This window comes from Puccinia triticina, chromosome 17A (genome assembly GCF_026914185.1).
Source record: "Puccinia triticina chromosome 17A, complete sequence".
Taxonomy (NCBI): domain Eukaryota; kingdom Fungi; phylum Basidiomycota; class Pucciniomycetes; order Pucciniales; family Pucciniaceae; genus Puccinia; species Puccinia triticina.
Window position 1 is genome coordinate 3,414,060 of NC_070574.1, and position 60,948 is coordinate 3,475,007.

At 48.0% G+C, this 60,948-nt stretch overlaps 7 protein-coding genes across 7 annotated transcripts; 4 read left to right on the forward strand and 3 right to left on the reverse strand.

Annotated features, from left to right (window-relative positions):
- Nucleotides 1-20,219: 20,219 nt before the first annotated feature.
- PtA15_17A308 (uncharacterized protein) lies at nt 20,220-24,434 on the reverse strand (the record flags this gene model as incomplete). Its single annotated transcript, XM_053164411.1, has 9 exons — nt 20,220-20,521; nt 20,798-21,214; nt 21,300-21,372; nt 21,439-21,866; nt 21,931-22,321; nt 22,421-22,843; nt 23,193-23,376; nt 23,435-24,214; nt 24,280-24,434. 9 exons carry the CDS (start codon nt 24,432-24,434, stop codon nt 20,220-20,222), a joined length of 3,153 nt encoding a protein of 1,050 aa, XP_053028381.1.
- Nucleotides 24,435-26,188: 1,754 nt separating this feature from the next.
- On the reverse strand, nt 26,189-27,667 carry PtA15_17A309 (uncharacterized protein; the record flags this gene model as incomplete). Its single annotated transcript, XM_053164412.1, has 7 exons — nt 26,189-26,246; nt 26,319-26,376; nt 26,458-26,781; nt 26,858-26,996; nt 27,069-27,176; nt 27,243-27,344; nt 27,446-27,667. The coding sequence occupies 7 exons, from the start codon at nt 27,665-27,667 to the stop codon at nt 26,189-26,191; spliced, it is 1,011 nt and encodes a 336-aa protein (XP_053028382.1).
- Nucleotides 27,668-30,456: 2,789 nt separating this feature from the next.
- PtA15_17A310 (uncharacterized protein) lies at nt 30,457-30,966 on the forward strand (the record flags this gene model as incomplete). The annotated part of the gene is made up of 2 exons (XM_053164414.1): nt 30,457-30,874; nt 30,917-30,966. The coding sequence occupies 2 exons, from the start codon at nt 30,457-30,459 to the stop codon at nt 30,964-30,966; spliced, it is 468 nt and encodes a 155-aa protein (XP_053028383.1).
- A 5,727-nt stretch (nt 30,967-36,693) lies between these two features.
- PtA15_17A311 (uncharacterized protein) lies at nt 36,694-38,101 on the reverse strand (the record flags this gene model as incomplete). The annotated part of the gene is made up of 2 exons (XM_053164415.1): nt 36,694-37,884; nt 37,979-38,101. The coding sequence occupies 2 exons, from the start codon at nt 38,099-38,101 to the stop codon at nt 36,694-36,696; spliced, it is 1,314 nt and encodes a 437-aa protein (XP_053028384.1).
- An 866-nt stretch (nt 38,102-38,967) lies between these two features.
- PtA15_17A312 (uncharacterized protein) lies at nt 38,968-41,587 on the forward strand (the record flags this gene model as incomplete). The annotated part of the gene is made up of 5 exons (XM_053164416.1): nt 38,968-39,021; nt 39,097-39,366; nt 41,145-41,207; nt 41,274-41,354; nt 41,429-41,587. The coding sequence occupies 5 exons, from the start codon at nt 38,968-38,970 to the stop codon at nt 41,585-41,587; spliced, it is 627 nt and encodes a 208-aa protein (XP_053028385.1).
- Nucleotides 41,588-47,265: 5,678 nt separating this feature from the next.
- Nucleotides 47,266-47,517, forward strand: PtA15_17A313 (uncharacterized protein; the record flags this gene model as incomplete). Its single annotated transcript, XM_053164417.1, has 1 exon — nt 47,266-47,517. One exon carries the CDS (start codon nt 47,266-47,268, stop codon nt 47,515-47,517), a length of 252 nt encoding a protein of 83 aa, XP_053028386.1.
- Nucleotides 47,518-57,125: 9,608 nt separating this feature from the next.
- On the forward strand, nt 57,126-59,122 carry PtA15_17A314 (uncharacterized protein; the record flags this gene model as incomplete). Its single annotated transcript, XM_053164418.1, has 5 exons — nt 57,126-57,298; nt 57,642-57,875; nt 57,953-58,058; nt 58,113-58,436; nt 58,505-59,122. The coding sequence occupies 5 exons, from the start codon at nt 57,126-57,128 to the stop codon at nt 59,120-59,122; spliced, it is 1,455 nt and encodes a 484-aa protein (XP_053028387.1).
- Nucleotides 59,123-60,948: the final 1,826 nt, after the last annotated feature.

A 60,948-nucleotide genomic window follows, 5' to 3' on the forward strand; every position in this document is an offset into this window, starting at 1 on the left:
GGATCACGACTGGAAGCCACAATGCCAATTTGCTCACCCTTGATCCCGACCAGCTGTACTTGTGGATCTCCTCAGTTGAGCCCACTTTCTTGCAATCCACATATGACTCTGATTTTGATCCCTCACTTGATTCTACAAGTACAAAAGCAGGTTACCATCAGCTTTTGCAATTGTTTTCCCAATCAAGTCCGGCTCATTCAAATGGGGTATATCACTGCCAGCATAATTATCTGGACTGAGTTTATCCCAGTTAAACTGGGATGCACTCAACCAATTTAAATTTGGTTGATCTCAACTGATGAAATACAAATCCAAGGGGCCCCCCTTGGTTTTATATTTCATTGGTTGAGATCAACCCATTTAAGATTGGTTGAGTGCATCCCAGTTAAACTGGGATGACTTCATCCTAGCCAAATATGCTGGCAGTGTATAGGTGGATCACCAAGGTTCCCCAGGACTGCTTTTTCAATTCGTCTGCTTTGATTTCATCACATTCTATGGAAGAGAAGTTCCGTTGCGATGTCAACTTTTTCAAAATCAATTGACGAGTTCCTTGATGCATATAATCCCTTGATATTGGTTCAAAATAATTCTAATGAAGCAGATGTGACCTACAGTGTATGTAATGCAATTTCTAAACATTAAAATTAAAAATTATCATTGAATGGGACCAGGCCTTGTTTTTCACTAGACTCGGGAATGGAGGAGAACTTTATCATCTGCCGTTGACGCCTCCCGGGAGATGATGCGACAAGAGAAGTGCATAGCTGAACTGATGCTTGATATGGGACCTATGGATAAGCTAGCGGATGTTTGTCCAAAATGCTTTGGTCCAAAGATTTCGGGAAAACACAATCATGAGCCAGATTATATACTCTGCATGGATGGGAATTTTCAACATCAAAGAAACCTCAAAGCAAGTATTGAAATACCAAATTGCATCAAAACACCCAGCATATTTGTGGCTCCTGCAGAGGTTGAAAATATGGAAAGATTGATAAACAAAGAAACAAATGACAACTCTGGAAATCAACTCCCAGTGAGCTTCTCCTCCGCTTCATCAGTTAATATTTTTCCTGACTCAAGTGAAACAAAACTCAACCAGGACCAATGCACTGAGCAGCATACAGCCGCTGATGATGTGCGCACCGGAAAGACTTGGAAGGAGTGTGATGAGACAGGACTGTTTGGGATGGCATGCTGGCATGATCAAATAGTCAACCTTATTAATATTGTACAGAGAGGTGAGAGGTGAGATCATTTGAGTTTTATTTTACTGCTCCATTTGAAATTAAGTGACTCCAAGTGTGATTTTCTTCAAAAGGTATTATTTTCCGTTGACAATGATCAATAAAATGATTGAAAATACCAAAGAGGATGAGGGATATACAAAGAAGCTATCATTTTTGTATGACATTGGCTGTAACATTGAAAAAGGTGTGATTTGGGTAAGTATATTTCTTTTTCCTACACTTCATAAATTTTCCACCTCTGTTAAGTTAATCTGATTATTTGAACTCCAGAGAAATCAATTTCCGGAGCACCTCGAGCGCAATCTTCTCAGTTTTGGAACCAGTGTGTTCCATGCATATGTGCACCAGTGGACGTGTCAACTTCGCTACAACCCAAGGTTGAATAATGGCTGGGGGATTTCTGATGGGGAAGGGATGGAACAAATATGGGCATTCTTGTCCCCATTGATTCGCCAACTGAGATATTCCACCAAGAACCACAGGCTTGTTGCAGTTGATATACGGTGTCACCATCACAATGACATTGGACGAGTGTATGCGCGTCAGTTAATTTTGCAAAGATTTATCAATTTTTTGCAGCCAATTCATCTTGTTGACCCATAAAATTTCAACACGGACAGTTCACCTGCTATTTGAACGAGGCATGCATGTTGAGGAATTGAAGAAAGAAGCGTCACATGTACTGGATAGTCTACTGGTGGAGTTTGGCTATACAAGCAAATTTTTTAAAGCGCAGTGGACACTTCAAAGAGAAATTCAGCTTTTGGTTATGGAGAATCAGAGTGAGAAAGAAATTTTGAGGAAAGTTGAAGAGCTAGTGGAATTGGAGGATAAGCTCCGTGATACAAAGTAGGTTTTATATTGCATGACCCCTTTTTTGTTTGATAACTGATATGAATTGTTGAACAAGTACTGAGTTAATCAAGCTTCAAGGAACCAGAAGGAGAAATAGGACAGCTGCTCAAAGGGACCAGCTTGCGCGACTTCCCAAGACTATCAGCAACTTGGAAGGTGAAATTGAAAGTTTAGTTGTTGAACTTGGATGGGAAAATTTTCGTGACTTGCCTGGAGCAACAGGTGAGTTGTTTCAAGATCACCTGGGAAACATGTGCTAAAACAAATCATTTCTGTTAAAATTTCATAGATGCCAAATCAAAAGCATTACTCAAGTTGAAAGTCAGCAAAATTAAGTTATACAAAGCCAAGGTTGGTGTAATTGAGATGCAAAAAAAGTGGGACCAAGGTGGATCAGGTATGCTTTCTTTATTGTGTTAAACTACAGTGCTTCCTCCAAATTCAATGATAAAAATAATGGAATAGGAACCCGGATGCAAGAAAGATACAAGAAGCAGATGACTTCCAAAGTCAATATCTTAAAGAAAAAATGGCTTGCATACAACAATTGTGCTGAAGCTTATAACTCAGATTTCGCACCCCGTACCCCCTTAGCCACTCCAACGTTAGATGAGGTGAAGTCTTATGGTATAGAACATCATTTCTGGAATATGGGCGCGCTTAGCCACCCAGATGAACCATGGGCAATCAATTCGGATGTACAAAAAGGCATCCAGGCATACCTTACCCTAACCCACTGCCAAGATGAATTGCGTCAAATAGCTCGCGAAGCAAGACAGGCTGTACAATGGGCAATACAAAAATCAGAAATACTGGATCATATTGACAACTTGTTGAGAGCAGGTAGGGAAAAATTATCCAACAGGCTGGTTGGTCAGAAATTACAAATTTATTGAATATCATCTTCCTTGGTTTTATTCCAGATAATCACCCAATGGATGTTCCAACCAAGTTTCAACAAAAGCTAAATCAAATCTGTGATGAAAACCACTTTCCACAGTTGGTATTGCACTCTATCTTTGGTTGCTTGGCGCAAAACTTCTGTTGCTTATGGATGATGTGGAATGTGAAGTGCAAGAAACTTTTGCGCTGGAGCGAGAAATATCACTTCAAGGATAATTAAATTCCCCAAAAAAATTACTTAAAGTTTGAAGTTGGGAAAATCATTGAAAAAAAATCACTTCCTACAGAAAAAAAATGCTAACTGAGCGTGCTCAGCCAAAAAAATAAAAATGTGTCAGAATGAGTAAAAAACAATGGGGCACATTTCTGGGGTGATTTGTTAGACGGGCCTGCATCAGGCCTGCATGGGCCCATACCAGGCCCGTTGGGCCCATTGAAAAAGCAGTATTTGTTTGGAATTCCCATGCTCTGCTAAAATATGAAATGGGTCAAACCAAATAAATAATGAGGGGGCACATTTTTTGGGAGATTTTTTCACGGGCCTGAATGAGGCCCACCCGGCCCCCACAAAGCCCACTGGCAACGCTGAAACAAATACAATACATGGAGTGTATCTGGTAAACGTTTTTCATTGAAGATGGTGACCTACTTGTCCTATTTTTTGTTTTCAGCCATCATATACATAATAATGGCTAAAAACAAAAAATAGGACATGTAGGTCTGCATCTTCAATGAAAAACGTTTGCCAGATACACTCCATGTATTGTATTTGTTTCAGCGTTGCCACTGGGCCCATTGAAAGAGTAGCCTTAGTCAAGAATGCCTTATATGCTCAGCTAAGAAACAAAAATGTGTCAACCTGAGTAAAAAATATGGGATCACACTTTTGGGGAGCGCTTATTGACAGACCTGCATCAGGCCCATACGGGCCCACCCAAAGCTTGTTGGGCCAACCCAAAAGTATTCTTGGTTAAGAATGCCCATATGATGTTTCAGAACAGCACCAATTGGCCACTGATCAACAGAAGATATTAAAGGGCTTCTGACATCTGTATGACATTTGTGCACTCACAGAATGTAGGTCCAGGCCCATCCCTTCCCCTAGGAAACCTGTTGGCCCGTACGTGCCTGATACAGGCCCGTCCAAAAAGCCTCCCCAAAAATTTCCCCCCCCCCGTTTTTTACTCAGTCTGACACTTTTTTTTTTCTTAGCTGAGCATATGCTTTCTCAACCAAGGCTACTCTTTCAATGGGCCCAGTGGGCTTTGTGGGGGCCATGTGGGCCTCATTCAGGCCCGTGAAAAAATCTCCCAAAAAATGTGCCCCCTCATTATTTATTTGGTTTGATCCATTTCATATTTTAGCAGAGCATGGGAATTCCAAACAAATGCTGCTTTTTCAATGGGCCCAACGGGCCTGGTATGGGCCCATGCGGGCCTGATGCAGGCCCGTCTAACAAATCACCCCAGAAATGTGCCCCATTGTTTTTTACTCATTCTGACACATCTTTATTTTTTTGGCTGAGCACGCTCAGTTAGCATTTTTTTTCAGTAGGAAGTGATTTTTTTCAATGATTTTCCCAACTTCAAACTTTAAGTAATTTTTTTGGGGAATTTAATTATCCTTGAAGTGTATCTTGACCATGGACTCAATTCAACACCAGAAACCAAAATAATCAAAAGGTGGAATTTGCTGATCAATAACTCACAGCAGCTTCGGGAGAAGCTTGTAACCGGTTGATCTGTTATTGTGGAAATTGGGAGCATAGCTGACCACGAGGAGGAAGAGATTCTGGACCAAGAGGCACTCAATTATGCCAGAGGGGACCCAGAATCTGAATAAAGTAAACATACAATTATAAAGCCTCCCCATAGTCAGATACAATAGCATTTTAACAGTTCACTTCCAGTCAAATTGGCTTAACTAGGATCATTCATTGTTGAGCTTGGCTCATCTTGTTGTCTGCTTCAATCTTCTTTCCTCTCTGTTCATCACCTATCACACACTTGTTACCGGTTTCACAGTTCATCACTCGACTACATAACCTGAGGCAGCAGACAGTGGAAAGGCTTTCTTCATCCTTTCCAACACACTCACCATCTTGTGTCTGCTGCTTCAGGTCAGTTCTCTCTTTCTCTTCCTTTTTCCTTTTTCATATGAAATACATTATCCTTTCCAACACACTCACCATCTCGTGTCTGCTGCTTCAGTCTTATATATTTCATCAGGTTATGAGTCCCAGTTGCTCTTCCTAGTAAAGCGCAACATCCAGCACGTAAAACACTTGGACAAAAGTGTGTTCACCTCAACCAAAGGATCACCCAAACACTCGCAATGGCAGACGCCGCCGTTCAAGACAGCCTGGACAGCTCATCGTCCCTGAAGGTCGCCGGAATCCCGCAACTCAGCGCTCCGGATCCTTCCTCCAACTACCTCAACTGGAGTTTCGTGGTAACCGTTCACCTCGGCTCCCTCGGACTCTCCTACCTTCTCAAACCGGTCAAACCCGAGGAACGACCAGCCAGGTGGGCAAGAGACAACGCCGATGTCTGTTCATTCATTGCTCGAACTGTCCATCAAGACAATCTTCGACTCATTAGAGCCTTTCCCAAGGATGCGAAGGCTATGTGGGATGCTCTGCAGGAAACTCACCTTGACTCAACAGCTGGTGGTCGCATCTACTGGCTCCGCAGGCTAGTCACCACTCGTATGACCGGTGATGATGTCGAAACCCACATCAAGGAAATGGCTCTCAGCGCCGAGAAACTAAACTCCTTAATCACTGCCGACAAACCCCTCACTACCGATGACATTCACACCGCCTCGCTTCTTGGTTCCCTCCCGGTAGATTGGCTCCACTGTGTTTCGTCCATGCTGAACGAGGACTCAGTCACTTCAGCTCGCATCGTGGCAGCACTCAAAGCTGAAGCTCTCCGTCGCAAATCTTGTATCGAGGAGGATCTGTCTATCTCTGCTGCAAGGGCATCCCCTTCCACCGGAGGAAGATCTTGTCTACCCTTCAACGACTCACTCTTCTGCTCATTCTGCCGTATCAAAGGCCACGAACTATCGGTCTGTAAGAGCGCGGCCAAAGTCTTGGGTGATCATCAACGCGGCCGCAGGTCGAACACCAAACCAGGCCGTTGCTCTGACTCCGATAAAGGCTCCTCCGTCAACAATCAAGACAAACGCTCCACCTCTGGACGCAACCACCCAACACCCAAGCCGGCTGCCAAGGCTGGTCTCACCTCCGTCGTTGAACTCGGCAGCGACTCATCCTACGAGTCGGACCGCTCCGACTCTGAATACGCCAGTGCTGCGTCCGGACTTGTCGTTCCAACCACGGCTCTTCAGGTGTCGGTCAATGCCAACATCGACTCCGGCTGCTCCATGAGTATGACCCCGTATGCTGAGGAAGTCTCTCACATCAAAGCTACCTCCACTCCAGTCCGCCTTGCCGACAACTCGGCCGTCTCAGCAACCCACAAGGGGTATTTGACCCTCCCTCTGGACATCACCAAGTCCGTCAAAACCCTCGTGGTTCCCGATTTGCACGAACCGCTCCTCTCCGTCGCAGGCATGGTCGATGCTTCTCTCCGAGTCGTGTTCACCCCGGACTCCTGCGAAATCTACGACGTAAAAGACTTCAAAGTCTCGGGCTCCATTGTTGGGCAGGGATACAGAAAAGGGAACCTTTTCTACCTTCCCTCGGCGGAGGTGACGTCCAATTCTGCCTCCCTGGTTCCCGGACAACTGGCTGATAATTCTCTTTTCGGGTATCACCAACGCCTATCTCACATAGGTCTGAAATCCCTGCGTCGATTTCTCAAACTACACCACATCAAGCCGACGTCAATGAATGAGTTCAATGTTCACAAATGTCCGGTGTAAGACTCAAAAGTGGTAATGAAACCCTTTTGCTGAATGGTGAAGGGTATGATGGAGTTGCAAGCTCTGCCCTTCTGTTATCAGTCAACAAGACCCACCAAGCTCAGCTTGGCAAGTTTTATTAAGTGATAGGTCTGGTCTGTTCCAGATGAAATCTGTTTGACTGGCAACGTGTAAGTGTTTCAATTACTTTGTTATAAGGGTTGAAATGTTGTTATAAGGGTTGATTTATTGTTATAAGGGTTTTAGGATTTGAGTGTGGATGAGTGTTGGGTGACTTGTGAGTTCTGGGTGAGGAACTGGGGAGCAGGCCACTGGGGGTGGAGAGAGCTCCTTTTATAGACAAAAGGGGAGCCCCAAAGGGGCTTGTGGGTTAGGGTTTCAGCTAATCTAGACAACAGGGTGAGGGATTTTAGCTGGTGGGAGTAGATACAAATGATGTCATAGCCCCTCAGGGGCGCATGAATGGTGTCAGAATATACAACAGAACATTCTAACGCATGCATGAGGTGACAGTAGACTGCATGAGCTGTCATACAGGGGGAATTAGTGTATACACAAAGTCTGAGGCTGCAGAAACAGTGTAAATGATGTCATACTATGTATATAAAGGAGTGTATGTAGTTAATATGTAATGAGTGTAGCCTGACAGGGAGATGTATGTTTGTATCCTGTGATATGTATAAGTGTACTACTGTGAAACTTGGGTTGAGGCAGGTGACAGCTGGGTTACTGGGGCTGGCCGTGTGATAGGTGTCCATGAGATGTAACTTCCACGCTAGAGGGGGTCCAGGGGTGCTTCCAGTGGTGACTAGGGGTGAAATTGGCCGTAGAATCCATTTCTGGGGTCCATTTGATGGTATCTTGAGGCCTAGTATGAGTAATTATGTGGCATAGAAAAAACTTTTTATTTTTCCACTTTTCCGTCTACCACACCGGTATGCATACAATCAAAGATGCACAGATCGCCCTTCACTTCCCGTTCTCCCTATCGCTCCAAAGTCCCCGGAGAGCTCATCCACTCCGATGTGGGCTCGTTCGAAATCGCATCCCGCGAGGGATATAAATATTTTGTTACATTCATAGATGATTTTTCAAAGTCTCTTTCCGTCATGCCACTGAAATGCAAAAGCGATGTTTTTCGCTGTTTCAAACTTTTCAAATCTTCCTTTGAAAAGGATGGCCGCTTTACCATTCGCGCGTTACGGTCAGATAATGGCGGAGATTATCTCTCCAAGGCCTTTGAAAATTTCCTTCTTGATTCGGGCATCACTCATTCTCCGGGTCCACCTCACTCTCCCGAGCTCAATGGTGTTGCGGAGCGGACAAACAGGACCATAGGCAACCTAATCCGGTGCCTTTTAATCAGCTCCAAACTCCCAAAATCTTTCTGGGTGGATGCTCTCCGTCACATTCTTTACTCCATCAACTCCATCCCCTTCTCCACCCCTACTGGTTTCCATTCACCTCAATCTCTTCTTGGTCGGTACTCAGTAGTTATTGACTCCCTGCATCCTTTTGGCTGTTTGACGTGGTATAAGGTTCCCAAAGCAAATCGTAAGAAACTCGACCCAAAGGCCCGTGTGGCTCTGCTTCTCTCATATCTTTTGGACGGAAACGGTTACCTTGTATGGGATTTGGAACGGCGTCAGGCGGTCAAAACCCGTGATGTGTTATTCGACGACTCCACCTTCCCATACGACTTTTGCAAGGTGGGGCCATCTCCGACGGTCACGATTGAACTACCCTGGCCGTCCTCTGAAGCTCGCGCTCCGATGCCGACACCTGTTTCATCTCCGGTCCCTGTTTCTCCTCCAGCGGCCCCTGCCGCCGCTGTTCTACCCACCTCATCCATCCTCGAATCGCCACCCCTGGACATACCTCTCCAGCCCCGTTTTGATCAACGGCTAACGGCCTCCATACACGCGCCACTGAACAGACTGCGTGACCGGACCCCGTCACCCAAGTTATCTTCTACTGACTCAGTTTCATCTGACGGTAAGTCTGCCCTTTCGCCGGTCCAGCTCCCATCGCCCTTTCTTTGCCCTGCTTCCCCTCTGTCCCTTCTACCATCCCCTCCGCTTCTTCCCGTCGCACGAGCTCCTCCTGAGGTCATCTCACAGGTCTCCCTCTCCGGCGGTACCTCCTGCTCCTCCGACCGCAATGACGCCTCCTCCAGTCCCTCCGACTCAGTCAAACCTCCCACCCTCACCACTCCCGGCCCCGGTGCCGTTGAGAAGTCTTTCCCCGCCGCCGATTGGCCCTGCCTCCGTTCCCCTTCCTCCATCTCCCCCTTCATTACCGTCTCCGCCGCCGGTCAGACGTTCCAATCGTTCTCGACAGGCTCCGGATCGTTACGGACACTGGTCCAAATCAACATCGGCTCCAAGCGACGTTGACACACCCAAAACCTGGCGTCAGCTCCAATGTTCTCCGGATAAAGATAAATGGATGAAAGCCGCAAATGAGGAGTTTTCCTCACTCCTGGGGATGGAAACATGGAAATTGGTCCCGCGACCGGAAAAACACCGCATCATTAAATCGAAGTGGGTCTTTAAAGTCAAACGCCGGCTGGACAAGACCATTCAGAAACTGAAAGCTCGCCTCGTCGCCATGGGCTATTCTCAGATTTGTGGCCTTGACTACAATGAAGTATTCTCGCCTACTCTTCGCATGGAAACCTTTCGTCTCATTTGCAGTCTTCTAGCTGTGCGTCGCTGGAAAGGACGTCAGGTGGATTTCAAAACTGCATTTCTCAACGGTCATCTTGACGAACCAATTTACATGGAGCAACCTGTTGGCTTTGAAGACTCGGCGCATCCTGATTATGTGTGTGAAGTTACGCGGTCTTTGTACGGACTAAAACAGTCCCCCCGTCAGTGGAATCAAGAGCTGCATTCGGCTCTCCTCGATCTTGGAATGGAACAGTCCAAGTATGATCCCACTCTATACTTTCGCCTTGTCTCCGAGAAACTTGTTTGCGCCGTAACGGTGCACGTTGACGATCTCACGGTGGTGGGTGAACCTGCTCAGGTTGATGGGCTCATAAAATCCCTGGGTTCACGCTTTCAGATTGGTGCCAACAAGGATTTACATCATTTCCTGTCAATCAAGATCACACGGGATGTTGAAAATTGCCTTCTGTATCTATCTCAAGCACATTACATTGACGATGTTGTCTCTCGCTTCCTGCCCAACGGTTCAACTCCGACATCTACTCCCACCAATTCCTCTTTCAAAGACCTGCGCAAACGCAAACCCAGTGATCCTGCCTCCTCAGGACCCTATAATCAACTAATCGGCTTGCTGCTCTGGGTTGCTCAATGTACGAGGCCCGATATCTCTTTCGCCGTGAATCGACTTTCCCAGTTTCTCAAAGATCTCTCCGATGATCACTGGCTGGCAGCAATCCGCATACTCCACTACCTTTCCACCACCAAAAACCTTTGACTTCGCCTCGGCGGCTCGATGGTTTTCAGTGGTTTCTCCGACTCAGACTGGGCCGAGGATCGCAAGGATCGCCAATCTACCTCAGCATACACATACCGCCTCGGTGAGGGGTCTGTCTCGTGGAAATCGCGCAAACAAGCAACCGTGTCTCTGTCAAGCACCAAGGCTGAATATAAGGCACTCTCTGACTCATGCAAAGAGGGCCTATGGTTTTGAAACGTCCTCACCGAATTACATCTACGTCCTAAACACGCCATTCCGCTTCACGTCGATAACAAGGGTGCTGAGGCTCTTGCAAACAATCCCAAACATCACTCAAGAACCAAACACATTGATGCGCGTTATCACTTCGTACGGGAATGTGTAAAGGACTCAAAGATACAGATTCTTCACGTCTCCACACAAGCCATGCTCGCCGATATGTTAACTAAGCCGCTCCCTCGAATACTCCTCGAAAAACACCGTCTTATGTTTGGGATAGTCTAGATTTTTTTTCTCATGTTTTCCTTCATTTCTTTTCTGGTTATGTTCATCTCTCAGATTCTCAGCAAGGGGGGGTGTTGAGCTTGGCTCATCTTGTTGTCTGCTTTGATCTTCTTTCCTCTCTGTTCATCACCTATCACACACTTGTTACCGGTTTCACAGTTCATCACTCGACTACATAACCTGAGGCAGCAGACAGTGGAAAGGCTTTCTTCATCCTTTCCAACACACTCACCATCTCGTGTCTGCTGCTTCAGGTCAGTTCTCTCTTTCTCTTCCTTTTTCCTTTTTCATATGAAATACATTATCCTTTCCAACACACTCACCATCTTGTGTCTGCTGCTTCAGTCTTATATATTTCATCATTCATCAGACACCTCTCATGTACTTCATATCATCAGTCAAGTTACAATAAACACCATCCTCAGACAAATTTTTGTTGCTATTGCACGAAGAGACCAAGACATAAGTGAATTAATGCAAATAGTCAATAGCAAACAGATACATAAACAAATGAAAGTTTGAGAATGTTTTGCAGCAGGGGCAAAGATTGAAGGAGAGAAGTATGAGAACTGGTAGATGGTGAAGTGTGGCCACTGCGTTGATGTCAGTGTAGCCATTACTTGTTTAGAGCTTATGTTGCTTACTTGTTTATAGCTGATGATGCTCATGGAGCACTTTGTTGAGGACACACCAAGTGATTGGGTGCGGGCACGGTCATGTGGTTGAGACTTGGAGGAGGTCATGGTGGTACTGACTGAGGCAGTGGCGCTGGTTCTGGAGGAGCAAGGGGCAGTCTTGAAGTTGGTAGAGACAATGGCCGGTGTAGCAAGGCGCATTTCTGGTGTGGGCATCCTTGCAGAAAAGACCATGGACTTGTTGACTCGGGAGGTGCAGGGTGAGTTAGTGTTGTCTTTGACTGCTTGGTGTCAGGCCCGGTTTGGCATTGGTCTGGTTGCATCTAGAAGAGGAAGGAAACTTACAGGTTAAGATGTTGAGGGCTTTGTCGGGTCAGCGGCCGAAGCGCTGTTGAAAGCTGAAGTGGCTGTGTCAATGGCTGGAGTGACCGCCAGGGTCCGAGCTGAGTCGGAGCCTTCAGGTGGGGGACCCGAACTCAAATTCTGACAGATATTATTCAAGGGACGCAGCGTGAGGGGTTTAGGGCAATGAGAGGAGTTGAGTTGTAGAGTGGCAGTGGGGTCCAGGGATGGAGTCGGACTGGTTTGGTTGGTGGCGGGGTTTTTGATTGATTGTTAGCCCAGAAACATTATGTACTGCAGGAGGGGGGCATTGGTGGCAGCATGCTGATTGATGATGATGGGTGGCGTACAAGGCAGCCAGTGAGTGTCAGTGCTGCGTCCTGTGACTCTGACAAGCTAAAATCTTCTTCAGTACATGTCTGAGCTCCTTGATCTAGTTGATTCATGAAGAAGGGAAAGAACTCACCATAATTACATTGAGGATACCTTCCCATCCACTGAGTCGGTGAAGTGGTGGGAATGCCTGAAGTTCCCGTCCGGTGGGGTGAGGTTTTGAGCTGATAGAGCTGGCTGAAACAAGGTGATGAGCATCTGGAGGCAAGCGAGCTGACGGAGCTGGCTGAACCACGGGTGTGAGCAGCTGGAGCTGAGCGAGCCAAGTTCATTGAGCTGACGGAGCTGGCCAAACGGCGGGTATGAGCAGCTGGAGCTGAGCAAGCCGAGTTCGTTGAGCTGACGGAGCTGGCCAAATGGCGGGTATGAGCAGCTGGAGCTGAGCAAGCCGAGTTTTTTGAGCTGACGGAGCTGGCCAAACGGCGGGTGTGAGCAGCTGGCGCTGAGCAAGCTGAGTTTGTTGAGCTGACGGAGCTGGCCGAACGGCGGGTATGAGCAGCTGGCGCTGAGAAAGCTGAGTTTGTTGAGCTGACGGAGCTGGCTGAACCACGGGTGTGAGCAGCTGGAGCTGAGCAAGCCGAGTTCATTGAGCTGACGGAGCTGGCCAAACGGCGGGTATGAGCAGCTGGAGCTGAGCAAGCCGAGTTTGTTGAGCTGACGGAGCTGGCCAAATGGCGGGTATGAGCAGCTGGAGCTGAGCAAGCCGAGTTTGTTGAGCTGACGGAGCTGGCCAAACGGCGGGTGTGAGCAGCTGGCGCTGAGCGAGCTGAGTTTGTTGAGCTGACGGAGCTGGCCGAACGGCGGGTGTGAGCAGCTGGCGCTGAGCAAGCTGACAGAGCTGGCCAAACAGCGGGTGTGAGTGATCAGCTGGAGCTGAGCGAGCTGATGGAGCTGGCCAAACCGCGGGTGCGAGCAGCTGGCGCTGAGCAAGCTGAGTTTGTTGAGCTGACGGAGCTGGCCAAACCGCGGGTGCAAGTGAGCAGCTGGAGCTGAGCGAGCTGAGTGGTTTGGGCCCCAGCTGTTGGATATTACCTAACTTGAGCTGACAGAGCTGGGTAGCCTTGTGCCTAGCTTTCCAAGCTGGCTGACTAGCTGTTTGAGCTGGCTTGGTCAGCTCTCCATGTTTTTGGCTTCTGACCAAAGATGAGTACCAATTATCATTGGACAAAAGCCGTAATATTTTAGTGTCACAGGTGTGTTGTGGCAAAAACTTGATAGAGATCACTATGTGTAGTACTCTCTATCAGACTTAGATCAAACAATGTAGATGATGTGCAATGACACAAGCTATTTAAGAGCCTGATTGTGATCACAGGTGTTGGGTGAGTGGATGTTTGAGATCACACTGTTAAATGAATGAGTGACTGGTTGGTTGGTGGCTGCTATTCACATGCTGAATTCAAATGAGGGGGGAGGAAGGGCTCCTTATATAGTCTATCTACAAGGCGGCTGACTTGTGGTTCTAGCCCTAAGTCTAATTGAATATGCATACAAATATGGCCAACTTGTGGTTCTAGCCCTAACTCTAATTGAATATGCACAAAAAATATGACCCAGTTGTGGTTGGCTCTAATAACATATTATGTACTACCAATGTACTACTATACTTATACTTATGTTGAATGAAAACCATTTAACCAAAATAACTTTTGACTGAGTGGAGCTATCCTAGTGGTTCAAGTGAGTGACTAGGGGTTAAATGACTTGCAGAATCTAATTATGCAATAATAAATCTAAGAATATATCTCCTTCTCATGTATTCAACCATTGCTTTATGTAATTTGATACTTGAGACAGATTTGGCACACCACACCGGTCATTGAGAGGAGCGAGTCCCCTTGATGACTGGTGCAGACCGGTCAGCGGGAGGATATCCAAATCCCCTCGATGGCCAGTCAAACCGGTCAACCGGCCATTGATAGGTGTGAGTTCCCTCAATGGCCGGTCAGACCAGTCAACCTGCCATTGAGAGGTGTGAGTTCCCTCAATGACCGGTGCAGACCGGTCATTGAGAGGAGTGAGTCCCCTTGATGACTGGTTCAGACCGGTCATTGGGAGGATATCCGAATTGTAACCCCTCCCTTCGGAGGTGTCACAAGCAGGATCACAGGATCCCAAATAACAATCCCGCTTATAGTCTTTCCCGTCCCCCGCCCCTCCTGACTTGGTAGAGATCGTCTTGACATCTCTCCCGAGTCAGGTAAGCCCAGTCATTTCCTATCACTTCCTTCCCCCCCCCCCCCCCCCCACATATTGTGTATTTAGACTAACAGAGATTGTCCTGACATCTCTCCCGAGTCAATCTGCAATTCACTCCACCGCGGTTCTAGAAACCGCTCGAGGCCCTGCCTCTGCGCCCTGAGTTCCTGTCCCAGTGAAGAGCTCCACCCCCCAATAGCGCGCTCTTACACTTTTTTTTTCTAGAACCTTGAATCAATCCGACAATCTGCCCTTGATATTGTCCTCACTCTCAATCTGACCCATCTGAATCTGAACCCGCCTGAATCTGATCTGCTCTGCCTACACCTGAACCTGCCTCGCCTGAACCTGATCTGTTTCCCAACCACGCCCATTTTTTTCCTTTAACTCGCCACTCGCCGCCCCCTCATGTCCACGAGACGAACCGTCTCGTCCGACCAACTACTCGACATCACCGACACCGAGGCCCTCATCCGGGCAGCGAACAAGGCGAAACGCCTTGCAGCAAAGTCCTTGTCATCCAACACCACTCCCGGCCCCAGTAACTTGAAATCATCAACCCCGGGCCCACTCACTGCACCGGCCGAACCTACAGAGACCAGCTCCTGTCCGGTGTCGCTCGCCTCGTCCTTTGTCCTCCCCCCAGCTGTCGGCTTCCAAGCCCCATTGGAACCGTCCCTATTTTCCGCAACACCCGCAGACCCACCGAACGTGCGGGCCTGGGAAATCATCCCTCCAACCGAGATCCGCCCCCCGCCCCCACCGAGCGGCCCAATTTACCCCCTGATCTCTGCTCCCTTAGCACTCCCCTCGCCAAAGGAATCCCAGCCCTCACACGTCGCCATGAACTTACCGGACCCCGCAAACAAGCCCCAGACCGCAATGCCCAATCTGACCGGCCCGCCCCCACCGACTAGACCCTTGACCAGTGGATCATTGCAGGACAAGGTCAACCCAGGACAGGAAGACACCCCTGCACAAGCACCTGCAAACCCTACAGCGGGACCAACCGTTAACACGGCCCCCCCTGCGCCATCCGGTCCGACGGACCGCTCCATCATGTGGATATTTGCTGAAATGCAGCAAATGACGTTGCAGATGCAGCAAGCAAACTTTGACGCCAGACTAGCCGCGGATCAGCAAGCCCAAGAGGACCGCAACCAATTGAGGCGACTTGAGGAGGCAGTCACAAAAGTCCTGGTGACCCCAACTGAGGCTCCAAGCACAACGCTGCCGCGTGACGGACGAATTGACTTACAGCAGTTCCGCACATTGGACGGCCCGGTATTCACAGGCCCATTTCAGGACGTCGAGGTCTTCTTGACCTGGATCTATGGTCTAGAAGTTTTTTTTTGGCACAAAGGCCGTGACCCTGGACAGTGACAAGATCCGGATTGCGGGGACCTTGATCAAGGAATCCAACCTTCTGTCCTTCTATTCCAACGAGGCCGCCAAATACCTCAGCCGAACTTGGGTGGACTTTAAGGAGGCCCTCTTTACGACTGCGCTCCCCCTTTGTTGGCGAAGAGAAATCAAAGGACAGATCCGTAACCTCCGCATGATGGAAACGGAGACCTTCACACAGTTTGAGACGCAAGCGCGAACACTCCAACGCATGGTGAATTTTGCAGCTAGCCTGCTTGTGATGCCAGACGAGGAGCTTGCCGACTGGATTGTCCTGGGCCTCTCGGCAGAGTTGCGGGGACAGGTTCACATGTTCAAACTCCTTGAGGCGGATCCATTCGAGTACAATCACTTCGCCCAACGAGTCAGGACAATTTATGATGCCATACCTAGACAAGCAACAGGTGGCCGCAACCGGCCGGCAGCAGCCCCAACCGCATCCACTGACGGTCCTTCAAACGCTGAGGGGAGGTAAAATGGCCTACCTCGAGAAGAGTACTTCTGGCAAATACACGCATATCTCGACTCCGTCGGCCTCTGTCACTTCTGCAAACACCACTGCGGCACGGCACCCGGAAACTGCCCAGGACCGATGGACCGCACCTGGGTTGTCGTCCCAGCCGACTTCTGACCTCCAGCAAAGCCGGACAACTACACGAGGCCCAAGGCATGGAGTAGCCCACAAGGGGGACAATATGACATACTGCACCTTTCACATCCCCATGAAAAGGACACACTGGTCATGGAGCCAAGAAAGGCCTATATTTTGGATGAGTTCTGGATGAATTCCAGATGTGTTCTAGATTATTCCTTGGCAAGTTATGGTTTATTTCAGGATGATTTCCAACTGATTTCAAGCTGACTTCCAGTCTTGTTCATACCTATTCAATATTTCTTTACCAAAGGACTCCAGCACAGTTATGGAAAAAGGTTACGGCAAGGCACTCCCTGGGGAGTGAGAACATATCTCCCCTGGTGAACGCTGTCCCTCCCATTATTGGGAGTTAAGGTGATACAGATGTTGCACATTTTTTAAGCTCATCAACTTATCATCAAACCATCAAGTGATTTTTTGATGGATTTTTGAAAAAGGCTGCAAGCCTCAAGGCCACCTCTTCTTGGGCGGTGCCTGGCCCTGCAGGTCCGAGCGGGGAAAGTTTTTTTCCTCTTTATTCTCCTTCTCTTTTTTGTTTGAGTGACTCTCTTCAAAAACGGAGTCAATAGAAAGACAGACAAGATGCCTTTGCATCCATCCATGGTTGGAACCTTATATGTAGCTTGAAAAACAAGTGAGCTACAAGCCTTTGAACGCCAACCAGAGTTTCCGAGATGCTCTCAGGCGAGCACCCCGACATAAGTTGTAAGTCCCTCCCTGCGTTTGGCGGCACTCTGCTCCCCACTCAGCCCCGCAGAGGAGGGACTTTGTTAAGTTCAACACTGGGTCGATATGATACCAATGACAGTAATTATGGTGTTCAAAGTTGGTTTGCATAATTTTATGCATGCATAGATCATAAAATCATAAAATCTTTTTTGCAGGGGATATGACTGTCTGATTATGTAATACAAAATTTCCTCACCAAAATATTTTTATGATTTTATGATTTATGCATGCATAAAAATATGCAAACCAACTTTGAACACCATAAATGTAACAATATTGTATTGATTTTTGGCGCGTTAACGGTACCGTTACCAGTAATGGCAGTGTGTTACCAATAGTAGATTTGGATTATTAATTCTATTTGCCGCCGTTACAATATTGCTGCTGATATAATGTCAATATTGCGGTGGTATTGTGTTTTTTTTTGGCTTTTTTAGCCTTTTTTGGCTGGAAAAACACCGTTATTGCATTACTTGCGTTACCATACCGGTAACGATCTTACAAACATTGAATTGTTTCAATATGCGCAAGGCGCAAACAAAATCGTTACCGTTAACAGTAACGGCAAAAAAGGTAACGCAGCGACGTTACAATATGAAAAAACCCAGAATATTGTATCAAATCGTATTGACCCAGTGTTGTTAAGTTAAACTCCAGTGGGGCTTCACTGATTGTTGAGTGGGGCACAAGGACACAAGAGCCCCAAGAGGCAAAGTATAGATCACGGGTCTGTATTACTGGGCCATCAAGTAAGGGCTAGCTTGGAGAGATGTGGAAGACAAGATCTCTCAGTCACTACAATCAGTGGAGCAGAAGGAACAGAGGAGGGAAAAGGGAAAAGGCAGGAAGGCTTATGAAAGAAAAGTGACTGAAGGAGGATGAGATGAGACAAGGGCTGAAGAATTCAAGAGCACAAGATGCTCAGGGTCTCAGAACAAAAGATCAGAAGTCTCCAAAGGAGCAGGTCTGTCTGATATGGGCCCGGAACTGAGTGAGTGTGTATTTCATGAGGGAACAGAAGAAATACACTGTGGCAAGGGGCCTAGAGAGGGGGCCTAGTTGGCTATGGAACCCTCTGGAAAGGAAAAGAACAACAACAGAAATAAGCCCTCTTCTGGGCATGGGGCAGAATTCTAACAGCTTACCTAGCCGGGAGAGATGTGGAAGACAAGATCTCTGCCGGCTAGGACGTGGAAGGGAGCGTAGACTAAATATCAGATCTCAGCAGGCTTGTGATACTGTTTGTGAAAACTTGCAGACGGAGTGACGGTGCACAAGGCAGGACCAAGTGGGCAATAGGCTTGCCTGCGGCGTTTCCGGAGGGATGCAAGACTGGGTGTCTTCCCTTGGACCGCCAGAACTCGGCAACTCTCTGCCCATGGGCCGTGCCAAGCCTTGCAAGTGTTTGGGGGATAGCACGCCTGCACCTGCCCCTCCTTCGAGCTTAACCAAGCCTCTCTGGAGGAGAGCCCCGCAGGGTCTCTGTCTCACAGAGAGGCTTGCCCCCAAGCCACCGATTTTGGCATGAGAGCTGACAAGCCTGGGGCCCAACCAACCCCCATTTTTCCTTTTATCCATGATCTCACACCCATTTTTTGCCCAATAGGGACATGAGTGGTGCGGCCTTGTAGGTTTGCTTCTTGCGCAGACAGCCATCCACAAATCAGCTTTTTATCCCCCCAGCTGGCCGCTGGGCATCCTTGCAAAATCACTGCTGAGCTCGGTCCAACAAATCAAGGTTTTTTTCCAACTTCTGTACATCAAGCATATCAATATAAATATTATGCATTGATCATGAATTGAGAATTGAACTTGTTCAAAAATATGCATTTTCATTTAATTACAAGCAGAAAATACTGCTTCCATGCACTTACTAAAGATACAGAAGTGTACAATCATTGCCAGAATCTTGGAAGCATGATTTTAAAAGCTTTGTAACTTCAAGACCGTTCAAGATAAAAACATATGGCCTATGTAGGTTTGAAGGCCAGATGCAGGGCTTCAATTTGGCACCTGGGCAGCCCATTTGGCCCACAGGATGCTATGGTGGTGTGGTGTTGAAGTTTGACACCAGCCAAATGGGTTGAGGCGGTCCTCAGCGCTCACGCCAAATTTCCCCGCTTACTCCCAAGTCCCTCCTTCGGAGGCTCGCGCTTCGCGCGAGGGGCGCCAGCCTGCCAACTCAGAAGGATGGACTGACTAAGTTCGCCCCTCCTTCTGATATGATTCCAGCCTCCCTTGGCCGCCACCCTTTCTTCTCTTTTCCGAAAACATCCATTTGCCTCATGGATCTTGGAATTTCCACCGGACCAGAGAACGGCTGCCCGTGCGCAGTGATCTCCAGGCCGATTTGCTGCCACAACACAGGTAGCTTTCATGGGGTCCTCTTAAGACGGTTGGGGCGGTGCGCTATGGAGATACAGAATGAAATCTGGATATCACAATTACTTTGTTTTGTATTCTTATTTTTGACATATTTTTTTATAAAGAGAGCTGAGCTGGATACAAGCAATCACAAAAACATGATCATTTTGTGAAGAGGAGTGCCATTCCATCCAGGAAAAATGGGTCAAGTGAGGAGGGGATGCGCCTTGACTGAGCAACAGCATAACGATGAGCGCGATTCTCCGGGTCTCTCGTGCAACGATTCTTCCCTCCGGCACAGCCTCAGGCGAGACGGACTTCGTGAAGTTTGCTCTGCCCCCTATACACCACCCACAACCAATACATTACAACAACTACCACCAAACAAATACACCCAACCGACACGTAAACCGGGTACAACAAACCGCCACGGACACCATACATAAGACATGCATAAAGAAATAAAAGGCAGGCTTTCTGTGGCAGTCACTGGAGAAAAAGCAAGTCAAAAAAAAAAAGCCACCGTGTACCTAATCGTGTTCTGTTTTTCTTGGATGGCGTGTCATCATGTGGCGACGGACGTTACGGTGTGAAGAGACAAAAAAAAAAGAAGTGGCCGTGAAGGAGATATCGCATTAAGAGGGGGTCGAAAGTGAGAATGGATCAGGTGGACAGGGGGAGAAGCTTGGCAGCGGCGGGGTCGGCGTCGGATCCAGCGGGCGCCCGTTCCTTGTCCGCGGCCATAGAGCTGGGCGGCTCAGATCGGGCGAGGTGAGGGGGCTGTTGGGCGGGGTTTATGTCGAGCTCGGACGGCCGGGTTCGCGAGGAGTCGAGGGCCTGGTTGATGAGGAGCTTCTGGGGGCAGAAGTGGTCCGGGATGAGCGGGAGATGGTGGGGGGCAGGGTCGAGGGATGCCGGGTCGGCGGGGGAGAAGGGATGGAAGGCGACGGGGGTCCCAGGGATATCTTCGAGCGAGCGGCGGTTGGAGATGATCGAGCGATGGAAGTCGAAGGTGGACTCGGAGTCGGAGGGCGGCGAGGAGGAGGACGTGGTGGTCGTCGGCGGCGGCGGAGGGTGGCGGGAGTCGGAGGCCGAGCTGGAGGTGGCCAGGCTCGCCGAGCTGCTGCTCCTGCGACTGTACTGATGACCATCAAACGTCGTCGTGTTCGTCGTCGTCGTCGTCGTCGTCGTTTTTGAGCACGGGCCAGTGTCGGTGGTGGAGAGGCTACATGTCCGCCGACTGGTGCCGGGTGGGCCTCCGTTACGCGGCGGGAAAGATTGGCGGGGCGAGGAGCCGGCACGATGGTGGGAGGAGCCAGAGGGGGGCGGGGCGTGTTGGTAGGCGAGGGCCTCGGGGGGCAGGCGGGCGGCGACGGGGACGAATTGGACGCGGACGTTCAAGGCGCTCGGCCCGTTGCGCACAAACTTCCAGCCGCCCAGGCCGCCCCGTCCAGTCCAGATGATCTCCTTGAGATGGCCGGCACGCTTGATGAACTTTTTGAGGTCCCGCGTCGGGATGGGCGAGACGCTGCTCTGGCTGCCCCAGATCCCGCCGGGCGATCCGACTGTACAGCTCGGAGATTGCTGCGTCGCGATCGGCGAGCCTCCTCCGCTGGCGATCGTGGGTGACATGGGCACTTGGGACAACTCTTGCACCACTGAGAAAAAGAAAAAAAAAAAAAAAACCCCCTCGCAAAAATAAATAAATAAAAATAAGGAGTTTTCTCTTAAAATGTCTCTTACATGGTGTGTGCTCTGGGGGGATGGAGACGATCAAAGTCTGAATCTTGCTGTGGACGAAGACGGTGGAGGTGATCTGATGAAGAGAGAGAGGGTTCAATGTGGGGGTAAGGTGCTAGAGAGGGGGGGACGTTTCTCTTACGATTCGGTGGAAAGGGGCGTCGACGAGTGCGGTCAACTTTCGCAAGTTGGGGAGGCCCTTGACGATGACTTCGAGGCCTTCGACGCTGATGAGCCACCAGTCGAGGTTGAGTTCCTTGAGCGAGTTCCCCTGTGCGACGATGGAGAGGATCTGTTCCTTGGAGATCCGCTGAGGGGTGGTGCGGTTGTTGCAGGCCAGTTCGGGGAAGGAGGCGTGTTTGCCGGGGAGCATGGCCGGCAGGGGCACGAAGCGGGTGACGGAGAAGTGTTCGAGCTTGTGTGGGTAGAGTGCGAGGAGGGAGAGGATGTTTTGGAGATGGTCGAGTGTCCAGGAATGGTATGAGCCCGTTTCGTGGTAGCCAAACTTGATGCTCTTGAGGCTTGGTGGGAGATCGTCAAGTTTCAGCCAGCCAAGCTTAGAAAACCGACCTGGAATAGATATGTGTGAGTAGATTTTAGATATTTAGATCTAACCAACCACAAACACGCAAACCTTCTACGTCGACTAGTTCGATTTCCTCGAGTCCGTCGAGGCCCGAGAAGAGGAGTTCGATGCCCCGTTCGGTGAGTTTGGTGCCGGACATGGCCTGGATGGAGATGTGCCTGATTTTCTTTGACCCGATGGCGACAGCGGCCATGAGATCGTCGTCGATAAACAGGCTTTTGGCGAGGGTGAGGTGGGTGAGGGTGGGCCAGGTGTGGGCGTGGAATGCGTTTGCGAGGTTCCTGGCGCCGATGACGGAGAGGGAGTCGATGGAGAGGTGGGTGATGGTGGGGGGGAGCAGGTCGATGGCATGGGCGTCCCATCTGATCGGCCTGTGGGTGGTTTTGTGTTGGAGATGTTCTGCTTCCGAGTCAGAGTCGCCGAATGATGCGCTGGTTGTCTGAGCGCGCTGCCGTCCGTTGTTGTTGTTGTTGTTGTTGTTGCTCGGTGGTGGTGGTGGTGTTGTTGTTGCTGGTAGATTGTTTGGGAATTGGATTGCGAATCGGCTGAGGCTGGGTGCGTGGGTTGCGATGATGGTTGTGAGCTGGCTGTTGTTGGCTGCGCAGAGCAGGTGGAGGCTGGTGAGGTTGGGCAGCTTGGCGAGCAGTCTGCCGAGGAAGGCGTCCTGTTCTGGGTCTGGGGCGATGGCCAGCTGGAGTGCGCGCACTGGGTCTGCATAGGATGGGGATGTGAGGATGGGTGTGAGCTGGTGCTGGCTGGCGATCTGCTGGAAGACGATCGCTTTTGTTTTGGCGTGGAGGGTGTGGTTTGCGAGTCTGACGAGGAAGAGGTGGATGAGTGCTGGCTCGAGCTCGAAGATCGTCTTGAGTGCTGCTGGGGGCAGGCCATCCAGCCTGGCTCTGGCTGTAGTGGCTGCCATCTGGTTGGTGGTCGAAGGGCCGCTGAGGTGGGGCAGAGTGGGCTATGAGATTGGATGACGTCATACATAAATACATTAAGTAATTTACTCTATTTTAATTTAACTTAATTTATCCAAACTTTAATCTACAAGGAAGTCACCCAAAAGTGGTGTAGATCACACTCGAGAACTCCTTCAGCTCAGCAGTCTCGCCAACAGTCTTCACAAACAGGAAAACCCAGTCAGCACACCACAAACAAACAAACAATCAACCACACACACACACACACACCTGGATGTATTGGTTGGGAGTCGCCCGGAGGATCTCGAGACTCTCCCGGGAGACCAGCGGAAGCAGATCCACAAACCGAGTCCGCCCATCGCCCAGCAGATTGGAGTGGCACAGACCCACCAGCCCAGCCATCGCACTCGCCAGCACCACCCGGAAATCGGGGCAGTCCAGGAAGTCCTGCGTCTCGTCCAGCAGCCTCCGCAGCCGCCCATCCACCCCACACTCCTCCCGCCCGCCCATCCCGCCCTGCTCCAGCGTCGCCAGCTCCTCCGAGCCACTCGTCGGCAGAAGCACCGGCGTAAAACTACCCCCAAGACGCTCAGCTGCCACCCACCCCAACAACTAAAAAACATGGCGCTTACTTGAACTGGCGGCCATCAGCCTCAAACTCCACCTTCTGGCGCACGAGCCCAAAGAGCTCGAGCAGCTCCGGGCCAGAGACCGAGTCCTTCAGGCTCCTCGGCCCGAGCACCTCGACGACGGCCTGCCGGGTTCGGCGGGCCAAGACGAGCCAGCCGTGGTGGAGATACCAGTAGGAGAATGTGAGGTAGCGCCGCTCGGTCGGCGTATCGAGGGCGTGCTCGTCCGGGGGATGCGCACCAGCAGCAGCAGCATCCTTCTCCGCCGAGAGGATGCTGCTCAGATACGCATCCCGCCCCAGCAGGCCTAGCTGGACGTGCGTCTGGAGCGCCAACAGACTCACCCCGTACAGACTCGTAAACAGCCGGGAGAAGGAGAGCACCATCATCTCGCGCCAGATCTCGGAGCGCTTCTGGAGAACGCTCCCGTCGGGTCGGACCAGCAGCCCGGCGAGCGCGTCGGGCAGAGAACCAACGGGCTGGGTCGAGATGGTGGCGGTGGGGTTAAGCTCGGCGGAGGTCATCGAGTCCTCGAGGCTGAGTGGCCATCGGTCGTGCTCCTCCCTACTATCTGACTCGCCTTCCCCAGCCTTCTTCCCCCGCGCTCTCTCGTCCTCTTCTGGGCTGGCCTGCACGCTCGGCCGGCTCTTCTTGGTCTGGCTCAGCACCTCCGCGAGTTGCTCGACGTTCATCAGCTCGACCACTTGCTTGCCCAGAGTCGGGATGAGCGCCTCGACGGTAAACGAGCAGTCCTCCTGGTTCTGCTCGAACCTGCGCCGTAAACTACCCGCACCGTCCCCATTCAGTCCTTACATATCATCATCTTCTTCTCGGGGTTGAGGGCTTACTTTTCTTTGCATGCATGCGTCCTGGTCAGCGAGTCTTGCATCTCATCCACCTTCGAGCGAAGATACGAGACCGCCAGATAGCCGCCTCCGAACACGCTGGCGACGATCGTCATCGGCCGTCTGCTCCGCGCCATCAGTCGGCCCAAGTAGTCCATCCTCTCTCCGTCGCGTGCTCGTCTCGATCGTCCGAACCCGTAATATTCCTGTCTGGATCGCCTCGTAGTTGTTCTCGCTCAGGTTGTGTGCTGTGCTTCGAGCTTGCATACATACATCCAACTGAAACATCCCCTCACCCATTTTGCATACATTTATGGATACCATCCATCCATCGGGGAGATCATCTGTAGACTCAACGGGATATCCCAAGAAATCAACACTCATCCTTGTTGATCTCCGTCGACCCCTTGGGGTGTGGCCTACAACTTGTGCGTTGAATGAATACCACAAGGAGTTCATCCCTGCAGCAACAAGCCTCAGTAGCCCAGTGGTAGAGCGTTTGCCTAGTATGCGCTAGCAAAAGGTCCAGTGTTCGACTCACTGTTGAGGCACCACCAGCAACACTTTGTGTTCGGCGCTTCCCTTTTGACTCCACAATCGACGAAACTACACCCAAGCAAGAGCTTGGCACGTCACTTGCCAAGCTTGCAATACTTTTGATTCCCATCACGTATCCAAACGTGTAGGGTTTTGGCGATAAACAACATCAGCAATGCAGTTGTTTCTTGGACATCCCATTGTTATCTAGAGACTGGTTTCTTACCAGCCACATAGCCATTAGAGGTTGTAGCTGCCACAAGCTGTCTGAGTTTTCCCCATGAGCATCTTTCTTTGGCACTGGAGCATTCAAAATGACTGATGCTGAGCAGTCACTCAATTTCTTTTTCTTTATACACCCCGAGGCACTTGGATGTCCCGGGGACGGGACAGCGCACCCAAAACACCATCCCAGAGGCATCCAAATCCATTTATAATCCAGATCCCCCTCATAACGGCGTCACACCGGGTCAGTTGTGATACCTTTTGGGTCCTTGGGACCGCGCTGGGACTATGCCGTCCCAGGGATGGATCTGCAACCCTGAAATGCACCCGCGGTGTAGGAGCTAGACCTGCGGGCCTCCTAGAAGTGATCTAGAGCCCAAAATGCTAGATTTCCCCGCAAAAATCTAGACTTTTTGGGTCTACATAGACCAACATCTGCGGGGGTCCCAGATTGCACGGGAAGCCCTCCACTGCCAAAGGAAACATCGGAAAAATACTTGAAATTCGATATGTATTTCTAATATCACGCTCATAAATTCTTCGGAAATCTCACTGAATGTTACCCTGAAACTCCAAGGATGCATGTTTCATGGGTAATATGCTTAATGTCACGTTTAGCTGGCCTCTTCTGATCACCTGCTTGCTGATCAGTGATACAGTTTTTATTATTAAATTGCCAAGGTCGCATGGCTGCCCAGGTATGCACAGCTTTCCAAATGTCACTTAGAGGTTTCCTTGGGATACGCGAAGTCACTCAGGCTCGCATCTCCGCAAGAACCTTCGGTGTAGATGGAGGGATTAATTTCAGTCACAACACTCTTTGAATTCAGGCAAAAAAAAAAACTAGAAATGGTAGCTATCTATCAGTCTTTGTCTTGATTCCCCAGCTTTCAATTGAATTGATGCTCAGGCAAGTTTTTTTGTGCTTTGTTTCGGCTTCAGAGGAACGGAAAGATAGGCAGGAAAATGGGGACATCGTTTGATTGAATGGTGATATACTTTGACTTTCATAGTGATTCATCAAAACATTGAAACGGCAGGGGTTCAGCCTTGGTATTTCCCCACCCTAGCAATGTAATGGTTTGTCATCCACATTTAAGAATCTTCGGACTCGTGCGAGATTTTGCAGGTCCAAACGGACAACTGGAGATTACGATGAAGTTGATGATGCGCTCGAGCTAACTGCTTGCTCGGAGAAATCGTGCCAGCTGGAAAAAATCGGAGTGGTCAATTACCAACTGGTTAGGATCCGATACAGGAAGCACATGGGAAAGGCCTACCGTTCATTGTACTTGACCATGATCGGACGGCCACCCATCATGTGACCCTGTAAGGATGCTGAAAGGGTTGATTTCACATGAGTATAAGTTCCATTTCATCCACAGCGAAATTCAGACTCCACAGGCAACAAGGACGTACCCAAAGCTTCTGCAGATGCTTCCAAGCTAGGAAACTCCAAGACACCCATTCCCTTGCTTCTACCGCCCATCATCATCACTTCGGCAGTTGTGGCACCAGGAGATAGTGCTAATAAGCCGGCTGAATCGGTTGAGTATGGTAGGTTGTTCACAAAGACTTGTGTGGATTGCTGTTGATTGGCAGGGTCGACTGCAGCTGGTCTTTGGAACTGGTTGTTCGTGCCGTAACCGTTTTGTGGTTGGAAACCACCCAAATGATTCTGCGTGAAGCGATCTTCCCGGACCACTATACGAGAGCCTTCGATTGTGCTACCGTTGTATGTGGCTGTAAATGACATAATCACGACCGAGTCAACAGTCCAGTCGGGCCGCCAATAAAAGGGCTCAAGGGGGGCTCTTACCAATTGCAGCGGTTGCTTCAGCATCAGTTGACATCAAGACGGTCCCGGTGCATTTGCTGGCATTGACATCGGCTCGCACCACGGTTCCAGCGGTTCGAAACATGTCCTTCAGCGTCTGCCAAGTCACGGTAGGTGCTAGCTACAAATCGTGAGTAATTGCGTCAGCAGTCAGAAATGAGAATGTGAAGTGCATCGGGAAATTTAGGCTTACACCTGTGACAAACAGTTGACGTCCGGAACCAGCAGCACCACCAGCTGAGTGGGCCGGGTAGGCAGGCCTTGAGGGTTGGTGACCGTAACGAGGGTGAGTCTCACGATCCTGTTCACAAGAAGTCAAGATCAATTCATCCGTGGCTTGATCGAAACAGATTTTTCGGTGACCCACCTCCCGAATGAAGACAGGTCTTCCGAGTAGCGGTCGATCGCTCAATTCGGTGATCGCTTTCTGGGCAGCTTCTCCAGTGGAAAATTCAACAACTCCACAGCCCTGGATGGCAGTAAAGGTTGACAGATAGCTTTCAGTCAGTGATGTATACACAAGTTCAAGACATCTATGAATTGGAGGTGTGGATCGATTAGACCTCTTACCTTGCTACGACCGTCGTTGCCCATGAGAACTTCAGCGAAGGAGACTTCACCTGCTTCTCGCATGAAATCTTTCAACTCCCTCCAACCGACTGCGTAGGGTAAGTTACCAACATAGACTCGGTGGGCCTGAACGCTGTGGGCAGCAGCGGCCAGGGCAGCTCTATTGATGCCTTGCCCGCCGAATCCGGGACCACCTTGACCGTAGCCCATGACAGAAGCCATGAGCGTTCTCCGGCAGCCGCTGAGACGAAACGGAAACAGCTTGAGGAATTTATAGATATTTCAATGGGGAATCGATCACCTTCTTCACGAGTGCACGCCGCTTCGATCCAAGTAAAAGGATCGACGAACCGAGATGACCGAAGTCTGTTATATCCGGGAGAAGAGTGATTGGGGCTGAGAGGCAAGATGAGCTGATAACCGCAATAGACAGAGCAGTGGTGGAAGAGCTGGAATGGTATCGGGAGGTGTGAACTCTGTTCTAGAACGTCCGGGGGAGTCAAGACCGGAGGAACCAAGTCAATTTGCATAAAATGATAATGCATGAACATCCAAGGCCCAAGTGTTGGGCCAATCACGTAAACGCCATGACGGCCCTGGCTTGATTGCCGACGTAAAGTCATGACATCATGAGACCTCCCCTTTCCGCGGGGGTACTCCTCTATGTAACTTAACACAAGTCCCCCCTGGTGGTAGGCCTAACTTAACTAAGTCCCTGTCTATGTGGAGGGGGGACACGTCCCGCAGGGACCCTCCGAAGGAGGGACTTATGCGCTATGTCGACCTTGTGGCCTGAGAGAATTTCAAAAATGTGGTTTTTTGATGTTTTGTAGCAGCACCAATTCTCATTGGGTGATTAGGTGTTGGGGGAACAAAAGATGCAGAAGACCATGGAGAATCTTCCTACATATTTTTCAAATTTTTTGAAGCCTTGAGTGGCACTCAAATTACTTTTTTATGACCACCATCATGTCTACTTCATCCTTCATTACACATCTTGCACTGTACAGGATCCAAAACTAAGGATATTACAAAGGGTATTGCAGATCAAAGAAAAGGGATGGGGGGAGATGGAAATAGTACATAGATGGGGATAGTTTGGGTGGTCCCAGAAATGAAAACTAGAAGGAATTTGGTCCAGAGACCCATGTGCTATGTTGATTATAAAAAAGTGCCCACCACAAGTTGAAATTCTCTCAGGCCGCGGGGTAGACATAGCACGTAAGTCCCTCCTTTGGAGGTTGCTTTGCTCCCCCGAGGAGGGGAATTAGCTAAGTTAGGTGGTAGGCTTGCTGTGGCTGGTGGCAAAGCTGCCCCTCCTGCAGGGAGATTCAATTTCAAGTGGCTTTGTTATTTAAAGCTTTACTGGGACGGGCTTACTTTTATTGGAAGTAGATTGTCTGCCACAGTTGCAGTGTACCACTACCAGTCCACAATGTCATGTTATAATACCTCTGGTCATAACATTGTGTGTCATCACTCCATACCCATCATCATTCATCATCAACAATGTGTACTTAGCTCAATGGTGAGAGCATCACTCATGAAAGTTGAGGTTGGGGGTTCAATTCCTTCAGTATGTGATGTGGTGAACAAAAGTGGTCACTGCACAGAATTGGCAGGACACTGCCACTCCAAGATTGTTCCTGGGTAAAGTCAGGTGATCTGGAGAACTCAGCTTTGCTCCGCAAAGGAGTAGTGAGGTGTAATAATCCAAGTTTATTAAAGACACAGATTTTCCAGAACCCTAAAAAAAAATTCAAGGGTTCCCCCTGCAATTACACAAAATGAGAGAAAAAAAACATGGGTTTCCCCATTGGACAAAAAAAAACCAATGCAAAATCCGCAACAATCAATATAAGAATCAAAAACTAAAAAAATGTAGCTCTCTAAATTCTCAACCTAGCCTTCCAACATCAGCAGTGCTGTGCCCACAGGCTCAACCTCCAGCCCGCGTCAAGCGCGCGGGTCAAAAAGGTTGGACGTGAAGGCCCCCGGCCTGCAGCAAAGGCTGCTGACCAGTGGGGGGCCCACTCTTTGCCCCTCAGGCTGCGCACGCGCAACAGCGGAGGGGTTGAGGACAACGGATAGCTGGAAGTGCAGCATCTCCAATTGCCTGGGGAAACAGCTACACTGCCGAGCTACCGCCTTTTAAGCTCTCCGCTCCTCACTCAGGCCAGAATTTTTGCTCCCCTCACGCAAACGCCACGCCACGGCGCAGCCCCGTAACCGCAATTAATTCCACGGCAACCGCGCCAGCTTATATTGAGAACACTATTCGGCCTCACCTGGACCCAACCCACCCCGCGGCTCTCGCAACCGTCCACATGATAACTTTGATCCCCTCACGATTGGTAGGAAGTCTCAGAAGTAGTCATTGTTTGTCCCCCTTGTTCCTGTTTAACATTGGAAACAAATCCTCCTCGACGAAAGTCTCAAGCGCAAGACTACCGGTCCTCACAGCTCCCGGTCCCAATTCAAACTATCTCGACTGGGAGTTAAGTGAATTCTGGAGGACCATCTAGCACGGCAAGTTCCCAAAGCTGGGTGCCGGGAGAGGTGACAAGAGTTGTGTAGGATATGAGTGTTTCCACACCTTCAAGCACTTCAAGCTTTTTTTGAACTGGTGTATTTTACCGAGTTGTACATGTGTTTGTATCCCGATCCTTTCCCCATCTCAGCCATCTGTCCCGCAGACCTGTGATGGCGGGGATCCAGTACACCATCGAGGAGATCAAGGCATACATGAACAAGCATTGACATCAATTAAACTTGATTCAAGAGCCATCTTGCTACCTTTGAACCTGTATGGGGGCCTTTCTCTGGAGACGACAAACATATGTTTGCGGGTGGCAGTCACCCTCAGAATTTTTTCGGTTCTTGCTTTAGCTTCACCGCTTAGCCAAACATCTTGAACAGCGACGCAGCCACCGACGTAGGATCTAAACCCTTGTTACATGCCATGTAAATTTATAAGCCTATCCGCATATATCCTTCTTTGTACGCCGCACATGTCCCTTGTTGATATTAGCTTATCATCCATTCGTCCTACCCTCAGCTTTTCCTCGATGATGAACGTGATGAAATCTTTCATAGTCATTGTATTTGATTACTTCCTCATTCACATTCTCGTCATTACTGTTGGATCAACCTCGGCAGATTCCCCATCGAACCGCTCAACAAAATCCCTGAGTAGTGGCCTGCCCAGCTGTCAAACCTACGCCTTGACTAAGAGATCGATTACGGGGGTTCTGGATGCTTGCGATTCATCCCAGGCAGCCCCGCGGGCTGCTTTGCATACCACCGATGCCCGCGTGGCTAAACTGCCGGATGTCCCGAAGCCTGCCAAATCGGCTGCACCCAAGGGACGGTTTGAATTCGATGGTGATTACAAAAGTGAAGAGCTTTCGGATGAGGAAGTGATCTTCGGTTTGTCCAACAGTTTCCGTTCTCATTGGATTTCATTCATAGACAGCCTCTCAACTATCCAGAAAACTCACATTGCCATCTTCACCATTTAATCCTGCCTTGGTACATATACCTATATATAGCCAACAACCTACCCTCACCGACTCCAGTGTCCACTATCCACAAAAGCAAACCATCAGCTGATCCCACAACCTCAAGGCCGGACGGGGGAGGGTCAGTCAAAGAAACCCCACCATTGCTTTTTCTGCAAGGTTGACGGTCACAGCCTCAACAATTGCAAGAACTGTTGCCGTCTCCTGACGGAGATCGGGGAAAACTCCAAACCGTGCTCCGACAAGAAACTGCAAGGGAATGGTCCCAAACCCCCGGCCAAGGCTGGTAGGACCTCGGCAGCCACGCTAGGAGGTTCCTCTCACAAATACAATGAAGACGAGCAATCCGACTTCTGTGGGTCAGACCTCGAGGTCACGGCAGGTAACGCGGTAGCGTCTCTCTTGGTCTTGCAAGATCCTCAGTCAGGAGGAGACGCCAACATCGACTCCGGGTGTTCACTGTCTATGACCCCGGATGGCTCCTCTTTACGGAAGCTCAAGACCAATCGCACTCCCGTTTGGCTGGCAGACCACTCGGTCGTCAAAGCCACTCACAGAGGCCTTGCTCAGCTCTCTATTGAAGGGGGCAAATTAATCAAAACACTTGTGGTACCAGCACTCCACAAACCGCTTCTCTCAGTGGCCGGTCTTTGCTACAAGGGCATGACTATTGTATTCACCAAGTCCTCCTGTGACTTCTACAACACCAAGGGAACAGTCATCGATCAGATGAATGGTTATCAACTTGATCCTCTCAGAATGGCAGATTTTTTGTAGTATGATCATTATTAGCTTTTTTCTGTATTTTAGTATTGCAAAAGGACTATTTGCTTCAACTTATTATTTTACTCTCTCATCTACCCTCAACATAATATTTGACTTTGATAAGACTTCATTCAATTGTTAATAAAATCCACAGAATTTTATACCTGATTGAATCTATTTATCCAAGTTTATTAAAGACATGAACTCACAGGATCCAAGATCAAAGTTTCAACCTACGATTTCCAATGGACCACAAAATTGCACATGCATACAAAACTGATACAGTAAAGGAAAACATAACCAAGAGGAATGCTTATTCTTCCACTGCACTAGGAATACAATCATTTCTGGTTTCTAGAAATCTCATTGCCAGGAATCAGTCTTTCCCATGTCTTTCCTTGAGCCCAAATCTTCAAAGGTCTTCATCTTCAATATTAAGTGAAGAGTCTTGTCAGAGTCTCACATTTTCCTGCCCCAGACCCTGGCAACCTGGCACATACTTTGTTTTTAATGGGCAGGGGGTGGGAGGGGGAGCTGGCCAGTGCATCCAGATTGAATTTGAACAGAGCAAGAGGGGGGGGGGGGGGTCGGCAATGGCCTAACTCCCCCCTATTTAAACTAAGACTGTTTCATTTCAAAGAAACCATAAAAAACAGAACTGAAAGAAAGGACAAATAATAATCAAAGTAGAACAGTAAATAAAATAATGAGAAACAAACCCAATAGCTGATAGGAAGTATGTCAAATCAGTACAAATGAGATTTGTGAGGACAGGGAAGTGATGTGAGGAACTGAGAGTGGATCAGATGGTTATTTATCTTGGTCAAGATAGATGACAAGTACAGAAGAAAACAAACCCTAAATATATCAGTGATCAGCAACTGATCAAAGATAGATATAAAGGAAAAAAGATCTAAGAAAGAGGACAGATTAGTTATAAAGATATTGGAAGACAAAAGAAAGGGAGATGACTAAGAAATGCTTGATGAAGAATGTTATAGCTTTTCTGTTACTTGATGAAGCCAGTGTGAGTTTTGATGAGCATGTTTCAAGTGCTGAGATGATATTGATATTATATTGTTAGCAGGTGTGTGTAAGTGAATGGACAGAAGCAGTTTGATTTGTCAGGATGAAAATCAGGGGAATTACGGACAGTGTGAGCAATACACAATCAAAGTTGAATGAGGATTGATGAGGCTAATCAGTTTTTTGTCTCACACGGCTTGATTAGAAACAAAGCAGAGATGTGCAGCTTGCGACAGTATTGAGCACAAACAGCCACAAGTTGAGCGTGAGTTTTAACCCCCCCCCCCCTGCAGCGGCGAAGCCGCCTTAGCCTCTAGTAGCCATAATGACGCAAGTAAAGATATTAATATATAGACACAAACATGTAGAAAGCCGTCACAAAATACAGTAATCCTCTGCCACAAAATAAGGGAAAACTCCGCAAGTCTAAATAACTCTGTTGCAAGTAAAAGGTAAAGCTCTGCATGTAAGGGTCCAAGAATAATCATAAGAATGAATCCAAAAAATCCGTGCAAGTCATGAACATCAGATGAGATGGAATTGGGGGGGGGGGGGAACTCCCTCCCCCTCTGTAGAAAAGGAAAAACAACATGAGAGAAAGAAAACATTCTCCTCCGCCCACCTCTCATGCACGCAATCCGCCAAGCCATGCTCCCACAACCACACACGTCCTCTGTCCATTCCGCTCTCATAGGGATCTCCTGTCAACTTCGCCGCACATCATTGCCCACCGTCAGACCCGTCTCGCCATAGCTCCCTCACTCCTGTCTACACCACAGAGCGTGGTTGACTGTGACTTGAAGCAAAGTTGGGGTTGGGCCAACCCTCCCGTTTCCCTCCAGATATTTGGGTGGGCTTTGTAGCGGGAAAAGATGACACCTACGGTTGGCTTGACTGCCCGCTTAGGGTCAACGTAAGACCCTTGCGTACACCCGCAGTCATGCAAAACACCAACGCTGGCCTTCTGTTGGGGCAACACGGTTGGCCACTTATCCAATGTGGGCCTGTTGTTAGTGCCGTGGTGGGTATTGGGTTGACAACCAAGGGTTAGATCACCCAAAATGACCATACCCAGTTTTTTTGCCCCTGCTTACCACAATAACACACTTAACCAAGTGTAAATATAAGGCAATGACATATGGGCTCCTAATGATTGTACAGGCAAACCTTTCCACTTACATGGTAATTGTGGTAATAGCTCAGGATTATTTAGGAAAACCAGGTAGCTCTTGTTCCTTTGAGATATTGTTACACTGTGAAAAAAAACTCAAGAAACTGGTGTTTCTTGAGTATTACTCAGTGTTATCTGCGGCTGCAGAAGTGTGTAGCTGCAGACATGGTTGTTTTTTCCCTTCAACTATTTCACAATCCATCAGCAGCCTTATGTGGCTTTTTGGGGATTTTCCCCTCTCAGTGGACTTTGTTGAGGCCAGAAAGTCTTTGCGTGCTCTGATCCTCAAGCCCAAGAAATAGGTAAAGTCAAACCTGTTAAACCGCATACTTTTATAAGGGCATAACCTCCCAAATCACATACTCATTTGGGTCCACCAAAATCTCATTTTGGCCTGTAGCTAACCCTTGTAACCACATAACCTGCCAAACCACATAGCAAATTCAGTCCACCAAGGGGTATGTGGCTTCAAGGGTTTGACTGTAGCTCATCAATTTTTACGACTGTGCCGTTTTGTTAAAAAACAAAATAGAAATTTTCCCCAACCTAAATGGCATATTTTTCTGGGGGAAAATTGTAGATTATTGGAGCATATGGCAGTACAGCCAGTCTCAAAAAGCTTGCGGTTGGGTAGGTCCAACTTTTGGTTCTTGGACTGCTGATTTCAGCTTCAAAGCCTGTATAGCCCCTGTATGACAGGCTGCATAAAGTAATGTGATTGTCAGGCAAGGTGATGCTAAGAGCTGGACTGTTCTGGCCACAGCCGCTGATGAAGAGAAAAAGGGGTGATATCTAGAAGATAGTAGGAGTTTTATTTTGAAGAAATAAAAAGAGGGGCCCAATGGAGCAGGGGTGGTTTTGGTCCCTCTGAAATGGAGCTGGGGTGGTTACTATCGCAGGAAGTGGAGGATATGATGAGGAAGTCAAATCAGAGAAAGGGAGTAACTTAATTGTATAAGTTCCTCCAGATTCTGCGACTAGCTTGGTGCAAGAGAATACAATTGGGCTTGAAACAACAAGCTCCTGAGGGCAAAGTCAAAGAGAGTCTTGAAGAGTTTTCAAAAGACAAAGGCGGTAAGGTTCTTGGTTCAGTGTAAAAAGCTGAGGAAGGGGGGAGAGAGGGAAAACATACCTCTTTTTATATCTGATCCTCTTCCTTGGTTTGGTGGTGCTCCTAGTCATATCTGGGCTCCGCAGGGTATTAGCGTACTGGTTTGGGGAGGATTGGAAATATGTCAAGCCTTCCAATCTTGGGAGCAGTAGTCAGCATATTATTTGTAAGTGACATGTAACTGTCCTTCAGACTTGTCACGGATGATGTAATTGACAGGAGTGTAGGTTTTTTAGTGACATATTGGTAAACTCTCAAGTCACTTGCGGGTTTTCAAGTGACATACTCTTAAGTCACGCGTGGGGGGATTTGAGGGACCTGTTGTCTTTGAGTGACATACACCATACACTCGAGTCACGCGCAGATAATTTGAGTGACATGTTTGTAGAAGATGGTACATAATATTCAATAGGTATTGTCACAATGGCTTGCTCAGTGTAGCCAGCTGACAGTGATCAGAAGAAAATTGCTACTGTCTTTGTTTTTAAATTTGGGACCTCAAGGGTTGCACCATTGGAATCCTGGAGCAATCTTACACCAATTGGACCCTTTGCCGCATGCACCTTCCTTGCCCCGTAGCCAACGCGGCACCCTTTTCCAGCCAACCCAGCCGCCCAAGGGGGTTTCAACTACCTGTACAGCTTCACTGCACAGGCCTGTGGCTGAAATGAAAATAAAATAAATTTTCAGCCTAAGAGCATCCTTACCAGTCAAGCTATGTTGGCGCGAGTTTTGACTCGCAGCTGTTGCAAACTAAGTTAGCGACAGCGATTCAGCCGTATCGGTCCGGCTTGCGCGGGGTGGAGCTGAGTGGTGGGCGCGGGAAATGGCAGTTAGCTTTGAGCTAACCGTCACTAAATGTAGTGACGGTTAGCTGAAATTCAAGCTTCTCTAGCTGAAATTCAAGCTTCTCACTAATTTAGCTTGGGCTTAGCTACACCCGGTGTGGTTGAGATTGGTGGCTAAACTAGCTAATTTCGAGCTAAACTAGTCACCGGTAAGGATGCTCTAACAAGCCCACAAGCTTTTGGAGTTTGGCTGTAAATGATTCAATTTTGGTGATTACTTGCAACAAAATCCTCTTTAAGTTTGAGTAATGTGAGAACATTGTCATGTTGATACAGAATGCTTCAATATCTTGTGTCAAGATGATTCTTTTCACCCGGGTAAATTGATGCTTGTATAATTATTTACTTGGTGAAATGTCAAAAGAAAAGAACATGAACATGCAAAAGAAATCTCGAAATTAATCTTAAGTACAATGGAGGAATAAATGTTGTGGAAAGGTGTTGGTTCCGCCGAGAAAATATACAAGGGTTGTAGTCTCGAACGGATGAGCACCTTCAACTTGATTCAGCCTTTTTCCAAAAATGAGTCGCCTGTAACTATCAAGAAGCAGTGAGCAAAATAATGATAATAGTAGTAGTAATAGTAATAGTAATAGTAATAAAACATCAAGCCAAAAAAAAACTCAGAAAACATTTCCCATCCACATGCGGATTATCTTGATGATCCCAAAAAATAGAATAAACGCTGGGTGTAGGGTATAACGAGAGGTGATGATTGCGTGATGAGGGATTGAAAGAAACACTATTTAAAATTTCTGCTTGGTATGGGTCTCGCTATATTCACAAGTATTTAAGAATTGGGAGGACTATGACTTAGGCCGATTGATCCAATACATAGATTCATGGGTCGAATCCGATAATACCGAGTCGGCAAAACTTTGCGAACTTTGCGGCCTACTCTTTGACGTAAGTACAGGCTCGGGTGGTGATAGGTGTGGCGGTTGGAGGGAATCGGATTGAATTGATTGTAAAGAAATTGGTTCGCTCATCATCGATGACACAAATGCCTTATGCTTGATCAGCGAGCTCAAGTTCGCGGTGACAATGGGGCTGGTGGTGGAATCCGAAGGCTGGGAGGAGGTAGGGATATGCAGGCGGGTGGGGCAAACACTATTTGAATTGCTATCGATCGTTGCTGCACAGCTCACTTCGGTCAACGCGGTCGTGCTACCCAGCGGCATATTGGTGTATCGTATGTCGTCTCCAGGGAAATACGATGGGGCATCTGTTGAGCAGGTATCAGAAAGAGATTCCGAGTGATTGCCATAAATGACTGGATGTGTCGATCTACCCCAGGGAATGGCTCGATCATTGAACGGGTCTGATGAGGTTCCCGAGCGAGCTAATATTTCGACCTTGTCGCAAGAGGATGGGGATAGGGCGGAAGAGCTGAAGGACGAGTGCAATCCCTGATGCATGAATTCTTTCATTTGCCATCCAGTTTGGCATCGAAGCTGACGTTCAGACATAGTTGTCCGGGAGGTTCCGGCTGTGTTATTGCTCTGGCAGGTGAGAGTGTCGTCAACGTCCGATAGCTGATTGCCCGCGTTGGACCGCCTTTTCCTTCGTCTGGTGTAAATTATACAACCAGCCACCGCTATCAGGATAGTGATGACGATGATTCCAACGGTGAGTCCGCCTACGAGTATTGCCAGGTGGATGTTGACTTTATGGGCGGCGTTGAGGTCATGGTCGGATGTAGGATGTGAGTTGGGGCTTGGGGGAGTTGGGGGTGTAGGTAGAGAGGTCGTGGTGGGGCAATTTCCCAAAGAGGTGATATGTGGCACGGCGTAGACATCTTTCCATGGGAAAGAGCCGGACCCGGGTCGTACTTTGAGTTTGTTGGTATCCGCCGAGGAATCCTGACTCGGACCATCTGGCCAAGGATTCCGTTTCCGCAGGGTCGGGGGATGAGGTGTTTCTTGACTTGGCGCCGGTCCAGGTTGGTTGGCTCCTGGGGTGAGGATGAATGTGTGCACTGGGGTGGGTTGAGGGACCTGTTGTTTGATAACGTTTACGTTGCGAGGAAAGTAGATAAAAAAATGAGGACCAAGATAAAAGAGGGAAACAGGGAGGAAACTTATGACTGACAGGCCGATAGTAGACTGCAGTGGAGAGAGTGTACGAGGTTATGATATGACAAGCCGAATCGTCACGCCCAGGACTATCATTCTTGGTGTCTTGGTCTTTATCTATCGGGGCCGAAGGGAGCATGTTGGATCTTCAGCTTGACTGATAGTATTGCAAAGAGTTACCGGGTGACGATTAAAAGACAAGAAAGGTGCAAGGCTGGCCGGATCCGATCTGACAACTACCCGAACTTGTCGATGAGCTGCAGCGAGGTGGGAGGATTGGAGCCGCCGTGAGGGGTAGAGATGGATGGAAGGTACGGTTTGATTGTTGGGGATAGTCAAGAAAATTGAATCGTGAAGGGTTGGGTGTGTATGGTACAAATTGTGTCGGCCTGCAAAAGAAACGGCGGGACGGAAGAAAGACCTCCGATGGGGCCGATACACGTGTGTATATGACAGTGTATCATTCTGAACTCTGGACGCAGTCAGAATGGCTGTGGGGAAAAGGCAAGAAAACACTTCAGGGAGAGAAGAGGAGAGAAGCAACTGGGTGCGTAACGTTTGACAAGGTGTTTCGGCTAAACGGATAAAGCCGTTCAAAGAGAACAACCCTGAACAAGCACCGTTGCCCAGAAACAGAAGGCTTGCCCGCATGCTTCGCTGCGTGGGGCGAGTGAAGGTACAGTGCTGTATGGACTGCTGTATGAGCTACCACGAGTCAAACGAGGCCAGAATCAAAATCTCAAACAGAATTCCTGTTGTGAATATCGAGTCGCCCGCCATATTCCGGAAGGGGCCTGGACTTTGTGGAGCCGAGTGGCGGCTTACTACTCGGCATAGAAAATCAAACTCCGGAGAGCAACGACGAGCTTGAATTTGCAAGATATCACGCTGGATGTTTCAACGAATAGTGATTCATGACTCGGCCTCCGAAGAAACGGGACAGGCATTAAATTGACGATATTACGCTTGGCGGACCCGCAGGAGGGGGGGAGATAAATGGACATCATGTTGCACACAAACTCCGACTGGACATTCACCACGGGTCCACGAGCGGAGGACGTTTCCAAGTAGACTAGGCTTGGAAAGGCTTGGACACGGGTTTTCCTTGCATGGCGCCTGAGTCTGACGTCCCAGCTGGGTGCCCAGCTCCAAGCCGACTTGGAAACCAACTCCAAAACAGAGTCAAGCTGGCTCCAAACCAATCGGAAACATCTCCAGACATGGACTGACGTGGCAGTTTGCAGCTCGCTTGGGAAACCAGCTGCGAGCCGGCTGCTGATTGTGCCTCAGCCAGCTGCTGTCAAAAATCTGCAAATTCCAAACGGTTTTAAACCGGAAGCCGGTGACCCGGAGCTCGGGTCCGGGCATGAGGTCAAGCCGAACCCAATCTGTGGATACCCCGAGGTGCGTCATGCATGTGCACCGAAGCCCCGAATGCTTTTCTCTTTTTTTTTTCGACCGTCCGGAGCCCTTCGACCTACCCAGCAACCATATGAACCAGATCGCAGAACTCGTCGGACAAAATTTGTCCGCCAACTGTCCGAGTATTTTACATATAACTCCCGCAGTGTCGCTAACTTCACACAAATCCCCACTGCTGTGGGTGGCTCCATGTGGCTGGCCGCGAGGCGGCCCCTGCCTGCGGAGAGCTCTCCGGACAGGGTTCCCGGCCGACCCTCCGTTTGAGTATTAAAGCTACACGGCGGGCGCGTTTCGCCGTCAAGAGGACAGAGATTTCCCGTACTCGGGACTCTGTTTGCCCCACCAGTGGTTGACGACATCATGGCGGGGCGCACGATGTCTGCCAAAGAGCTGGCAGGCACACCGGTCGGATGGCCGGTGTAATAGCAGTGCCAATGCCAGCAAGCAGATTGTCCATCCGACCTGGGCCGTGTTGAAGACGACAACATGTGTGGCATTGCGACCAGCCCACCACGCCATAACTTTGTACACCGAACCAACCAGGTCGGCCCTTGAGGCGGCAGAATGCTGGCTTTCAGACCCGGGTGGGCCGCCGGCCCGATTGGCAATATTATTGATAGACAGCAACAATATTTACATTAGCAGAATGGTTTTGTTTCAAGAATTAAACAAGGAACAAGATATATGTACACCGAGCTGATACAACTACAAACATGTCACACAGACTACTATTACAATGATTTGAGCTGATTATCCGCACAAGGGAGGAGCGATGGAGAGAGGAGCGAGGGAGAGAGGAGCAATGGAGAGAGGAGAGAGGAGCGAGGGAGAGAGGAGCAATGGAGAGAGGAGAGAGGAGCGAGGGAGAGAGGAGCAATGGAGAGAGGAGCGAGGGAGAGAGGGGGAAGGAGCGAGGGAGGGAGGGGGGGAGGAGTAAGGAAGGGAGGATGGAGGAGCGAAGGAAGGAGGAGGAGCAAGGAAGGGAGCTGGATGGAGGAGCGAGGAAGGGAGGCGGATGGGGTAGATGATGAGGGGGGACTTGAGACTGGCTCTCAAAGTCAAGAATTTCTGAAGCAGGTGACGTCACCCCCGCTGTTCAAAGTTGCCCCAAGGACTTGTGCACAGGACCGACCGCCATCTGCCCGGGAAACTGACCGAGTTGAGCAGCTCCCAACAGGTCTGGAATCATGTCCGATAATATCTGGTCATGATGCCGGTCCCTAGCGAAGCGGACGTGGTTTTGCCGGGGTCGGGTCCGACCTCACGTCCTGGCCGTCAGAGATGGGGCAGCGCGTCGTCTGCAGGGCCCTGATCAGGCAATTTGCCGTCATCTGGGGACATTTCGGCGTCAATCCGGCCCGCCCGTCGGCTGGACGGGCTGGATCATCCTCGATCGCTCCCGCCGTGTAGGCAGTGCCGTAAGCCTGTGCTGTTCCTTTCGGCAGCCTGCAGGCACCGGTCGTGCAGAGGTCGGATCTCTCGGCACCCGGATTCGACCTCAAGGTGCAAAATATGCTTGTAAAGAGGTGCTTGAGCCTTGTGATTATGTAAAGTGGCCGAGCTCTGGCCAAGTCGAGTCTTCCTCAACGACCGCAAAACTCATCGCGTTTGTGTTCACAAACCAAAATGGCTCGGATATCCACCAAAAGACTGACCAAAGTAGAGTCCTTCCATGTTTTCTCTCCCCCAACATTTGTGTATCGTACATTGATTCGCCAGTCTGATTAACTTGCACTTCCAATACTTACATTTAACCCTAGGAACTATCTGATCTCCAAGATGGAGGCTGCCCCGTAGGATGTTCACTAATCCAGGCTGACGATGTGAGTAAAGTGTAAAACATCATGATTTAATCCAACCAGGATCCCTGACCGGCAACAATTTCACAGCTCGTCGAATGGAAAATCAAAATAACTGGTCCGGCAGAAACTGTATTCGAACATGAGACTTTCGTGCTGCGTTTTAGATTCGTTAGTTGGGAATGTTGGACAAGAAGCTCAGTATGTGAAGCTGCAGACGAAACTGATAAGAATGAGGTCCACAGTCTCCCCAATATCCTATCGAAGCACCCGAGGTCGTCTTCGTCGTTAGTCCATCAATTGGAACCAATCACTCTGAGAATCAGCCTGAAGAGGAGAGGTGGATAGCGCCAGAACATCCGCATATCTATGTTTGTACGATTCGATTCACTTTATCTGGTTGAGCACACTGACTTACCATCCATTATTCGTGTTCGGTTATTTAAGAGTAACGGGCATATTTGCGCTTCCATACTATCCACGGGTTGGAGTCCGGTATTGAATTGTGCTGCAATCTGCCTGTGAGCACAGGAATTTTAATCTTGCTATCACTTTCAAAATGAATCACATGCGATCCGATTATGTTTTCATTCTGATAACCGTTTGTCCAGGACCATACAATCTATGTTAGCATCTTGCAAAAAAAAGGAACGGCCGGTTGACAACGACCGATACGTGCGAAACGCTCCCATATCACCCAAGGTAAATCATCCAGCCTCCCTGAACTTTGCTAAGAGAGTGATGTCGATTGAAATTTATCTACCATTTAAATATTCCCTATAGAATACTCGGTGGCACTTCGATGATGATACTGTTTGATGGTCAAGTTTTTCCCCCTGGGAATTCAGAGTGATTCAAGTTCAAGAGATCAAACGATGAGCTTTGTTTTCGTTTCACGGTATTGACCGATGTGGCGAACAGTATGCCCAAACACTGAACAAATGTCCTTTGCCATGAGGAAACGTTTTCCGCCTCCTTCCAAATGTCATGTTTCTAGTTTCTACCAATGTTTGCTGTAGTTTTTATTTCCACATACACCATTTCTTTTCTTTTTTCAAGTGCAGTTTTGATTTGACATTGCACACTATGGTTTATATCTTCTATGTGTACAGTGGGTAGACAATTGTATGCACCACACCATTTTTGGACCATAGAAACTCAACCAACCAACTTCAAGTCACTAGTATTGGTGAGATGATTCAAAATAGTCTTCAAAACACAAATATTCAAAGCAGCAGCTTCAACCACAACTTCACTTTTTCAACCAAAGAATGGACTACTCTCAAATTTTCAATCAAACTTCGCAGAACAAGACGGTCATCAATCCCATGCCCCCTCCCCCTATTCCAGATCCCCCCCTCTACCGGTCAGACTCACTCAGTTGAATCACCGTTGAACATTGTCAGCAAAATACTTGTTTTCTTGAATGAAGCCCTCTCTCCCAGAAACCCAGATCTCACACTGAACAAACAACAGATTCAAGTTCTACTCAATCAAACAAAGAAACTAGAGAGCTCCTTGGCTAGCAAAAAACACTCTTCTGACCGGAAAATTGATTGCATACTTGAACGTCTAGATTGATTGGATTGACAAACTCAAAACTTGGTGCCAATTGCTGCAGTGCCATCTTGGGCCGCTGTTGCTACAAACAAACAGAAAAGCACACCTTTGACAAAAAAGAACCAATTGCAAATAAAGCCAGTCCGCCATCAATACCTACAAACAAAGAAATAAACAAGTATAAACCGGCTAGCGCAGTGATCCAAAGACCACCAGGCTTCACCAGCTTAGATACAATGTCAGCAAAAGACATTACCAGTAAAATCAACCAGATCTTATCTTCAATGAACGCCAGAGCCAACTCGCAACCTGTCAATGTGTCTGGAATTGCTATTCTTGCATCAAAAGACCTGCAACTTCTAACCAGCTCAAGAGCCAAGGCACAATGGCTCCTTATGAACAAGCACAAGTGGACTGAGCTTCTTTGCCCTGAACTCAAAAACTTCCCATCAAGATTTCCAATCCTATTAAATGCAGTTCCCACAAATTTTGAACCTTCAAACCAATCCCACTTACAAGAACTAGGCCTTCAAAACAGAATTGATCCATCTCTGATACAATCAGCTCAATGGCTAGGCAACCCAATTAGCAGCGGGCGAAAAAATGGATCAATTGTCTTACACCTACACAACAAAGACATTGCGGCCAAGATAGAACGTTCAGGACTTTTTCTACAAAATGAATTCTACCGCGGAGCTCACTACACACAATTGATACTGCAATGTTCTAAATGCTGGAAGATTGGTCACACAGCTCAATGGTGCAAGAACTCCTCACTCTGCAGCAAATGTACCGGTAATCACAAACCAAACACTTTCACATCCTAACCAGCTATTACTCCCTCTTGTTGTGTATGCATCACTCAAGAAAAAATGGTCTCCAAAAAGAATATCAACTCTCTAGACGAAAAAATTGCTCACCCTCCATGGTCAGAAACATGCCCTCAGATGAAACAAGCCACCCAGAGCGGCAAGCAACATCAATGGAATGCTTGAACTAGTTGCCCTCTATTTCTTCTCCTCATCTTCACCTTTCTCCGTATGTTTAATCTCTAATCCCAAGTTTGCTGGCATTTTTAAATTCATTGGTTATTTTTTATAGGCAATCTTCATCACATTATGCCATTTTTTTGTACACAGTAGATGATATATACAATAGTGCGCAATGTCAAATCAAACTGTTGGCTTTGACATTGCATGGTCAACACTAGGCGCAATAAACAAATCCTTGCAGGACTACTTCCTCCACCAACAAGAGCAAAGCAACCAAAACAAACAAAAGCATACAAAGAACTCCTGGCCCTTCCTCCATTGCCTCCCTCTCCAACCAACCACTGTCACCCTTTTTATTGGAAGTATCTCATATATTCTCACAATTTCTAACCCAACAATTCAACCATTGCACAGACCCAACACCGTCTGTTTTGTATTGGCCCAAAGATAATCAACCTTGAGAGCCGACTTTCTATCCTTCTTCCCCTAGTTTGGACAATTCCTCTGTTCAACCTGAACCACATAGCCATTCAACTTCTGCTACTGGTGATTTTGACAACACTATAGTAGACAGATTTATTTGGGTTTCCACATTGGACCAAAGCGCTGTACCTGAAGTAGAGATGGCCAAACGGGTATGGGTACTTGCTACAAATTCCTGCAATTTTGGACACCCAGACCCGGACCCGGACACAGCACCTGCCAACAGGTACCGGCTGTACTTGAGGCGGTTACTGCAGGTACCACCACAGTATTTTGCAAGTGCCCAATTGAGTGGGGTATGTACGCACCCCTCTCAATGCCCGGTCATTAAGCACAGTACACATCCCTCTTGATGACTGCACATCAAGCGGGGTACACATCCCACTTGATGACTGGCCATTGAGTGGGATGTGCACTCCACCCAATGACTGGCCATCAAGTAGGGGTGTAGGCCAGTCATTGAGCAGAGTACACACCCCACTCAGTGGCTGGCCATTGTGATCACCCCGCTTGATGTCCGGTAGAGATCACCCATGGGCGGTACCTGGTATCTGTGGGTGGGTACCCGCCAGCCCTTGGCAGGTGCCATGTGCGGGTCCGTGTATCTAAATTTGGAAGAAAAAGGAGCAGGTACCCGCTCATGTACCTGCCAAGTGCGCTCACCAAGGGTCCAGGGATTATAACCCGTCTAGATTTCTGGTCTGTGACGGATGCCCTCTTGGTGTCCAGCACATACTGGACACCAAGAGGGTGGATGTATGCCCTCTTGATGTCCGGTATGTGCTGGACACCAAGAGGGCATACACTCTTGATGTCCGGCACAGAGCGGAAATCGGAATGGTATACACACACCCTCTCCATGTCCAGCACAGACCGGACATTGGGAGGGTATACAAACACTCTCTCCATGTCCAGCACAGACCGGACATCAAGAATTCACACGCATACATACCCTATCTCAATATCCAGCCCAGACCGGGCATTGAGAGGGTATATACACCCTTGATGAAGGTCTATGCCGGCTTCAAGGGTGTTGTAAACTCTTGATGACTGGCACAGACCGGAAATTAGGGGGGTTCATGTAAGGCTGATTTCAAAAATCAGCAACCAAAACCAGCAGATGCAGCTTTTGAAAATTGTGAGAAAGCAAAAAGGTTTGGCTGGGCAGCTCCCCTTTGGAAGCAATCTGCAAGGCATAAACCTTACTCACAGGTGCATGAGCAGACAAAATCAGCATTGCTTTTTTTGCAATGTGAACCCCTATTAGGAGGGTATATACACACCCTCTTGATGTCCTGTCTGTGCCAGTCATTGAGACTGTATGCCCTCTTGGTGTCCAGCACAGACTGGACATCGAGAGGGTATACATACATCCTCTTGATATCCAGCCCAGGTCAGGCATCAAGACGTTGTGTACACGGCACCCTTGATGACCGGTCTGTGCCGGTCATCAAGAGTTTACACCACCCTTGAAGCCGGCATAGATTGGCTAGAGGGTTGAATTGTAGGCAGTACCCAAGATACCCGCCACGGGTACCGCCGGTACCTGCCCTACAGGTGCTGGGTACAAGTCCGGTTATCTCAATATGCCCAAAATGACCGCAGGTACCCGGGTCCACTTGGCAATCTCTAATGTCCAGGTATTGCGTGGGATGTGGGGGTGTGTACTCCGCTCAATGATGGCCGGTCATCAAGGTTGTGTACCCCTCTTGGGTCATCAAGGGTGTGTACCCCACTCAATGACCGTTCATCAAGCGGGGTGTGTGCTTGGTGACCGGTCAATGGTCATTGAGGGCATCCGCATTGGTCGCGGGTTAAGGGAGGATTAGCGTAACTAATCCTCCTTGGCAACCGCACCGGGCCCGATTTAATCGGGCTAAGTTGCTCCCAGGAGTCCAATTTGGACTAGCGATGAGTAGATTTCCTCCTCGCTAATCCTGGGAGTAATAGCAAGATGAATATTCAAAACAGCCTGGATTAAGCTGGATTAAGCTAGGAGTGCCGAGTACGCACCCCACCTCAACAAGTCTTTGTGTATACGCCAGCCCAGCCCAAGCTTCGAACAGCATGCCAGCAGCCAATTCTGCACCAGCTCCAGCCCCTACCTCCAAGTCTCCCCCTGCCTCAACCAATCCAACAAAACGCCGAGGACCCAACTTTACCCCAGAGGAAGACAAACAGCTTGCGAAAAGCTGGGTTCATATTTCCGAGGACGCAATCAAATCAAATAACCAAAAGATCAACAAGTTCTGGGAGCGTGTTTTCAACGATTTCACCAAGTTCAGTCCAGGACCCGTTTGCAATGCTGCAGCTTTACAAACAAGGTGAATTACTGTTCATATTGTGATTCTATTTTTTATGGCACTTATTTGTGCGTTTAATGATTTGTTTGTTTGATTTCTGATGCAAACAGGTGGAAGAATTTGCAGCAAGCTTGCCTGAAGTTCTCAGCGCTGTACGATCGAATTGAAAAACACCCACCGTCTGGCTCTTCCCCTGAGGATTGGATGATGATGGCTTGCGAGAAATACTATGCTCATGTTAAAAAGCATTTTCTTAATGAGCGACCCTGGCAACTCCTGAGGCACGTGGCCAAGTTCAAGATGTTGGGCGGCAAAGCGAAGACAGGTCGAGTTGCGGAGGCAAATCAAGATGGTTGCGCAAGAGAGGGAGCCACTGTTGATGTCACCACCGAGTCTCAACGCTCTCAAGACGCCACCCATAATTCTTGTCCTGATCCCGATACTGATAACAATTCAAGTGCAAGCCCTGTGAAATCGAAGGAGTGGAAGCGCCCCATTGGAATTAAGACTGCGAAGCGTCTCAAGGCAGAGGAGCTGTACAAGCGTAAAAAGATGAAGATGCTCGAATTGGCTCACAATGACGCGGTCAAACGGCTGGCTGAAGCCAAACGCGGGAACAATATTCAATCCGAGCTCGTCGAGATTGACCGCCGCAAAACCAACTTGAATTGCATGCTTCAAAATATTGAAGACTGCCCAGATGGGGTATTGCGCGAGTACCTCATCTCCGAGAAAAAAATGATAATGGAGGAGAGGCGACGGGCCATAGCTGCATCAACAACTCAACAAGCAGGACCAAGAGGTCCTGGATCCTCGGTAACACGTTCAAGGCCTCAGTTGCAAGATTCCAGCGAGTATCAACAACGCTTCGATGAGAATGAGGACACTAGCGAAGACGAATCATCGGACAACTGCTTGGACAGAGACACTCTCCCAACTCAGACTCAAAACTTTGGCCCCAATGATCTTCTCCCACTTGACCCACTTCTCTCGTAATTTAGGTTGTACTCAACAGGGTTTTTTTGTATAGTTTTTCCCTGTCTTCAATCAGTCTTTTATAGGATCTTCATTATTTATTGCAATCAAGAATCCACAATTATAATTCTTAAAATAACCACAAGAGAAGAGATTACGAGTGACATAAAGTGAGAAAAATAAAATTAAGAAGCAAGGAGTTCATCCCAATCGATGAACCCCTCCTTGCAAGATGAGTTCCACAAGTTTTTGATGAGATCATTTGTCAGGTTGTGATGGAGCAACTCGGACCTCATTTCGATACCTCGCATTCGCTGCTCTAGAACTGTGAACGGTACCTGGCGCGGAGGAATGAATTTAGTCAATGCCGGGAGTGGTGGGTAGGATTGCGGAACTGCTCGGGTCTCCACAATCATGTTGTGGAGAATTATACATGTAGTCATGATAGCATTTAAATCACCTGGGTACCAACTCATCGCTGGTACCCTTAGGATTTTGAATTGGCCCTGAAGGGCTGCAAAAGTCCGTTCGATATCTTTTTGGACTGACTCTTGCCGCTTTGTAAAGAGTTTCGTTGCTTGATCTTGTGCAACTAGAGATTTGGATTGTATCAAATTCGACCATGGGTAGTAAATACCATCAACAAGATAGTAAGGCCGCTTGTAAACATTGCCTTCAACCTCAAACTCGACACCCCAAGACGTCCCCGCAAGTTCTGCATCAAACAGAGGCGATCGATCCAAAACATTCTTATCGTTCAGAGCTCCGCACGTCCCAAAAAAGGAGTGCCAGATCCAGGTGTCCTTTGTGGCGACTGCTTTTAGTACGACGGTCGGGGTCTGCTCTTTGCCTTGGAACTGTCCAGTGAGTGCTGTCGGGCAGTTCTTCCATTCCCAATGCATGCAGTCTAGGCTGCCAATGCATCCCGGAAAGCCCCTGGCTGCATTTTCTGCGAGAATTTTTTTGAGGTCTTCTTTGTTTGGGGCGCGTAGGTAGGTTGGTCCATATGTTTCTTGAATGGCAGCACAAAACTGTTCCATGTTTTGTCGAGCTGTGGTCTCTCCGAGTCGACAGTACTCATCGGTCGCATCGAGGGGAATTGCATACGCCAACTGTCGAATAACGGCGGTGAGCTTTTGATGCGGGCTCAAGCCCAATTTACCAGTACAATCCTACAGAGAAGGAAAAGATCATTAATCAGATATGCTGCCGTGGATCTTTGAAGAAATAAAAACCAGTCTCACCGGGCGTTGAACAAAGTAACGGTATCGAGCCGTGAGATCGTTCAGAATACGCAAAAATAACCCCTTCTCCATGCGATAACGCCGAGCAAAATCGTCCGAGTCATAACGCGAGCCCTCCTTGAAATAGTCGTTCATAAGCTCTTCATGGTGTTTCAGGTGGCACCGGTCCTTGTTGGGCGCTCGAATTAACTTGATTGATGGTCGTGTTTCATCCTCAGAGCTGCTAGAATCAAGGTAACTGTTGTCAACTTCTTTCAGGAGTTCTTGGTTCGTTCGGTGGATGTATGACAGGTGTCGTCGAGTGTTGAAGTCCTCGTCGTTGAACAGGAATCTTGGTGCCATTGTTTGGTAGTAAAATCGAGCCGATGTGGATGACCAGGGTAGATGAAGTAGTAGCCAGTTTACTCTTGTGTTTATGCCGGACCGATGCGGTTGACAGGCTGGATTAGCGGTAATCCAGTATTAGGCTAATCTACTCCGACCCTATTTACTCCCGCACCGATGCGGATGCCCTTAGGGTTTGGTTCCTTGCGTTTCCTGGACACCGGGGCTTGGCCCAAGTCTTGACAAGCGCGATGGTTCAAACTTCGAGATCTGGGAGAAGGGGATCAATCAGACGCTGCAAAAAGTCTTCCATATCGAGAAGTTCACGTTGGCAGAAAGCAACTTCACCAGCCGCCTTGTCGACAAGCAGAACTCGATTTCCCGGCTCCCTCGGTCCACCGTCCATTTGGATATCCTTGCCGTCATCGACAGCACCGATGAAGAGGACCCCTACTCGATTTTCGCGCTGCTCGAACAGAAATACAGCTCATCCGTCCGTCGACGCAAGTTATCCCTGGCCAAGCAAATGATTGCCCTTGTTGGGAACAAGGGCCCAGGCTCGGAGGCCACCTTTGCCGAATCAATCCGGGTCACAGCCGAGCTCAAGCAACTGAAAGTCACCGTTGACGAGCTGGTGGGATTGTTGCTCCAGACCTCCTTTGTTGCGCCCATCGGTGTCGACCCTCAAACGTTTGCATCCTCCGTGGAACAAAGCCTCAAAGGGAAAGAAGCTCCTTCATTCAACGACGTTTTCAGGAGTATCCAAAAAGCAACAGTGAACCCAGAGCACAAGGCCTCTTCGGTCGCTGATGGATATGCTCTCATCGATCGCGATGCAGTACATGCCCGGGCATCCACCCCCGTTGCCGCCGCACCTGTCACCCCATCGCCATCTCCACCCAGAGACGCTCTCGACAGCAGATGAAGCCCTAGATGCGCTCGCGTTTATTCCTATGTTGGCATCCCACCGGCAGTACTTGGATGAGCTCGTTCGTCGCGTAAGTCTTCTTTTTGTACGATTGTCTACTTAACTGGTTTTTAACCCGTCCTCATGCCGATAGATAATCCAGCTCGACCACTTCGATGGCACCCCCATGGCCCACTCTGCCCGCGACCAGTGGCTCCAGGACGGTGTTGCCCCCGCCGCCGTCCAGCCGGACGTCTTGGAGGCTAAGCCCTCGACGAGAGTGGCGGTGTCGAGTCCCAGCAGCACGAGCAGCTCCAGCAAGGCCTCGTCGACCCGTGTCACCGCCGCCGCCGCCCCTGCTACCCGAGCCCACACTACCTCTGCTGCTGCTGCTGGTGCGACGTTGGGGGAGAAAAAGGAGTGCGAGGATATCCATTCCAAGATCTCATTCAGCGGCGGCCCGTCCTGCCTGCCTAGCTCGATCGTCGAGGCCCGCAAACGCTCCAAACAGATGCCCTACTTGGCTCCCACTGACTCAGCGAACCCCGGCGGCCTTAACAACAACAGCAACAGCAACAGTGCCGCTGCTGCCCCCGGAGGCGCCGGCCTTGGTGGTGGTGGTGGCGGCATACAAGTGAGCAATGCTATGCAGTGTCTTGTTTGCGAAACTACGGTAAATATACCTTCCTCCTCCTTTTTTTTTGTGTGGATAGTTTTTTTTTGATGTTCAGGACCCATGTGATTGGGACAAAAACATAATAATCAATGAATGTTGAACGTGATCTATAACATACTTAATTCAACCTTCTTCTAGGCTACTCAGGATTGCCTTGTTAGTGCTGCTACGTGGTGATGCCACTGTTCAAGGAGCATGATCATGTCTTGTTGAATAATCAAAATCAAGTTTGAAACCCAAATGTGTTTTTTTACCTCATTAAACTCAGCGCCTTGTCAAACAAGTAAGATGAGATAATAAATGTTTAATTACACAGCTAACTTGTTGGACGTCTTGCTTTAAGGCCATCGGGTGCTGAGATCAACAACTGAGGTTGGCTGGATGGCATTGCCCTCCTGAACTGTAAACTTTCAGCAATGGATGAGATGAACATGATCACAATCTTGATATTTCTGACTGCCTTTGGAGTGAGAAATTGAAGTTGAGTAGCATTGATGTCAGGATTGTTTTTTGTGTAATGTGACTTGCCATTGTGGTTCAATCTGAGAACCCATCAAGTTAGGGCATAGTTGTGGAAATATTTCACTTGTTGAGGACCCAAGGTAAAAGTGGTTAAATGTTGCTACTTGGTGTGTTTGGGATGGCATCAAGCCACAGTGTGTGATTGTGGAGCAAGCTTAGTTTCAACATTGGGAGTCTGTAAAAAAAAGACCTGTAATCAAATCCAAGTACTGAGTACCTAGGTAACAGGCAACACAAATAGTTTACAAATGAAGGAATCTTCTCCTTTAAGCTGCAAGAGACAGTGCAAGCATGCAGTGATGGCTGTGAGTACTGGGACAATAATTGCTTATCTCAAGCACTCTCTGAGGAAAGAAGCCTTTATCGATTGAGTCTATCAATGCAAGTGGACTTTAGAAATGTAGATTCGCTCTGGTTAATGTTGAGTGTTTGGTTGCAAGTGTTTGTCAAAGCTCTTTTCTGCATAAGCTCATTTACTGTCAAAGTGTTTCTCAAACGTTTTAACTTTTAAGTAGCCCATGGGTTGTAAAGCCAAGTTATGGCTAGGTGTGATAAATTAAAACTAATCATTTCATGCAGTTTGATTGCAAATTAAGTCAAATATCAGAGGGAAACATGATTCTAGAAGAACTGGGGCATGGTGAAATGTCTTAATTCAAATAGTGATAAGAATGATTCAATTGCAGCTTAAGGACAAGAGAGAGCTTGTCTGATTAAGAATGCCAATATACTACTTCAAGTTAGATGTAGCCCAATTGATCCTTAAGCAGGGGCCTCTCAACTCAGGGCGCCCAGTGGCATCAAGGCAATGCAGCGGTGCCAACACCTTGGTCTCTAGTACCAAAATAATCTTTGTAAATGGATGAATATTCTGGTCCCAATATCATGAAATAATCACCATTGAGATATGGTGGCAGAAACGGAAAGAAAAGCCCAATTTGGTGATATTTTGAGACTCATGAGACTGTAGCTGCCTCATTTTGGGAGTTTCATGGTCGAGAGCTGACCAAAATTAATCTCTCAACATGTCTTATCATAATGGTATCAATATCATGAAATCTGTCCCATTGCGGGTTGAGATACAGTGGCAGAAACACCAAAAAATACCCAATTAGGCAATATTTTGAGACTAATCAGACTATAGCAGCTCCTTTTGGGCATTTCCATTCATGAAAGCTATACCAAAATAATCTTTGGAAATGGACGAATATTCTTGTCCCAATATCATGAAATAATCACCATTCCTGGTTGAGATATGGTGGCAGAAACAGAAAGAAAAGCCCAAGTTGGTGATATTTTCAGACTCATGAGACTGCAGCTGCCTTATTTTGGGTTTTTCATGGTCAAGAGCTGACCCAAATTAACCTCTCAACATGTCTTATTATAATGGTATCAATATCATGAAATAAATGTTAGCCCTGGTTCAGACACAGTGGCATAAACACCATAAAATACCCAATCGGGCAATATTTTGAGACTAATTAGACTATAGCAGCTCCTTTTTGGTATTTCAATCCATGAACTCTATACCAAACAAATCTTTTTCAATGTATCAATATTCTGGTACCAATATCATGAAATTATCACCATTCCTGGTTGAGATTTAGTGGCAGAAACAGAAAGAAAAACCTCATTTGGTGATTGTTTGAGACCCATGAGACTGTAGCTGCCTCATTTTGGGTTTTTTCATGGGCAAGAGCTGACCCAAATTAATCTCCCAAACACTCTTATTATAATGGTATTAATATCATGAAATCATTCCCATTGTGGGTTGAGATACAGTGGCAGAAACACCAAAAAATACCCAATTAGGCAATATTTTGAGACTAATCAGACTAAAGCAGCTCCTTTTGGGCATCTCCATACATGAAAACTACACCAAAATAATCTTTGGAAATGGATGAATATTCTGGTACCAATTTCATGAAATAATCACCATGCCCTGTTGAGATATAGTGGCAGAAACACAAAGAAAACCCCAATTTGGTGATACTTTGAGACTCATGAGACTGCAGCTGCCTCATTTTGGGATTTTCATAGTCAAGAGCTGACCCAAATTAATTTTTCAACATGTCTTAGTATAATGATATCAATATCATGAAATAAATGTTAGCCCCAGTTCAGATACAGTTGCACTAGAAACACCAAAAAATACCCAATTAGGCAACATTTTGAGACTAATCAGAATATAGCAGCTCCTTTTGGGCATTTCCATACATGAAAGCTATACCAAAATAATCTTTGGAAATGGATGAATATTCTGGTCCCAATATCATGAAATATGAGATATAGTGGCAGAAACAGAAAGAAAACCCCAATTTGGTGATATTTTGAGACTCATGAGACTGCAGATGCCACATTTTTGGATTTTCATGGTCAAGAGCTGACCCAAATTACTCTCTCAACATCTCTTATTTTAATGGTATCAATATCATGAAATAAATGTTAGCCCTGGTTCAGATACAGTGGCAGAAACACCAAAAAATACCACCAGGAAAATAAAATAGTCAGTTGATGGCAAGTGACATCACACCAGCTCCAGCCAGCTACCCACAATCTATCCAATATCTATCCACTATCTACCCCAATCTCTCCACCATCTCCTCAACTTCCAAAATTTACCAAGGAGGTCCTGTTCAGTTTTTGATGAGCCCAACTGATCCTCAGTTCTGTCCAGCTGATACTCAGCTTTGGTACCCAGCTCATACTCAGCTTTTTTGCCCAGCTCATACTCAACTTTTTTGCCCAGCTCATACTCAGCTTTTTCACGCAGCTCACTCTCAGAATTGGAATAAAGCCTCTTGACCAGTCATTGCCCAGGTGATGCTCAACTTTTTACTAGTCCTGGCGCAGCTGATGCTCAGCTTTGTACCAGTCTTTTCTTAGCCTTTTCCTAGTCCTGTCCCAGCTGATGCTCAGCTTTGTACCAGTCTTTTCTTAGCCTTTTCCTAGTCCTGTCCCAGCTGATGCTCAGCTTTGACCCAGTCCTGGGCCAGCTGGCCAGCTGATGCTCAGCTTGCTGAGTATCAGCTTGCTAAGTATCAGCTTGCTGAGTATCAGCTTGCTGAGTATCAGCTTGCTGAGTATCAGCTGAGCCAGACCAGGGAAAAAGATGGGAATCAGCTTGAACAGGATCAGAGCTGAAAATCAGCTGGCTAGGGCCAAAGATGAGCATCAGCTGAGCCACGGCCAATGCTGAGCATCAGCTGTGCCAGGGCCAAAAATGATCATCAGGTGGCAAGTTCCAAATCTGAGCATCAGCTGGGCCAGGGGAAAAACTGAGCATCAGCTGAGCCAGGGTAAAAGCTGAGCATCATCTGGGCCAGGGTAAAAGCTGAGCATCAGCTGGGCCAGCGCAAAAGCTGAGCATCATCTGGTTTTTTCACATTGAGTGCTTTGATCCTGACACCTATCATGTGAGCCCTAGATGTGCTGGTGGAGAGGAGCAGCATTGGAGCAGTGTTGGAGCTGAAAAGAAAGCTGTGTCATGTCACTTGCCATCAAGTGACTACTTTTTTTTCCTGGTGTACCCAATTAGGCAATATTTTGAAACTAATCAGACTTAAGCCGCTTGGTTTTGGGATTTTAATCCATGAAAGCTAAACCAAAATACTCTTTGCAAATGGATGAACATTCTGGTACCAATATCATGGAATAATCAACATTGCTGGTTGAGATATAATGGCAGAAACACAAAAAATGAGGCAATAGTTCCTGACTGATTAAATGGGGCTGCTACATTGGGAGATTTTCATTGGCAAAAAGCCTTCCTAAATTAATCTTTCAAATTTTCTCATCATTATGGTACCAACATCATGAATTCATCCCCATTGCTAGTTGAGATATAGTTGTACAAACACAACAAAACCAACCAATTAGGCAATATTTCACACTGATCAGACTGTAACTGCAACATTTTGGGACTTTCATAGACTAAAAAATTTCAAATTATTGTTCAGATATTGCTGATCCTCATTGTACCAATATCATGAAATAAATCTTAGCCCTGATTGAGACACAGTGGCAGAAGCACAAAAAACACTGCCTGATAATTTTAGGGGATAGTTTCAAACCAACCAGACTCAATCAATCTCTTTAGATTCAAAAAATGTTGAACCTCAGATTCTGGGATAAAATCAGTTGACCCATTGAATATATTGGGGAAACACCTCCCATTAGTCTTTGATTGAACAAAAGAAGCAAAAGACACCTTACTCAAATCTGGTACAAAATTTAAATCAATCTCAGGCCTAGTAGAAATTTAGGATATTGGATATGATGAGTCATATATACAAGCCATTAAATTTGAACAAAATTGATGTAGCATGATATGTTGAGACTGATTGGGGGTTTTTTTTTTTTTCTTTTTTTTTTTTTTGGAAAGTCGATTTCAACACTTCTGCAAGGTTCAAGTGACAATAATTCATGCCTCCCCATTCCTCCTCCCCCCCCCCCTCCCTGCCTGACTTAACAGACCATCTTTTCTCAGGAATAATTCATACTAGAGGCCAAGGCGGCTGCGCCGCTGCAGGGCAAAAAACACACTTACAGGTATGGGCTCTGGCAAGGATAGACAAATCAGACCCAGCCCATCCACAAGATCTATGGCACAGGATTAAAAACTCAGTCTATCTTACATGATACCAAGTGTGGCCTGTGTCAACGGTGCAACAAGTACAATACAAATAATTATATTTCACTGTATCGTATTGGAAAAATATCAAAATAAATGTATCTGTATCGTAATTTTTTCCAAAAACTGTACATATGTATCATTGGAATTGTTTGGTGAAACCAATACAAAACATATTTATCGTAATTGAATGTATCTGCATGAAAATACAATACAATGTATAGCCTATACAATACATGTATTGTAATTGTTGCAGCGTTGCCTGTGTGAACCATATGTTCCTTATTTTCAGTCAGAAAATTCAGATGCAGCCCAATCACCACCCTAAACTGTATGTGACATATACAATTTGCTTCACCTCTATCTTTTCCCGAAATAATGTCATGCCAAGTCTTGAAGGTACATATGTGCCTAAGGCCCAATAGTAAATCAGATAATCTTGGATAAAAAATGGCATTACTGTGCGCTTACCGGGAGCGCAGCAAGAGGTGGGCCGAGTCCAAGGGACAGCGGTAGTGGCGCCGCCGAGAGGAGCGCGCGCAAAGGCAACCGCAGTGCGCAGCCGTGGCTTGCCCGACCAGACTTAAACCTAGTTGGTTGAGGAGCAACCGGTACCAGCTAAGATCTAGCGCACCGGAACCGGCAACAGAGGACACAACGCCGAGCACAATATCGCCGGAAAATTTGGAAAATTTTCGCCCCCGCCCGCCCACCCAGTTGGGGATCCCACCCGCCCGCGGGCTCAGACCCCCACAGCTTAGTGCTCACATGGGAGGAGGAGTCACACTCCCTAGGAGCAGTGACCACCCCCCCAGCTCATCTTTCCGTTGTGCCAAACTCTCCGTCACAGAGAGAGGAGGCGCGGCAGACAAAGAGGGAGATGAGTGGAGAACCCTTTCCCACACTCAGGCGGCTTGGGGAGTTGTAAGGACAGCTCCCGGGCCGCCTAGGCAATCCTGGAAACACAGGATAGCAAAGAGAAGTTCACAATAGCCGAGTACCGTAGAGGATACTCAGCCCAACCCTACGCGCAACGCTAGCAGTAAGATTGGACAAACATGATGTTTTCACAATGTTTTGCCTAATCTCAAACATAAATGCACCTTTGTTCCAACTTTAAATTCAATGTTTTCCCCTGAAAAATGGCATTACCAAACTCAGACAGCATGTTTTCACAAATATGCATGAATCACTTGTAGCTGTATAATGATCACTAAGATAAGCAAAAATTGGAAAATTGATGGTACAATGATCACTTTACAGATAAGCAAGAATCAATATTGTTTGTGCGAGACAAAGAGCCTCAAACGGTCCTGTCAGGGCATGTTTGACGACCAAAAAGCACTCGGATCCATCGCCACCACCCTCAGCAATTGGCTGGCTTACTTCCGTCGGCTTGACAAGTCCCAGCGCGTGCTCAGCAGACTGGGCGAAGCGGAGATTGTGAACAGCCAAGAATTCTTGCCCATGATCAAGCAGCTCAACATCTGTCTAGAGTCATGAAATCAAATGTACATGCAAGCCAAACTTTTGATTATCACAATTTCCGGAGATTCACCTTCCTGCTCCCTTGTATTTCCAGCGGCATTTCAAGGATGCAGACTTGTATCTGGTTTGCTTTCAGCAATGTTTGACGCGCTCAATGACATTGATCAAGCTGTACTACACAAATAAAATGAAAAGCTTAAGCCAACAGGTGCAAGAGAAGCTGCAGATCAACCAACAATCTTTGTCAAATCTCAAGATAGAAGAAACGTTACTCTATGAAAAATTCCGGACCTTATCAGAAGAAATGTGTCCGCTGATTTCACAGGTCGAAAAACGGTATTTATTCAACAGAGACAAGTATGGGGCACTGCTGAGTGAATTCTTCTCTACCTGGGTCTCAACCAGAAGCCAATTGCTCCATGCCCAAATCAAGATCAAAATCAACCGCATCCAGATCACCCATCAGCAGGTCCCTGATCTCATCTCTCTGGCGACCACGGGATGCAATTACATGAGATCGGTGTGTGCCACCAAATGGAACCTCTTCAAGTCATTTTTCCAAAAAACCGGAGAAGAAGAGCTCTTGTCAGAGTTTCTTTTTCCCAAAATAGAGAAGAAAAAAACATGCTAGAATTAATATTTATTCATTCATTGTGATTCAGTGTTTATCTAGAATCTCTGTGCGATTATTTGTACGATTTATTGAGACCTCAGATCCTGCATGAGCAGAAATTGGATCTCCTATGTCATTTGGCGACGATCTTTAATGTGTTGATTGCAATGGATAGTAACTTGATTGAAGCTGACAAGTCTTGATTCAAGTTCTCAACTCTCCTCAAGCCAATCCTTCAAGACATCCAAACCCGCCTGATCTTTCGCGCCCAAGCGATCATCCAAACCAAAGTGGCTAACTATATGCCAAAACACAAGGACCTTGATTACCCTAACAAGCTCATCCAGACCAACCAGAAACGTCGGCAGAGTGGCCAACAGTCCAAGCGTACCAACAATCCTCCCGCCCCACTCCTCGAGCATCCTCATGCACCACTTAAGTCCAGGCTTCCGGCTGAAGGTGTCCAGGAAAATTGGTATCCTACCTTGAGGAAGACCTTGTGGATCCTATCAAGGCTGCATATGTATGTCAATGTATGTTTGCTGCACACATTGCCAACTATGCACCCAAAGGTGACTGACAACAAACCACACATGAACAGGATGCTATCTTTCAGAATTTTGCCGGCGAGGTGGTAGGCATTTGCTCGGAATCGATCATCAAAGCCTCCAACATGATGAACTCGGTCGCAAGCCACCAGGCCAGCTCAACGACTCCAGCAATGAGCTTGAAGATCCAAGCAAATTTGATTGATCGGGAGCTGTTTGTGATCAGACATCTGTTGATCCTCAAGGAAATGATCCAAACACTGGATGTTGTCCAAGTCAAGCGGGCCGTCAATCTCGGGTCGATCACCAACATCTTGAAAGAGATCCTGAACCCAAGCTTCAAAGACTCACTGATCTTCAAGCCAATCATCTTGATGAATAAGCTGAAGAGCCTCAACCACAGTCAGATCGAGTTTTCAAAACGGATGCAATACTCGTCTCAGAGAGAGCAGGACCCTTTATCCGTCGACGAGCATCATCTCAACCTCAATCTGGACATGCTGGATGCCCAAATCACGAAGACTATCGACAGCAAGTCAGACGTCGACCTCAAGCTGAAGACAATCTGCCACCAATTCATCCTCAAGTCGTCCGGTGGTCAAGTCTTCTCTGGGCGGCGGCGATGGCTGTGGTATTGCCGAGCAGAAACAAGCAGCAAGAGTCGCAGCTAAGAGGTTAGTCAGAATGGGGCGGGGTCGTACACCAAAAAAAGGGGAGGGGCGGGGTCTTACACCAAAAAGAAGGGAGGGGAAGGGAATACATACCAATAGACAAGTCTTCTCCAGGCGGCGGTATTGACGAGCAGACACAAGCGGCGAGAGTCGTAACAAAACGCCGGTGGATGTAGGCTGTTGGAGGGCTGAAGATTGTAAGGGTGGCGAGTTGTAAGGTCGCGAACTGCCGGGGTGGATCGCGACTGCTGGTGCTGAGCTTGGAGTGTTGAGCCAGGTTTGGAGTGGGCGGGCGGTCTGGAAAGAGATGGTGCAACTTGTAATTTTTGAAGACATGCGGAAGTCGGGCGGGGTTGGAGCAGGGTCGAAACGAGCGGGGTTTGAAAAATTTAGCGCGCATGCTCACTTGACGACTGGCCTCGCATGCATGCGCGAGTCCAGTCATTTACTGGCTGTACAGAGTGTTCACAGGTCCCACGGTGCGGATAGCAAAAAGAGTGTGGCGGATGGCGGCGAGCCCATGGCGGATGGCAACGAATCCGTGGCGGATGGCAACAAATCCGTGGCGGATGGCAACAAGTCTGTGGCAGATGGCAACAAGCTAATTGTGGCGGATGGCGACGAGCTTGTGGCGGATGGCGACGAGTGCGTGGCGGATGGCGACGAGCCCGTGGTGTGGGGTAACGGTCGGGATATTGTTGGGGGACAAACATGACTGCTTATTTAAAAGGGGGAGGGGTTGGCAGCGGATTGTCCCCCAGGGGATCCGGTTTCGTCCTACCCCCTCCCTGGGAGCCCACTAATCACTTGATTAGGGCCTTCCTGGACTACTCTAACAACCGGCCCACTTTTGCTTGTTGCTGCGGCATAGCTGGAGGGTCATCCATAGGGCCTTCGGGCATTTGGGGATTTCAACATGTATTGTGAGATTTGTGGGCTGTTTGTGCCATTTTGTGAGAAAAAAACACCCCAAAACTTAGATCCAGAGGTCTAGGATTGTGTGGATTTAAGAAAGTGGGATGAGTATGTAAAAATGACCTATTTGATCTGGCAACAAAATGAAGCTTTTACTATGGTTAAAAACTAAGACAGGGGGGAATCAAGAGAAAGAGAGATGATAGAAGGGTTATGATGTTGCAGGAAGGAAAAAAATTAAAGAGAAATTTCAAAAAAAAAAAAAAAAGATCAATATAATTTGATCAATATATGCCTTCCCAAATTCATCCATGTTTGTAGTGCATGTTGATCAAGAATTGGCTGCAAGACGTCAAATTCCATTACTTTTTGTAGAAATGATCGACATCCTAAACAACTGCCAAGAAAAGATAAAAGGCCGTGAAGCTGCTCAACAACAACACATCGCCCCCAGTACCTTTGCTGCCGAAGCAACGGCTCAAGCTCAACAAAGTGCGTCCATCAAGAGCCATCCCAACAACGTGTACACCTTGGTGGGTCAACCAGCAAATTTCAGGACGCCGGCCCCTTGACATTGCTTCCGGTGCGGCTCTGGCGATCATCTCATTGGCGTCTGTCCTGTACCAGAAGCGCCAAATCAACAATCCAACCCAAATTGCAACCATCAGTATCTGGCTCCACAATATACGGCTTACTACCTGATCCTGGCACCCCCTGTTCCATCTGCCTGCTTCCATCCATTACCGGCCAAGCCGGCTCCGTCTCCAGCCTTGAATCTTTGACCAGCTGACATATACAGACCTGTTTACCCAAAGGACACCAGGGCGAACTCGAGCCAATGTCCAGCTGCGCAAGAGGCTGAGGTCAAGATACCAATTGAACAACCATCAGCTCAGAACATGGAAGTCAAT